The following is a 72089-nucleotide window of genomic DNA, read 5'->3' as shown; positions in this document are numbered from 1 at the left end:
TTCAGGTACTTCAGAATATTCTTGGCAGCAGTCCAATGTGCCTCTCCTGGGTCTGACTGGTATATCTGCTCGTAGCACTGAGTAGTACGCAACATCCGTGCGTGTACATATCATAGCATACATTATTGAACTAATCAATGATGCATATGGAATCCCACTCATTCGTCTACGCTCATCTAGTGTTTTTGGGCACTGAGTCTTGCTTAGAGTCATTCCATGAGACATGGGTAGGTAGCCTCGCTTGGAGTCTGCCATATTGAACCTTTCAAGCACCTTATTGATATAAGTGCTTTGACTAAGTCCAATCATCCTTTTATATCTATCTCTGTAGATCTTGATGCCCAGTATGTACTGTGCTTCTCCTAGATCCTTCATCGAAAAACATTTCCCAAGCCAAATCTTGACAGAGTTCAACATAGGAATGTCATATCTGATAATTAATATGTCGTCGACATATAATACTAGAAAAGAAGTTTTGCTCCCACATACCTTCTTGTATACACAAGATTCGTCTGCGTTCTTGACGAAGCCAAAGTCACTGACTGCTTCATCAAAACGTGTATTCCAGCTCCTTGATGCTTGCTTCAATCCATAAATGTATTTCTTAAGCTTGCATACCTTTTTAGCATTCTTTGGATCCTCAAAACCCTCAGGCTATGTGTAACGCCCCGACCTCTAATTCAAGTATTAAAGCATAATTAGTAGCGGAATTAACCTAATTCGGTCGGGACATTACCTGCCGTAACTTCCTCTTGGAAATTACAAGGCAAACATCATAACATAAGCTATTAAATTCTCCAATAAATATATAATCCTTTATATTCCCAAAATTAAAGTACATAACTTACTAAGAGTCTTTAATTAAACTATTAAAACATTAAGCATAAGCTAGGTTATTAATACTAATGTGAAATTCCTCGCCACTACTCGTTTCCATCGTTCCCCGCAGTACCTAAAACAGAAAACAAAACGGTGAGCCGAAGACTCAGTAACGACTACCCTAGAAACGTAAATTCATTTCAATTAATTTTATTTAATAACACAGGGAGAATAGAATAAGTAAAACATTTAATAAAACATCATATTTAATTCATTCATAAACTTTTAATTAACATGCTAGTTGTCGGCAAGTACGAACCGTGAAGGAATTCTCCACTGGGCCTGGGCCCATAAGAGCCTGGGCTCATCATCGAACTGTAACATGGGCCTGGGCTCATAACCATGGGAGCCTGGGCTCGTAATCCATGGGTGGACAGGTGTCCGTGGTGCATGCATGACCGATAGATAGGAAGATAATAGTTTATATACTGCCAGACAAACCAGGTCTTTCACTTTCATTTATCATGTTGTATGTAATTTTACCAAGCCTTGGCTTGTATTTCAGTTGAAATAACATAACTCATTTAGATCCTGGGATCAATAAAACATCATTTCATTCATGGTTTCTCATAAACATCATTTAGATCCTGGGATCAATAAAAATATCATTTCTTTCATAGCATTGCATAAACATCATTTTATGAGAAAAACTCAATCAAATCATATTATAAAGAATAATTCAAACAAAACATAATTCATTCCCACAATCCATAAAACATGTCAAAACATTTAATTCATAAATCCAATCATAACGTCATAATTTCATAATACATTTATAAGGGGATTGCGGGTACTAGAAATAGCCGTTACCTCACTTCACGATTTTGCTAAGCCTTTTAGTTGGTTCGTTCTTCTTGAGCTCTGAGTCCGATTTCTTTCAAAGTATTAAATTTATTGAATTAGTACCACAACGATAAATAATCTAAAATCAATATTTTATAAATAATAAATTTTATTAGTAATGAATTTATAAATAACGAATTTTAATTAAAAAATATATAATTTCATAATTTAACGAAAATATTATTAAACGAAATTTCAATCGAAATATTTATATATATTCCATAAATCGATTTTCATGAAAATAATATTTAAATTCCACTTTGTTAAATAAAGTAGTAGTTAGTAAAATCGATATTCGATAATTAAACCTGAAAAATAATAACAATTTGATTAGTAAATATTTATATCATAAAAATTTTAAAACATAAAAATTAATAATTAGAAAAATCTGAAATTAACACTTTAGTTTTCAACTTACCCAAAAGCCCAAATTGAAATGGCCCAACTCTATTATAGGTTTAAGGAAAACCAAAGTTTCAAAAGGAAACTTGGTTTGGTTTTCTGGAAAGAAAGGGGTCGAACAGGGGAGGGGGTGCACGAGACAGAAGCGCAAGAAGAGGAGGAGGATGGAGGCTAGGGTCGGATCATGGGCGACGCAGAAGCGTTGCGCCGCAGGGGATACGGTGGTGGTGTTTGCGTGGTGGCGGAACAACAAGGAAAGGAAGGGGTGGTCGAGCAAAGCAGGGGAGGGTGTTTCCGGGCGAGTTTGGGCGGCGCAGCAGCCGTTCGTCGGGTTATTTGGGGCGGATATGGGTTTAAGGTGTTGGTGGGTGGCCGGAGTGTGGTGGTTGCAACGCGCCAGGAAAGGGGAGGGGGTGTTGCGCGAACAGGGGAAAAGCAGGGAAGGGGGAAGGCAGGGGATGCGAAGAGCAAGGGAGGTGAGGGTGGTGCGTTGGCGGGTGGTGGTCTGGGTGGCTGGGGGTGTTGCGACTGGTGGTAGGTGATGATGGCGATGGTGGACTGTGGTGGCTGAGGTGGTTGTTGTTGGTGTGCAGCGGGGCAAAGAGAGGGAGAGGCAGGGGAGTTCGAAGAGAAAAGGGAGCAGGGGAGGGATACGGTGGGTGTGCGGTGGTGGAAAGTGGCAGTCAGGTGATGCTGGGCGGTTGGTGGTGGTCGACAGTATGGTTTATGGTGGTGGAAGATGGTGGTCGTTGTTTTCAGTTTTGATAAATGATTTGGTTGGAAAAATTGAGACAAATTTTGGCTTGTTTATAGTGTTAAGTGGAGTGAAGATGAAGGATGAAGTCCTTGGAGAGCAAGGCATGTATATAGACTGATTTTAGGGAAGAGGGGAGGTAGGAGTTACGTGAGGGACAAAGGAAGAGGGAGCAAGATGCCAATTTTGCTTTCAGAGCATTTTGGTAATTTTCTTTTGTTAGGCAAAATTCAGAAAATCGATTTATATTTCTAGGAAATTAATGGGAATAGAAATTTTTAATTAAAACTAAGTTTCGAAATAATCTTTTATAAAAATATCGTTAACGAAAAAAAGTTTAGTTTTCGTATAGAATAAGAACGTTTCGAAATTATTAAAAATTTGAAATAAATTACGAAATAACTATTATTTAAAAAAAAAGTAGCTTAAGATCGTAAATTTAAAATTAAATCATAGAATCTGAAAAATAATAAATCGTGTAACAATATTAAAAAAATTCACGCGAAATAAAATTTCGTTAATAAAGTTTGAATTTAGTATTTAAAACGATTTAAAGCTAAATAAAAGTAATTAAGCATAATTAATCGTGTTTTAAAAATTCGGGGTATTACACTATGTCATAAACACAGTTTATGTTAAAACGCCGTTTGGCGGTTTTGACATCCAACTGACATATTTCGTAATCGTAATATGCAGCGATTGCTAACATTATCCGAATAGACTTTAGCATTGCAACTGGTGAAAAGGTTTCATCGTAATCCACACCGTGGACTTGTCTATAACCTTTTGCAACCAATCTAGCTTTGAAAACTTCTAGTTTCCCATCCTTGTCCTTTTTCAGTTTGAAAACCCATTGGTAGCCATCTGGCAAATCGACCAAATCCCAAACTTGGTTTTCATACATGGAGTCTAATTCAGATTGCATGGCTTCTTGCCATTGCTTGGAGCTAGGGATCGTCATTGCTTGTTTGTAAGTCGCAGGTTCATAGCTTTCCAGCAATAGGGTTTCATGGCTCTCCCGTCAAAATACCTAAGTATCTTTCCGGTTGAGACCTATATCTCTGCGATCTACGCGGGGTTACATCTCTAGTTGGTTCTTGATTCTCACCAGATACTTCTAAAGATCTCTGAGTTTCAACCTGAATGTCATCTTGAGCATTCTCTAGAGTTTGTAGTTCGACTCGAATTTCTCCGAGGTCTACTTTTGTCCCAGTTGTCATTTTGGAAATGTGATCTCTTTCCAAAAAGATACCATCTCGAGCAAGAAACACTGTGTTCTCATATGTATTGTAGAAGTAATACCGTTTGTTTCCTTTGCGTCATAGCCTGTGGACACGACAGTACCTGGCAACACGACATGATCAAACGTCAAAGCAGTTATGTCCTTAGTACAAAATGTGGAATAACAACAATCATGATATAGCCTTTTCTGTATTTTTTAAGTTGAGCATTAGCCCGTGATGGTTGATGCTAAGCCTAACGTGATGAATGTTTTATGCAGAGGGAAACAGACAACCGAGGAGTTGTACACGCATGTCGCCACCTCTCTCCTCTACCGAAGCTCGGCTCGCGAAACCATCACCGTCAACACTATGGTAGTCACCTTCACTATTACCGTCTTCGACACCCCAATCACAAAACAAATAACCAAACCTGAAGATCGGCAAGAAGAACAACAAAAGCAAGATCCTAGGTACCAAAATCGATTTTACTCGCTAGATGCTCCGGCACCGTCGCATGTTTGATGATGAGGCGATTTTCGGCATTAAGTTAGGAATTAGTGCCATTAAAATTGTTGCATTTTAAACGCTAATTAATTATTTTTCGGGTTGTTGCGTAATTTTGGGAATTTTTTTGATTGTGGAGTGATTGAAAGATCTTTACAGAGAAAAAGAATAAGTAGGACATTGTTCTTGGGGGTGGGTTAGTTGTTGCATCATTTTTTTTTATGAATTAGAAAGTTTGTATATTCAACAGTCATACTTATAAGTGTGAGTGGTTATATATGGATTTATCAAGTGATTTCACTCAAGGTATGTTCCTAAACTCAGTTCTATCTTCAGTCTTATAGTGGTATAAGGAAGGGGAATGAATAATAAGGAAGGAAAACTCTGAAATGGAAGAAGAAGAAAACTTTAAATTTTTTACAGTAACGGTGAAGAAGAAGAACAAAGGAGTGGGACACATAATTAATGAGGTTTACCAGTTAAAATAGGTTTTAAAATTTTAAATATTGTTTAAAGAAGGGGTAGTACATAATTAAGATTAATCTAGAATAATCGTTAATTGAGATTAATGTTGGAAAACCACCCATATTTGAGATTAATAATGTCAAATTTTTGTATGGAGTAGTTTGTTGTTTGTGAAGTAGACTTTTGTTTCCTTCTAATTCATAAAGTTCTAAGTGAGCTTACATAACTTTTTTTAATATAGAAAATGTTAAATTTTACGAGAGATGCAAACGAGTGAAACCTTCAACAAATCACTATAATGGAGGAATTATTTGATATTCGGTTTCTCCTTTAACACCCTCGAAATCTTCTACACTCGTTATAGTCCATGATTCTAGCCTCAAAACCTCTTTTCCCTGATTATATGTGTACTTATCTTCTTTGTTTGGTAATACGGTAAATGCTTCTAGCATATGAACATTGGTTGGACATTAAATGGTGGAAATTTGTTTGCCGTATTGGTTGTTCACTTATTGGGGGTTGATATTTTGTTTCCAAATTATATTTCACCCATAAGATTATTTACATTGTCAATATAGACATACCACTACCAGACACAACATCCATTTTCGTAGATACATAAGTGGATATGGTCTTATTCCATTGCAAAATTGCCAAAATTCACCAACAGTAAGGTATATTATGTAACTGACTCATATCAGACAATGTTTGACATATACAGAGTACTCATTACTGCTATCAAAAATTAATATCCATTTCTCATAGCTACTTAAGCCGGCAATGCCTTATTTCACACATCACGTTATTGAGTTGTAAGTAAGAAATTGCAAGAAAAATTAATACCAATGACAACCGCATATTCATCTTACTGTCAATGCATGATTAGTTGAATACAATATTAGAGACACGTCTTATCGTATACTCCCTCCGTCCCAAAATTATCTTCCTGCTTTTCTAAACGAGCGTCCCAAAATTATCTTCCTATTTCTAATTATAGATGTACTAACTTTTCACTTTACCCTTGTTTGGGACCACTAAAATTAAAAAAAACAAGGAAAACTAATTAATAACACAAAAATCAGAAAAAGATGAGGGGACCATTTGATGGAAAAAATGACCCCATATTACCCATATTTGTGTTGAATCTGTGTGCTTTAAATCTGAGCATTTTGATTGGTTGAGAGTAAATATTATTGTATTCTTATTGGTTAAACTATTTTGATTAGGATCCATGTGCAAAAGAGGAGGGGACCATTTTGCGTATTCCAACACAAGTACAATCCAATCATTAGACTTATCCACTCCATTTTTTTTTTAAAAACCGTGAAATTGGTCAAACAAGATGATAATTTTGGGACGGAGGGAGTAATTTAAATTTGAAATCGCGATACACTATTTTGACATTTTCTCAAATGATGTATACTTCAAATTAAACAGAGTAGATTGGACAAAGTAGTTTTAGTTTATCTTCTATCTCGAACTTGACTTGACCAATCGAGCTAAATATAGTACGATCAAGGCGTAGAAGCCCCGATCGGCGAGCAAGTTTACGGACCGAACTCAACTACTCAAGTGGTCCGGCAGTGAGTTGTGGTCAAGTATGTGGGCCGGGTTGTTCATGGTGCACCACCACCTAGTACACCAACGTACAACAAGACTAATCCACAAGGAGTTACGAGTAACTTTTACCCAAAACACCCTTCTGAAAGCTACTGATGATCCTATAAAATGGAGATGAACTTCTCGAACTCGGTTTCTTCTTTGCGCCTAGCCCTTGGGATATGTAGAGAGAGAAATTTGTTACTCAGTTCATCCTAAAACGCTTGATCTTTCTCACTATTTCAAATCCCCCCAATTCCAGAAAACTTTAATTTTCTTCGTAGGGTTAGGAGGGTGAGGAATTTCTAAAGTTTGTTGTTGAAAAAATCCCAGAAAATTGTTTTGATTTTCCCACCCGTGTCAATTTTTTACCCCTTAAATCTAACAATTTTGTACAAATATTTACATACATTTCCTTAATCTGTAGCCCTTATTTTGATCTTAGTTTACAATCTCAAAAAAAATTGTTTGATTTTTAGCTGTGTAGATTTCTAGGGTTCTTGAATACTTTAAAATACAAATTACTGGAAAAAAGAGTTTTTCTTCAATTTGGTTTGATTTTCTATCTGGGATTTTGTTGAATTTCTGGGTCAAGTTTAGATTTAGATTTTGATTTTGATTTAGGATATACAAGAAAATGGACAAGAAAAGGGTTGCTGTTCCTCTTGTTTGCCATGGCCATTCTCGCCCTGTGGTGGATCTGTTTTATAGTCCAATTACACCAGACGGGTACTTCCTCATCAGCGCTAGCAAGGGTATGATTTTAATTTCTGTCTCATTTTTTAATTTCATTTATTGTTGTAATTTAGATGTTAAATAATTGTCAATTGAAGTGATACCATCTTAATCTTTTTGCCATGCTTGGTTGTTAATGGGAGTGATAATTTTGGATTTTATGGTATGTTTGCTTTATTTGTTATGATTACCCTAGTGCAAAAATGGTCAAAAGGGTTGAGAGCTTATATAGCAGAATTTGAAGGTTTTTCTCTTCTTTATCTATCTGATCATAGATTGTACAAAACGTTGACCATTTTATCTATTTGAGGTTAATTCAATCATCCCTTGCCTAGTTGCCTTTTGGGTTGTTTTATGCATTGCGTTTCGTGGGCTGGTTTATGTACCGCGACATCGGTTATGGATTGTGCTAATAATGTTACTGACCAACAGGATATGGTGTTTGAAATCTGTGAATTTTTTGTTGGACATGGCTAAAATTTATGTTGGTGTGTAGGTTTTGACTGTTGATATAACTCCTAATTAATACAGTACATTTCTTTATATGCTTGATATGGGTACATATCATTTAACACAATTCCTGTTAAAATGGGATTGCTGTGTCGTACTGGACGGATGTCATATTGCCTAATTATTCTGATATTAAAACCATTACTGCTTTTATAGATTCTACTCAAATGCTTAGAAATGGGGAAACCGGAGACTGGATTGTATTGCTAAATATTCTGATATTAAAGTCCTTGCTGCTTTATTGGTTCTACATCTACTCCAATGCTTAGAAAATGGGGAAACCGTCGACTCGATTGTATTGCTATTTGTTCTGATATTAAAGACCTTACTGCTTTTATAGATTCTACTCCAATGCTTAGAAATGGGGAAACCGGAGACTGAATCGTATTGTTAATGGTTCTGATATTAAAGTTCTTACTGCTTTTTATAGATTCTACTCCAATGCTTAGAAATGGGGAAACCGGAGACTGGATTGGAACTTTTGAGGGTCATAAAGGTGCTGTATGGAGTTGTTGCTTAGACACTAATGCTCTATATGCAGCAACTGCTTCTGCGGATTTCACGGCGTATGTTTACTTATCTTTTTGTTCTATACGTTTCGTACACTTTTGAATTGGTCAAAATGTTGTTTCTTCAGTTGCAATGAATTTTAGTTGGAATATCTGCTTACTATATTGCTGAAATGTGTGTGTTTGTCGTTGATTCTTAAATATAATGTATGTATTTCTTTTTTTCTTTTGTGGTGAAATGATTTTTGCGATCTATGCAACTACTTTCTCGTTCATTCCAGACTTCCAGTAACTCCATGAACCGTGAACCGAAAAGGCGGATTATAACATGAAAACAATACAATTTGGCCTAATTTTACAAATTAGGTAGTGAATTGCGAACCCATACCCAATCTCATATTAGTGTATCAGGTAACAGTTCTCTATGCTCAAGGTTACCTTTAAGCAAGACATATGTAATAGTGGTGTTCCACCCTACTCTGCTTATTTGAGTAATCAAGGAATATTTGTTTTATTATAAATTTGTATCATGTGGTTGTGCATAATCATCTGCTAGTGCCATTTTAGCAAAAATATGCAGTTCTGGTTGCAATCTCTGTGGTTATGTGTAATGTGCTTTCAGTCATCCATACTTCACTGACAGTAGCCCTTTTATTTTACATGCTACCCAGTAAGCTTGTTTTTACTAAGAAGGGTTATACAATGGCATGCCAGATTTGTTAAAGTTTTCCGGTCTGATTGGTTTGTCTCTTGGACATCAGTTATCAGTAAGATGATGTAAATCCAGCTGTGATAGTCAGACCATCTGTTGATCTTATATGTAACTAAGCCACCTAATCATATGCACCAGAGATTGTTATCATGTTGGTTCTCCCAACCTTAAAACCGTAATAATGATTATTCAGCATTAGAGAAACAGATTGCTGTTCAAAGGGATAATGCGGGAAGAGATTACCCCTTGCATACAATAGGATTAACATTGATCTAAGGAAAGGCCACCATTTCGACTAGGCATCACACATCATGGAGCCAAAGACATGCAAATAAAGTGTTAAATGAAAGTGTCGAGTGGAATGAAGAGTCCTAGTAGCACAGGGAAGAAGTAAGCCGTTTGTTACTTCAGCTTGAGTGTTCTGGGCGATTTCCTGCAATGTGTGTTTAGTTCTAGATTGGACAAAGTGAAGGCTGGAGAAAAGAAGGCTAAGGAGACTAGGAGGTGTTTTTAGAGTTGAGGCCTAGCTCTTACGAGGAGGGGTTGCTGGGTTCAAAAGACATTAACAAAACTAAACACCCATAAAGACCAGTTAGAATCAGGTAAATAAAGTGCAGGGAAAGAGAAATTTAGTAATGACAGGCTGAGTGTTAGAGGGATGCATACATTTAGTCTTGGTCTGTTTAGGTTGGTTGTGACTTGTGAGTGTGGTTCAGTTCTAAAAATTCGAGCTAGAATTTTGTTAGCTTTGTCCATTTTCTTTTTTCTGAAGTCTAGAGAGGATATTGTGTCTTAGCTAATTCTGTGGACAGTTTTGATATCCATGGCTGTTTAACATGGCTTTTAGTCGTAATCTGGCTTGTCAATCATGGATGGAACACCTAGTTCAGAGGCTACATTTTCTTCTTTGTGGCCTACTAGTGATCAATAAGCTTATGTATCTTCTGATAATTTATGGAATCTGTATGGATGAGAGCTGCTTGGTGTCCTATGGTGGAAACTTGAGCACATTATGCGTGCTTTCATGTTAGTGTTCTTCTATCTTTAGGACTGTGGTTAACTTGAGGGCTTTAGCTGTGAGAAACCCTTTTCTATTAAACGAGTGTCTGAGATTCATAATTCTATTATTGCCCGAAACTATATTATCCTTTATTTTATATCAATTATTTTCTATGCAATTCACACCAGGCTTCATTATAGGAGAATGAAGATAACTTGGTATAGACCCCCCTGCCTATGGTGGGAGCTATGTTATGAGATGGTGGTGGTTGGAACTTGGAAGTTGGAATATGATTGTGTAGAAATTACTGTCTATTACTTCGTATTACTTACTATGGCTAAGAAACAGCCGAAGTTACAGTTCAGGTCTTGTAACTCCACTTTAGAAATGAGTTGAACTTTGACTATTTTCAATGATAAAAGTCCCATCTTTGCTCCCCTGAAATTTGTTTGTAATGTTCCTTCAAAAAAAAAAAATTGTTTGTACTTTGTAATGTAGATGTTTAAACTAAGGCTTCATAATGAATTTTGAAGAATAGTCCGTACTTCCTTAGTTCATGCTGTCTAGAGATTATGATAGGCTGGCCTATCAGCTGATGTTATTTTATAGGCGTGAGACCAGTAATGTGTAGATCCCGTAGTGCTTGTGGCACATACATCTCTTATACTATGAGCTTTCCGTTGTTTGGCACTGAGTTGTGTCTCACTAGATGAGAGTAGTGGCGAGTCTGGTGAGACACATATATATGCTACATTTTTTTCTGAAACAAGGAAAATAAAACATGCTTGTATAACAATGCTAAACAAGCGTCTAATGTTAATTCATCCCATGAAGTCAGTAATACCTTTTATTTGAAATCTTCTCTATCATATTTGTTTGTCATAGGCATAGAATCTTACAGTGGTCTGTAATATCGAATGCAGGAAAGTATGGGATGCCATAACAGGGGATGTGAAGCATTCATTTGAGCACAAGCACATCGTTAGGTCATGTGCTTTCTCAGAGGTAAATGCTTGAAACTTTATTGTGAACAAGTATGATAATATTTGAGCCAAGGCAAGTAAAGTTAGCTATTTTATTATCTAACAAAGAGAAGTGGAATTATCGAAAAGAAGAAATAGACATGCAAATATGTGCAACACTTCCCCTTCCCTTTCACATTCATCTCCATAGTTACTTACTAACGTGTTTGTTTTACTGTATAAGAGGTAGCAAAAGACGTGACCGGAAATATTTTATCTGAAGTCTTGATTATTTGACCCATAATTGTATGTGGAGTTGTGGACATTTTTGTTGTTGGGTTCATTGTCTACTTTGCTGCTTGAAGTATTAATATGTTACTCCGTAGTTTACTGGTTTCAAAATTGAAGATGTGATTTGGAAATGGAATGTTTAATTAGTTTGTGTATATGCACCCCCCCTCCCCCGAAGATATTCATAGGATTTAGCCAGTTATCTGACTCTCCATATGATGTCCATGTTTGGGTACAGAACTCAAACCTTCTTTTGACTGGTGGGATGGAAAAAGTCCTTCGCATCTATGATCTGAGTCGTCCAGATGCTCCTCCTCGAGAAGTGGATAAATCTCCAGGCTCCGTTAGAACTGTTGCTTGGCTTCACAGTGATCAGACTATATTGAGCTCCTGTACCGACATTGGTGGAGTTAGGTATGCTTATTCTTCATTCTTTCAAGAAAATATGTTGATGCCTTTGGTACTTGGATAATCATGTCGGTTGTTCTGTATTTTGTTGGATTAGATATTGTTTATTTGACGTTTTCTTGGAACTGCTAGATGGACTTGAAACAAATTTGCATAGGTTGATTTGATATCCTTTTGGTATGCAGATTATGGGATGTGAGAAGTGGCGAGATAGTCCGAACTCTCGAAACGAAGTCATCTGTCACCAGTGCTGAAGTGAGTCAAGATGGCCGCTATATTACAACCTGTGACGGCACTAGTGTTAAGTTCTGGGATGCCAATTAGTAAGTGCATTTATCAAATTCATTGTATTACCATTGTCCACTTAGTCCCCTTTTATGTGTTGTTATAAATAGTTTTTTCTTTCTTCCAGCTTTGGCTTGGTCAAGAGCTATGAAATGCCATGCACTGTTGAATCTGCCTCATTAGAGCCAAAGTATGGAAACAAATTCGTTGCTGGAGGGGAAGATATGTGGGTCCGGGTGTTTGATTTTCATACTGGCGAAGAGACAGGTATGCACATCAAATTTTGTTTGGAGCTTGCTCTCTTTGTTGAATTATGCATTTCAAAAAATAAAAATAAACTCGGTGCGACACCTAGTATTTCGATAAGAGAGTTTTATATGTATCCCACAGATGTCTCATTGCAGTATTACACTCCCTTTTAGTGTGTGCTGTCACTTTGTGGGAGAGGGTGAGGATTTGGGAGTTTGCTAATAGCTTGAGAAAATGAGGCAAAGGGAACGAATGGTTAAAGGTTTTAAAAAGGGTAACATGGATAAGTTCAAAGATTGACTTCCTATATTTGAAAGTGACCTAGGAACACCCATAAAGAAATGTGGCCTCCGTGTAGGGACTGGGGTAGTATCATTCTAGGTGGAGATAGCTGAGCTTATTCATCCATACATGAGTGATCTTTACTCCTTGATTGATCCCCCTCGTTCCATGAACCACCTAATTGGCTTCTTTCCTAAAGTTCAGTGTTTGTTTAATGATTGTTTGATTCGAGCACTGTCTTAAACCCCCACCCCTTGTTAACTTTTTAATGCCAATTTCAGCAAAACAGTTGTTAATCTCAACTTGTCATTTACCCACACATTTTTCTAATTTTACAACGACGTACCTCCTATGTATATTCTTTTTCCTCAAATGATAAGCATTAAGATTTAAGGTATAGAACGATTCCTTTTGAGTGAAAATCTGGCAATTCTTATAACAAATGTCTCAATGAAATTTTTACTAAACTGATTATTGGGTCCTAGAGCACCAGTAGAAGCATAAACAGAGGATTAGTTTCTTAATTAGATGCAAAATAGGGTAGTGATTGATACTTGAATTTGATGAAGCTTGCAACAAGGGTCATCATGGTCCGGTTCATTGTGTGCGATTCTCACCGGGAGGGGAATCATACGCCTCTGGATCAGAGGATGGAACCATCAGGATATGGCAGACAGGTCCTTTGACACAGGAAGAGAATGAGACGTTGGCGGCTGCTACAGCAGGAAAGGTTAAAGCTGCTGGTACTGGTGCAGAGGAAGTCTCACAGAAGATGGAAGGCTTCCACATTGCTGATGAGGGGAAGGCCAAGGAAGAAGTAACAACCGCGTAATAGAGGGGTAAAAAATAATGTTTTTTTCAACTCTGGGTTTGTCCGGTTTCCTCCCTCCCGCAACTGTAACCCCAGACAATTTATATTAATATTAATAGACACACATGGATGTTTTTGTATAAGTTGTGGTTGACTTGTGTGGAGTTCTGAGATGAAAATTGTGTAAAGAGGAGTTTATTCCTTGTACTACTGGCGGCTCTGTCAACTACTGAAAAAATTCGGTATATGATGCTGATATGATCAGTAGTAGTATTACTTAACTGGTCTAATATCCACAGTTACTGAGAACGCAATGTGATGCTGATAACAAGTAATTTGGCATCTTATCTTGGTTAAATATATTGTACTCTTTATAATGTCAAGCAGCAAATCAGTTTTGTTTTTTACTCAGCATGTAAAGTTTTTATCCAACACATTCAATAAAAACGAGTTTAATTAGTTTTAAGAAAAGGTGCTAATCGTAATTGATTAGTTATATTTTCTAGTCAAGCAGTTATAGTTTCTAACTAAATAGTTATACAGTAAACTAATTTCTAAATTTGCTTGTCATGTCACATAATAGTTCAAGCTATTTTCCTTTCTAGCTAATTAGTACCATAATGGTTAGCTACTAGCTTGATATTTAATGTAGACATATATGTCAATTAATAATTTAATTTAATTTAATTTAATTTAATGTAATTTCATTTGCCAAGTTTTTTCAAGCAAATTAGCTTAAATTTGCTTAGCCAAGCTAATTTATTATTTCAACTCCAATGGCCAAACTAATTTATCGTTTCAACTCCAATGGCCAAGCTAGTGGCTTGGAAATTCTAAAAATTGCAAGCAAGTCCCTAATTACAACCATTGGAGATACTCTGACACAACGGTCTTATGCGTATGGACACCTATTTGATCCTTTGAGGTAATAGAGGGTAAATTAATCTACTTTTGAAATTTCCCTCTCTTAATCGGGTAATTGCATTTGTGGAATCACAAGAGAAAATCATCTACTCCAAAATACTTGGTACATTCCTATTCCGTACGTCCTGAAATACTCGAAACACTTTCCTTCCTCACCAATTCTTAAATGGACCTGGTCCACAGTAAATTTATTGTGGACCATGTCTAAAAATATGTCAAAAACTTGTGCATAATTTTATTTGGCATGTTTATTAAGATTATTATGGAAAAAAAAAAAAAATCAAAATTGGTGTAGTTGCTACATGTTATGTTTGAATAATGAGATTTTAACTCACAATTCGCTTTTAAAAATATAGGGTTACTATGATTGGGAAAATGGTTACTATATCTAATAATTCTGGTGTTTAATTTATTATAGTCACTATATTAACAATAAAGGTCTGTATGTATAAAGGGTGCTAGAGAAAAGTATTAGTTTTGGATCCACACTAATATTATCGTGGACCAGGTCCACCCAAGAATAATTCTTCTTTATAAGGCCGTTCCGGATTACTTGCAACGATTTTTAAACGGTTTTTTCATGAAATACCTACGAGGTTTCACGAAATTCACCAAATACCCCTGCGTGTTTTAAATTATATGATAAGCCCCTGTTTTTCCTTAGTGTTCATATACTGCCCTTGGATTTAACGACCGTTAGTTCACTGTTAGCATCAGTTTACCTTTTTGCTCCTTACCGTCCTCCATCCCACCTTTATTGCGACATCTATGAATGAAGAGAGACTGGAATTTTATGAGAGGAGAGGTATCTTTCAGGTTCATAGGTAATGGGTGGTTTCTTATCAAATTCTCTAACCCTCTGGATAAGGATGAAGTTTGGGAGAATAGACCCTGGTTTGTTCAAGGGCTGAACTTTGTGCTTTTGCCTTGGAGAGCTTCTTTCAAAGCTCAGTTCAACTCTATCACCCATGTTGACCAATGGGTTAAAATTCCCTTCCTTCCCACTGAGTACTTGACTTTGCACTACCTTAACCAGATTGCCAGTTGTGTTGCCCAACCTATAAAGCTTGATAAATTCACCTCTGAAAATGCTGAAAATGGTCAGTTTGATAGGGTGTGTCTCAATCTCAATATTACCAAGCCTGTTCCTAGGTCCATCACTCTTAATTTTGGGTATGATATTCAAGAATTTTTTCTGCCTTATGAAGGAGTTTGGGAAGTTTTCCCTCTTTGTGGTGACCCTAAACACTTTCATAATGCCTGCCCTAAAAGGCCTCTACCCTGTCTTGAGCTTGTTGTTGCTCAGTTTGATGAGGCTAAGATGTCTGTGGGTATGTCTGGTGAAGCTGAGGGTAAAGCTGCTCCTTTTGACTGGCTGGCTATGGTGCTAAGGAGGAGAGCTAAGCCTAGAACCAACCTGAGGAAAAACCAATCAAAACCTTACCACCAACCTAATCTTGCTCATACTAGACCAGTGCCTACCCTCAACCAAGGCTTTGGTTCTGGTTTACCTGTGATTCCTCTGGAAAATAGTTTTCAGGGTCTTTAGGACTCCCAGGTGTCTACTGGTGACACCATTATTCTGAATCCTCCTACTGTTCAACCCCGTGAGGATATCCTGCCTGATTTTGACCCACTTGATCTAGTTCCTCAAGGTGTTGATGATGTTCAGGGTGACCATGATCTGGATATGGACCTTGAAATCTATGATGGTGATGGTTTTGATGAGAATGATCTTGTGTTCTCGGATTGTACTCCCCCCATGGATGCTGAGAAAACTAAGAGGAGGAAGATAGATGATGGTGATCTCTCTCCCTCACTTTCTGTTGGATGATCATGTTAATTAAGTTACACTTAGTTTGGGGATGGTGGTCTTTTTTGGTAATCATTTTGATCAGCTGTTAATTGTTGTTTATGCCTTTAGGGCTTAGTAGTTATATGCTTTACTATATGTCCTGGATCATGTATATTTGCAGGTTTTTTTTACTTTCACCTTTTGTAAACCTGTATTTATCAGTGTAGTAAGGCATGTAGTTACTGTAGTTTTTGTGCTTCTGATGAAGCTGGCAAGTGTAACTATCTCTTATTTCAATGATAATTGGGTATGTTTTACTTCTGATGCTCCTATTTGTAACTTATTATGTTGTTGTGTGCAATTGGTCCTTGGTATCTTTTATTATCAACTGTTGAACATATTTTGTGCCTTGTTCCGAGTTATGGTGTTCCTTTGGACCACTTCCTGGCTCCCAATCAAATGGAGGAACCTAATTGTTAGGATGCTCTTTGATTGGAGTCTCCTAGTTGTGTTCAAAGGGGACCTTTGGTCCTTATCCTGTGATGCAATAAGAAACAATCTTTGTTTCCTACCTGAGGATTTATTAAGTTTGATTACTAGTTCCTGGGTGGGGTCTAAACTTGTGCTTTGGACCCCTCCTCTCTTCTTTGCTCCCTATACAGTGTACTTGTACTTATTCTGCTGGTTAACCCAACCTTTTCTGCCCATTTTGATCAGTTATATGGATGCTAATTATGTTGTGAGGCAGTTCTTGCAAACATGGTTCTGGTTTCTTTGCACTTCGAAGGTCACTACCTGGGGTGCTCTCAACTCAATTATTGTTCCTGTTTCCTTGACTACCAAATTCTTTGAGCCTAAATGGCATCGTGTATCTAATTCTGTTAATTTAGTATCTCTGGGCTTTGTTTTAAATTTTTGGAACCGGACTTTGATCCGCATGGAACTATATGGGCTAAAGGCCTATGTCTTATTTATATTTTGTTTATGAAAATCCTTACATGGAATATCCAAGGAGGCAAAAAACTTCAACCAATAGGTGACATTAAGTACTATGTCACTACCTTTAAGCCTGACATCTTAATTGTTCTTGAAACAATGACTTCTAATGCCACTAGAAAAAATGTACCAAAGGCTTTCGTTTTCAAAAAACTCTAATTATTGATCCTATCAATCATAGTGGTGGTATCTGGGTTTGTTGGAACAATGACTCTATACTTGTTCAAAACTATACTCTAGTTGATAGATGTGCCCACCTTAATGTTTTGTATAAGCCAACCAACGAGCAAATACTAGTCTCAAGTGCTTATTTCCCAGCACAAAACTTAGATAAAGAACCCTTCTGGGAAACAATGTCCACATTCTATGAGAATATACATTTACCATGGATTATAGTAGGTGATTTTAATGAACTATTACACCCTACGGATAAAATAGGGGGTAACCCAGTTTCTCCCAACCAATGTCAGAGACTCCCACGTTTCCTCACGCGTACAGATTCCTTGGATATTGCTTGTCTCCAACAAGCTTTTTCCTGGAAATCGCAATCCCATCCCGGGCTTTACCAACCTTTAGATAGAGCTATTGCGAGCAACAGATTTTCTGACGAATTTCCCAATGCATCAGTAAAATACGGTACATTCACAAGCTCAGATCATGCTCCAATGTTTTTTGACTCCAACTCAGGGGCAATACCGATAAATAGAATGTTTAGATTTCAAAACTCTTGGACCTTAGAGGAAGAACCAATCAAAATCATCAAAGCTAAATGGAACATAAATATTCAAGGATCGAGATTTTTCTGAATAAAATCTAAACTATTAAGCATCAAAGCTGATTTAAAAATATGGGCTAGGCATAAGTATACCTTCAAAACTACGCAACTGAAAACTAATACGGATAAAATTCAAGAACTTGAGGATAAGTTGATATCGCAACCTTTCAACCCTATATGGAAAAATCACCTCCATAGAATGCTCAAGCAACAGGAGAAAATCCTGTTGCATAGGCAACACACGTGGAAGAATTCAGCAAAGAAAACCTGGTTAAACCAAGGAGATAGAAATACTAGATTTTTTCATCAAATTATGAAACATAGAGCTGCTAGGAACCACATATACAGACTAAGAAATTCTGAAAACCAATGGGAGGAGGGCCAAGATGATGTCCAGAAAATTCTGCATGACTCTTTCAAGGATAGGTTCAAATCTGCTGTGAAGAATGGTCGAACTATTAACCTAGATTTTTTACCCCACTTTGTGACCGATTCAGAAGTAGAAAGTCTCATTGTCCCTTTTTCAGATGAAGAAATAAAGGACAGTTTTTTCAGTATGAACCCACTTAAAGCTCCAGGGTCGATGGTTTCGGGCCTAAGTTCTATCAAGCGTATTGGAAAACAATTGAGCCTGAAGTAACAACCACGGTCAAGAGTTTTTTCTCTCACGGAAAACTACCCCCCTTTTTAAACCATACCCTCATTGCTCTAATTCCGAAGAAAGAAAATCCGAAAAACCCTAATCATTTTCGACCTATTAGCCTGTGCAATACCATTTACAAGGCCATTTCCAAACTTCTGGTATCACGTCTAAGCCCTATTCTGCAACAGCACATCAGCCCTTTCTAAAATGCTTTCACCCCAGGGAGGTCAATTCATGATAATCTTTTGTTAGTGCAAGAAACACTAAATGTTTTTAAAAAATCTAAGTCTAAAATAGGTTGGTGCGCTCTCAAGCTGGACATGGAAAAGGCTTATGATAGGATAGAATGAGATTTTCTTTGGGCAGCTTTAGATAAAATGGGATTTCCTGTAAAATGGATCAACTGGGTTAAAGCTTGTGTAACTTATGTCTCTTATTCCATCAAAGTTAACAATGCCACTACTGATGTATTTACCCCATCCAGGGGGTTAAGTCAAGGAGACCCTCTGTCACCGTATCTCTTTATTATATGTATGGAAGTCTTTATCATTATGTTAAACAAAGTTAGTGCTACTCCCAGTATGGGCTTGGGCTTTAATATGGCACCCCAAACTACTAGAATTCCCTGCCTAATGTTTGCGGATGATAGTTTACTTCTCTGTAAAGCTACTAATTCCGCATGTCAAATCCTTTTAAAAGTTATTTCTGACTTCTGTAAGCTATCAGGCCAACTTGTGAACTTCCACAAATCTGCAATTATTTTCTCAAAGAACATCTCTCACTCTAAGAGAGACTCTCTAGCAAGTATTTTAACATGACTAAATCTGAGGCACTTGGTAGATACTTAGGTGCTCACTTCTCGAACTTCACCCCTACTAGAGTAGATTTTTTACGTATAATGCAAAAAAATGAAAGTCGTATCAATTCTTGGCAACCCAATTTCCTCTCCAAAGCAGGAAGAACGACTCTTATTCAAAGCAATCTAGAAGCACTTTCCTCCTATATCTGCTCGTCTTTTCTTTTGCCTCGGAAAACTTGCCTTCAGCTAGATGGCATCCACCGTCAATTTTTCTAGAATCAATCCCAGCTAGGAAAAGCTCTCCCCCTTATCGCCTGGAAAAAGGATTGTCAACCTAAGGACCAAGGTGGCTTAGGACTAAGAATAACTTACCCTTTGAATAGAGCCTTCATTGCTAAATTAGGCTGGAAAATTCTTACGGATGATAATAACCTCTGGGTTAAAATAATGAGGAAAAAATATCTTCAGAACAACAACTCTTTCTTTACTTTTAGAAAGAAAACAAGAGACTCACTTGTTTGGAATCAAATCCTGAACCAACAAGAAATTCTACGAAAAGGAATAAGATGGAAACTAGGAAATGGCAAATCTATTAACTTTTGGTGAGATACTGGATTGGACAATATGCTCGAATAGACCTCCCTGATATTGCCCAATATGTGAGCAATAATGACTCTATAGTAGATCAATTCATAGATGATAGAAAAAATTGGAACATAGAAAAACTCTCCTCTGTGCTCCCACCTGCGATCGTCCTAAAAATAAAAGGAATCCCCATTCCCGTTAATGACTTACCGGATAACCCTATTTGGGGATGTACAAATTCGGGGGAATTCTCTGTAAAATCGACTACTTGGTTAGCTCATGATATCCCCGCATCAAGCAAGAAATGGAAATTTAAATGGATCTGGAAGCTTAATATAGCCCCAAAACTAAAAAAAATCTATGGCAAATCTGCCACAAAAGTATCCAAGTTGATACCTTCTAGCTGTTGTCCAAGATGTAATCTCTCAAGTGAGTCGATTGACCACATTTTTCTCACTTGTGAGCATTCAAGAAATGTTTGGTCTCATAAATTAACCCAAAACTGGTTAGACTGTACGTTTCCTATGACCGACTTTTTCAAAACAATAGACTACCTTAGACGCTACCAGATTGTGCTCCATAAATTCATTTATCTATGTTGGATTGTTGGATAATCTGGAAAGAACGGAATGCTTTGGTCTTCTCCAATACCAACGTCTCACCTTGACGATGCTACTTTAAAGCTTACAACGCGTTCAAAGAATGGGAGCTCAGGCTTCTTATGGAATCTCATCAACTTAAAGGTACCCCCTTCTCCATCCATCTCCTTCCAGGCAGCCATCCAACCACCTCCCCACCCATTTTGGTTAGGTGGTTTCCGCCCCCTACGTGCGCCTTCAAACTCAACTTTGACGGATCATGCAAGTCTTCATCAGCAGCAGCAGGCATCATTACCAGAGATAGTAATGGGAAAACAATCTCAGCCAAATCTTTCAACCTGGGCCAAACACAAGTTTTCATGGTAGAAGCGATAGCTCTTCACAAAGGCATTCAAGAGGCTATCTGTTTAGGTATCAAGGACATTTACATTGAAGGTGATAATTTACTTGTCATTAATTCTCTGAAAGGTACTTGAAAAGCCCCATGGAAACTCCAAAACATCATTCAGGATACCAAGACTCTCCTTCAGCAATTTAATACGGTTCACACTCAACATGTTTTTCGAAAGGCAAATAAAGCGGCATATTGGATTGCGAATGTAGGTCACCTCATTATCGAGCCTATATGTATTACCCCTAGTTCTAGCCCGAAATTAGAAGATATTGTAAACATTGATTACTTAGGATTTACCCTCGTGCGGAGGGGCTCTTGAGTTTCTTTTCCTTTCCTTTCAAAAAAAAAAAAATGATTTGGCGTGTTTATTAAGATTATTATGGGGAAAAAAAAAATCAAATTTGGTGTAGTTGCTACATGTTATGTTTGAATAATGAGATTTTAACTCACAATTCGCTTTTAAAAATATAGGGTTACTATGATTGGGAAAATGGTTACTATATCTAAGAATTCTGGTGTTTAATTTATTATAGTCACTATATTAACAATAAAGGCCTGCATGTATGTATAAAGGGTGCTAGAGAAAAGTATTAGTTTTGGATTCACACTAATATTATCGTGGACCAGATCCACCCAAGAATAATTCTTCTTTATAAGGCCGTTCCGGATTACTTGCAACGTTTTTTTAAACGGTTTTTTCATGAAATACCCCCGAGGTTTCACGAAATTCACCAAATACCCCTGCGTGTTTCAAATTACATAATATGCCCATGTTATTCCTTAGTGTTCATATACTGCCCTTGGATTTAACGACCGTTAGTTCACTGTTAGCATCATTTTACCTTTTTGCCCCTTACCGTCCTCCATCCCACCTTTATTGCGACATCTATGTATTCAACTTTCCTCCTTCGTCATCGTTCTTCTTCCACCCCGAATTTCTTCTCCTTTGTCTGCTTTCATCGTCTCTTCTCCACCTCCTCTTCTTTCTCTCTCCTTGAATTTGAAACTCCTTCCAATTTTTTCTGCAAAACCTAGCTCTGAAGAACGTCATCCATGGCAGAAAACTCTAAATTCAAACCTCCAGAAAAGAGAACACTTGTTTTGTCTCCTACAATCTTGTTCCCATTACACACATTTCCTCCAACTATATACCCAATTCATCCTCACCCGTATTATCCAACATCCTCGTTGAATTTTATTGGAGGATGAGACGGGAGGGAGTAGTGTCAAATTGTCTTACTCTGTCGTCTTGTCTTGGTTGTTGTACTGAGAATTTTGGCTTGATTGAGGGGATGCAGATTCATGGGAGGGTTTTGGTTGATGGATATGTGAGAATTTGTGATTTGATGACTTCTTTGATGGAGTTGTATTCGCTTTGTGGGCTATATGATGATGCATGTAAGGTGTTTGATGATATGCATCATAGAGAAAATGCAGGGGTCACTAGTCAGTAGGGATGGCAATGGGTCAGATCTGGACCGGGTCCGACAGGATCCAGACCCAGACCCGCTTTTTAAGAGGTGGATCCAGATCCGACCCAGATCCGCTGGGTCCAAAAAAATCAGATCCAGACCCAGATCCACTGGGTCTAATGGGTCTAGGGTCGGATCTGGATCCTAAATGGGTCTAAGCGTATTTCTTTTCCAAAAAAATTTGTCCCTCATTTTTCTCATATTACGTAATTTTTTCTCCCATTTTTTGTATGTAAACGTAACGTTGCTTTAATAAAACCACTAAATATGGAATATTCGTTAATTTTGTTTAGGAAAAAAATCATATTAGCCCTGTAATACAATAAGTATTTAAAGTTTCTAATATTATTATGTATATGTCACGTCAAACAATTTTTAAATAGTTTAGTATCATAAGAATTGAATAAAGTTTAGCACGTAAAGATTGAATTATATTTAAATTTTAATATTTTTTTTTAAAAAATTTATATAGGGTATGTGGGTCGGATCTGGACCGGATCTGGATCTTTAATTCTTGGACCCAGACCCAGACCCGCCCCATTGAACAAAGACCCAGATCCGCCCCAAATCCACAGGGTCTAATTTTTTTGGACCCAGACCCTTAAAAATGGACCGGGTCCAACCGGATCTGGATCGGGTCTTGGACCCATTGCCATCCCTACTGGTCAGGTAATTCATTCCTGCTAGGGAGATGTTTGTGATTTTTATGTTGCCAGCACAATTTTGTACAATGTGTAATCACAGCCCCATGGGAATGATAAATGTTGCGTCTATTTGCGTTGTGTGAGGTGGTAGTCAGTTGAGCGAATTGCACAGTGTAGCTAGGGATACTGTTGCGTTATCGATAATTCGAAATGGAGGTTGCCATTTTTTTATGGCTTGCCTATGTTTTCTTTGTGAATATAAGTCATGAGAGTGGGAGGAAGAAGGTGTTAGCTATGATGCTATGAGTTGGTTGACGGTGAGAAATGTGAAATTACTGTCTGAAAAATGGCAATGGATGGCTGCAACTTTTTGAAGTAAATACTGAAGGGATTCCATTATCTACTACTACGGATTTGTGAAAAGGTTGGCCAGAAGCAGAATTGTAATTTATCCCGGAATTTGAAAACTGGGTATCAAAGGGAGTAGAATACTAATCACAATAGAAAAACACTGATATTCTGATGTAAGTTTCAGATGATGGCCATGATCATAGACTTAGTTGATTTAGTGACTTTCTTTTGTTGGTTTACCATGTTTGTTTGTGCGTACTACTGTACTAGAATATTAGATGTAAGCCTTGTTAGATGTAGGCCTTGTTTATAAAGAAGAAAGCATTCCCCTTTGACAACTATTCTACACATATTAGATCTAGGCGTTGTTTTTCTTTGTTCTAGTAGGCCTTGTTCTTTATAGTTTACTCCTTCAAAAAATAACTTCCAGGTCATTAAGTTCAGATTTTGGCTGCTAAGTTCTAGATAAGTTCAATATAACGCTAAAAACCTTTAAGTTCAAATGCAAGTACAAACGAAATTTCACACCACAAACACACAATTACACAAACTCCAAAAATTTTGTTTAAGAACATGAATTAAATTGAAAATAGATGATCTAACTGCAGACCACATTCACCCAACAATTTGGGTATTTGGTACAACAAGTTTAAAATAGGGGTATATTGTGCAATAAGTTTACAAATAGGTGTATTTGGTGAATTATAAACATGGATTAACGGAGGACTAACGGAAAATCAAATTAGGGTATTTGGTGAATCGTACGAAAAAAATAGGGGTATATTATGTAATTTGAAACACGCATGAGTATTTGGTGAATTTCGTGAAACCTCATGGGCATTTCATGAAAAAATCGTTTTTTAAAAATGAAAACTTTTATTAATATTATATCAATTTCTCACTTACGCAAAGACCCACCTATATCCCTCCTCTCTAAAAGAAACATTAAAAAAACTCCAATACCCCCACCCCCAAACCCCTTTAAAAGTTTGACACACATCCCATCACTTTCTATATTAAAAAATACTCTACTACCAACTACCATCCAATTAAATAATACTCCCTCCGTCCCTTAATACTCGCACCGCTTTTCTTTTCGGGCCGTCCCTTAATACTTGCACCGCTTCTATAAATAATTTTTTTCCCAATATTATATTATTTCTCACACTACACCCCCTACTCCATACAAAAAACATTTAAAAATTCACAACCCCCACCCCCACTCACCATTCCCCTCCCTTTACACATTTTCCACTACTATATTAATAAAATACCCTACTATCAACTAACACCCATTAAATTAATAAGTCAATTCAAGTGTCTTAAACTCCGTACCGGTCAAACCGGTGCGAATATTAAGGGACAGAGAGAGTAAGTCAATTACAATGCATTAAATTATGTGCCGGTCAAACCGTTTCGAGTATTCCGTGACGGAGGGAGTATTACAGGGTGTCGAGGAGAAATGTCACATCCCTTTCCAGCAGTAGAAGATGTCAAATAATCCATCCAACCCATATTTATAGTCCCGTTTGACCAAAAAATACGGGTTTTAAGAAAAAGGGAATATACTACATGAAAAAGTGGAATAAAGTATAAATGATAATTGAGTTGTATAAAAAAGTGGAATAAATTACATGGGAAAGAGAATATTGGAAAGTGAATTAAGTACATGAGTGAGGTTTATAGTGCTTTTTTTTTGGAATTAAGTACATGAGTGAGGGAGTATTACAAGAACAACTAAAACATACAAAGAGAAATTGAAAAACTACTACTACGGTTACACTGTTTTCGAAATGACTAAAAACATGTACATACATATTTCGTTTGTCCCAATACCTACCTTGGAAAAGAGGATGCACTTGTTGTAACTTACCATTCACATAAGCCGACCTTCGTGCTGCAGGAATACGGTAATTTGGAGTCGATGTTGAGAAAACAAAAGGGATAGTTGTTGACGAGCTCACTAAGCAATATTGGACATCAAGGGGTGTCAGGATATATGTTACAAGCCTCGGGTACGAAGTTGAGGTCCATATCCATTTGTAGACCATACTCGCTAGTGTCCTTAGTGGTGATCATGTCCTCCATTGCTGCAAGGCCTTCAACTGCTTGATCGTAGAAAATTGCAGAGAAGAGTTCTTCTTATTGTTGGTGGATATAATCTTCCCCTTTCCATTGACAATAGAATTAAAGCTTGATCTTGACTTTCCAGAAAATTTTTCAGAACTTTCCATAGATAATTGTGCAGACATACACACATTAGCACTTGAAATGTTTCCTTCATTGCTCGGAAAGAAATTAAAATTGTCATCCTTCCCCTTCTTGGTATAGGTAGACAAAAATTGGACAGTTGAAAGGGACTTCTTACCTTTCCTGCCCTTAGCTATCTCACAAACATCCACTTCAGATGATCGTTTCCCACTTGATGCGGGATTCTTTGTCAATAAATGAAAGGGATCAAAATTTCCTTTTGGTTGACTCTCATTAGTCAAAGAGCTCGTTGATTTGGCAAGTTCATTCGGAACGCCGTTGTTGGAAACCACTTGCTCAAGATGGTGTCCTTTGTTTTTTTCATGAAGGCTTGAAATTTCCAATTTGATAGCTTATCAAGAGGTGCTAATGCTAATGTTTTTTCAAGGTCTGACATAGCGGATTGGACATCACCAGATCTAGCATACGCTTGGCCTCTTCTGTAGAGGCTTTTGGTGTTGTTTCGGTCCCTAGTCAAGATGACAGAACATAAAGAAACGACAGTCTCATAGTTCTTAAGCTTTAACTCACAAGCTGATAAGTTCGAAAAACAAGAAGTGACAAGTATGGAGATATTCTTGTCCATTGCTTCCTCCATGAAGAGTTCAGAAACAACAGCATCCAAAATTGTTTCATAAACCATAACTAACGATTTAAACTCCCCTTTCTTAAAGTAGCAATTACCTATCTCCTTCAATCCAGATGCCCAAACCACTAAGTTTTCAACAGAGACTTAACCAAGATCCCCTACTCTCAACATATGCAACTTAAAATCCTTCCCCAACACTTCAAATCTCAACCTCCAATATTCTAAATTCTCAAAATCAGAGCCAATATTGGATAGATCAATACTTACTAATGATCCGACACCACAAGGAAGCAAACTCAACCTAAAACAACTAGATACTAACAACAATTATGAAAATACTCTAACACTTGCGCATACTAAGGCCAAATGGAACCAACTTGAGAAAATGGAAACCTTAAACAGGACTATAATTTAAGGACATTCGATTTGGAAAATATGACTATAATTTTGGACTGTGAGAGTATCAAATAAGGAGGTACCAATTAACTGTTGGTTCAGTGGTGATTGAGGCTGAACTTAGTAGGAAGGACCAATATTCGATCCCCCGCAACAACAATTGAGAGGAGAATAGAACCCCACTCAGAACTCGCCCCGAATCCGGATTAGACTAAAGAATGAACCGGGTGGTACACCAAAAAATAAGGAGGTAAGTGTGACATCCACGTACTTTCCGCAATATCACAAAGCCATCAGATTTATGTTTCTTTCAACAACGTAGAAAAACAGAAGTAATATATTGTCTATAACAGTATAACTAGACGGTTTGCTACAAGTTCAGAATGGTCCATTATTGAATGTGTGTCACCTGTCCGCGTCTAGGAAATTTCCACATTCACAAGGACCACAAGTCCTAGCAGTCTTGCCTGTACTTTATCTTTTTTACGAGTATTCAACTCAAACGGAGTATTTGGAAATGAAAAAATATTGAGAAGTTTTTGTTCAAATCCCGAGACGTCAATCTTGAAACTCTGATGGATCGGAGTTTCTGAAATCATGCGTTGAATGCTCTGTACAGGGAACAAAAGAGAACATATTTTGCTCTGTCCAACATCCCAATAATGTAAATATGGTATGACTTCAGAGTTCAGACGGAGATTTGAAAAGAATTCTGAATTAGCATAAAAGTTGAAAGTTCAACATCAAGATATGGTACAAAAATTGAACCATCAAAGGAAAAACTAATAATTTGTAAGTACATTCCAAGAGAAAAAAGTACTAAAATAACCTGATAATCTGCTGGGTACAGTTCATGCGAAAGATGAGAAGAGGACTTCACCACACAATCATCGGCATTGGCTTCTACCTCTACATGCTCATCTTTTTTCCAAAATTTGCCCTGCCGTATTTCTTTACTCGTTAATTGAAGCTTCTCTATGAAAATACAGGGACTGCAACCCACTGACAAGAAGATGGCTAGATTTGAATCACACGAAACATGAAAAACACGATTTTAAAACGGAGAAACCAATGGTACGTTGACTGGGAACTTCTGGATCTCATCCATCCATGGATTTTTCTCATTAGCTGGGTTTACAGTTCTAAGAGCCTTCCACACCGCACTGTTACACTTGAAACCAGACCCAAATGCAATCTGCCATACTCGATCTCCTTTCCTCACCCTCCCCTTAGCTTCTGAGTATGCCAATTCGTACCAAAGAGAGCTACTTGAGGTGTTACCGAATCTATAAAGGGTCATCCTCGATGGCTCCATGTGCCACTCGCTCAGTTGCAAGTTCTTTTCTAGCTCATCAAGCACAGCTCTACCCCCAGCGTGGATACAGAAATGCTCGAAAGCCAACTTGAAATCAGGAATGTAAGGCTTAATCTTCATATTGAAAAGTTTCTTCCCAACCAATGTGGCCAAGAAGAGTAATTGCTCAGACATTGGAAGAACAAGAGGCCCAAGAGTGGTAATGTTGGTTTTCAAGGCATCACCAGCAACCGCCATCAATTCTTTAGAGAGAGAAACACCGACCTTTCCAGTTGAGTCTTCTTGTTGGTAAACACAAGAAAAACACTTTTCATCGGAACCCTTGTGGGTCCTGACACTATGAACCAATTGGTACTTGGACCTTCTCTTGTCTGAACTTTTGTTAGACAGGAGTATAGCAGCAGCACCCATTCTAAACAAGCAATTTGGAAGAAGCATAGAACGTTCATTCCCAAGGTACCAATTCAAAGTGATATTCTCAGTACTAACAACCAAGGCATATGAATTAGGATGCACTTGAAGAAGTTGCTTAGCAAGATCAACAGAAATAACCCCTGCACTGCATCCCATCCCTCCTAAGTTGTAGCTCACAATATTCCCTCGAAGCTTGTAATGGTTCACAATCATCGCAGAGAGGGAAGGGGTAGGGTTAAACAAACTACAGTTAACAACCAAAATCCCAATATCCTTAGGTTTTAAGTTAGTCTTGGCTAAGAGCTCATCAATGGCACCAAACATCACCTCTTCAGCCTCAGCCCGAGCAGACGCCATACAAGGGTTTGGAGGTGAATTATGAAGAGCCTCTGGGAGGTAAGTGTCCTCCCCTAGGCCAGATCTTTCAAGGATTTTTCTCTGAAAACCGAGGATTTGGTCAGCAAAAACACCAGCCGACTCGGATTTATGCATGAAAAAGGGCCTCGAGCATTTCAGGGAATCCCTTGGCTTATAGCATGAGAAATCAACAAGGTAAGCAGGGCGAGGGCGGGTCATAAAGTATAAAGTGGACAGGAAGACAATCAGGGTTGAGCATATAATAACAGAAATAAGGTTATATTGAAGGTGCTCCCAAAGCAAATGAATGTCTGCTAGCGAAAATGTGGATAGTTGAGCAGCAAGTATGACTATTAAAGGAGTAAGGAAAAGGTACATAGCATGGGTAATAAGGTAATGGTATCCAAGCTTCACATACTTTAATCTCACAGATTGCTTAAAATCAGGTAGCTTTCTTGATGATGAAGACGATGAAGTGGTTGCCGATGGTGGGATCAAAGGTGTAGTGGATTTCGCCTCTGCCATTTTTTCTTCCTCTTTCACCCTATGTCAACATTACATGATTGAATTAGACTCTATCCAATTATGCAAGAAAGCTACAGTAGTTGTTAAGTTCTCGGTCACACCAAAAGCATGTCAAAAACATTCAAAGTTAAGCATCAATGAGAGATGAAACACCTAAAAATCAAGTAAAACACAGGAAAATCGAAATTCCATTTGAAGAGAATTTCACAAGTTATTCCTTTTTGCATATCGAATTTTTCAATTCAACCCAAATAATGTGATTCCTCACATGACATTGGGAAATTCATGAACCCTTTGACCAAGTAATTCAGATCCAGAAACTCCAAATCCCAATTTTAACCTAAATACACATTGAAGTTCTGATTTTCAACATGAACAAATCTCATCAACCCAAATCCATCAAAACTAAAACCAAACCACTTAAATTTGACACATAAAAACCCTAAATTGATGAATAATTCAACCAAAATATGCCCAGAAATGCCATCATTGTGAAATCATATCAAACAACCAATTCCTATCATATTTAACAAAAAGTTCTCATCTTTTCATCATTAGAGAACCACAACATCCCAGATGCAAACTAATAAAAAGAAGTACATAAATTCATCTAAAACATGCAATCAATTGACCAACAAAAAGCTTCAAAAAATCACATCTTTTTCATCATTACAAAATCGCATCAACCCTAGATTCATGATAATCAACAAATCTCATCAGCTCATCCAATTTTTGCATAGATTTGGCACTAAAATGTCCCCAAAATAATAACCAAGAAATTAGAAGAACCCAGATCAGAAAACTAACCAGAGAGAGTAAGAAGATCCCACCAGAGCAGCAAAGAGATGACAGAGGAGTTGTCAACCAAGAAAAGGGTCCCTCCAAAATGCAAAGACTAGAGGAGGAGGAATCTCACCCACGTGAAACCCCCCAAAAGCCAAACCCAAAAAAAAAAAAAAAAAAACTTTGGAAAGAGAAAATAGATTGACTTTTAGCAAAATTAACACCAAAAACCTATAATTAGACAAAACCCCACTTCAATCGTAAGTAAATTTTCTTAATTAAATTTTAATAAATGAGCATAAATTAATTGGAGAAGATAATGGGTAGCCACTGACTGAAATGAGGAACTGTCAACAGCAAAATTTACGCGTTCCTCGCTAATACGGATTATTTATTTATAAGGGTTGGGAGAGGAGAGAGAAAGTGTGAATTAAATTAGAAATTAGGAGTTTATTTTTTGTGTCACTTGATTTGTGTCACTTGCGCGGCGGCGCCTACTGGGTTTGAATTGTGTTTTTAAGTGGTGTTTGTTGTTTGAGGAGTTTTTGTGTGATCAACGGCTATATTTATAGTACTCCTATACCCATATCGTAACGTAAGGAAAGGGGATACTTCTCGTTCCCCAGTATACTCGTTCTGTAAAAGACGGTTTAGGGGATTTGCTTCTCGTTTCTATATATGCATATTTTTATAAAAGGTAGTTTATAAATTTTTATATACGACGGTCTTACACAAAAGACCATCTTGGTGTAAGGTAAGTTAATTAATTGAACCAATTAGTTTAGCAATGAAAGGAATTAGTTAAGATTGAAACCAATTACTTGAGCAATGAAACTAATTAGTTAAGCAGCGGAAACATTGACTAACGTTCATGTATAAAGTATAGCTTTAACTATTATGGAGTATATATATTTTACTACTACTCCGTACTTGTAAAGTTGTAAGGAGTATATCTTAATGTACGAAAGGCTATACTAAGACAATTATAATAAAATCTCACATAAAAACATTTATTTTCTCTTAATTATAAATTACCAAATCATATAGTGATACAGAGCACGAAAGCATTGTTTGATTCACCTGAATTTCACTTATATCATTTTATCTTACCTTATTAACCCTGATTAGAACTTGTAAAAATGTGTCATTTTAACTTATTGACTCTTACTAGTCTTATATGCACGCGATGCGTGCGAAAGTATTAAAAAAACTTAAAATTATTATGTTGCAACTGATGTATCTAAACTTGATAATCCACTAAGGTAATCAAAGAAAACTAAAAAGTCAGACAGCTCCAATTTAATTCGAATCCATTTTTTAGAATACAATTTCCGAATTCGTGTATAAAAAGCAACAGCCTTGCAATCAATCTTCCCAGAATCCACAAATGCTCCATTGTTCACCTCAATTCCTTCCTCCTGGTCCAGAATCTAAAGAAACAGGAAAAAAAACTCAGCATCTAACAACCTGAAAAGTCAACACCTGGGGGAAAAAATCAAAAATCTGAAATACCTTAAAACCCTTCTCAGGGGGTGATAAAATGAATCAGAAAGAAAGACAGTATCTCATTATATAATAAAAAAAATTTAAATAAATCAATAATATTTTTATACAGTACCATACATACATAAAAGGAAATTAGTTTATAAGCAGAAAGCCTTCCACTGGCACTGTCTTTCTTAATATTTTTATACAGTACCATATTTTTATATAGTACCCAAATGATATTTTTATATAATTCTTTAATATCCTGCATGTATTTGCAATAACCTCTCAGTTATAGGCTTATAGCAAGGGTCATGCTGCCTACACTTGACAACCCCCCACCAGCACCCACCCTCTAAGGCCAGAGCATCTTTATGCAAGCCCCAAAATAGACTCTTTGATCAAAGGAAAACTACAAAACCCGAGTATCAGTTTGAGGATGGTCGCATGAGATAGACTCTCGGTTCATGCATCCGGCACCATCTCTTTAAGAATAAGACTGGCTTTGTAGTTGTATTATTATTAAGTAGTTAGAAGCTTGAAGAAGAAGAAGATATTTAGTTAGCCAGGCCAGAAGAAGCTCTATACACAGAACTAACTAACTTTAAATGTAATATGATTTTAAAAAATAAACAATCAAAATTGCAATTACATTCCAATTCCAATTCTTTCTTACGGAGTAATATGGAAACCGGAATCTACAATTCCAATTCTAAAGGTAGATATCTTAGGTTTTTACCAAAGAGGGTACCAAAACAGATTCAAATTCAATTCCAAACCTCGGCGTCTCACAAACCCAACAATCATCTATGTAATTCTCATTACCAATTTAAGAAACCTTTAATTCTACAACATCAAATTTAGATATAATCTTGAACAACACCCAAGTATTGTTCAATTATGGCAATCCGAAATCAATAATCCAACAACAACATATAATCCAACAACAGTGACAATTCACCCTAGTTTATGCAAATCATTCTTCTTACAAAAACGCCAAAAGAGATCACCTGTTTGAACGGAAGAAATAAGAGAATCTTTCCGCACAAAGATACATCATAAGAGGATTGTAAAGGTATTTTAAATTGAATTTGATCATATATTTTAAAGGAGTAAATATCTACTCACTTTTAAAAAAGTATTAAGCTGCTACTCTTGCAAGGTATTTTAAATTGAATTTGATCATATATTTTAATCAGGTTTGTTATTTCAATATTTTGAGTTCTTTTTATTGGTTTTGATTAGTAAGTCGAATTGGTGAGGTGGAGAGTATATGGGCTCAATCCATGGAAAGAGGTCCACAAATCACAAATCACAAATCACAAAATTATACCGTCATTAAGATGCATGAGGGTGAATTAGGCCAGGTTACCGATTACCGATTAACAACATTGGTTTCAGGCTCAATGCCATTCATTGGTTGATGCAGAAGCTTACCGATTAACAACATTGGTTTCAGGCTTTGTGAAGGACCATTGTAAGGAAAAAAACAGATTCTTAACTTTGTATTGGCGATGTTCTGCTATTGTTTGAAGAAATCATCTGTTTGAACGGAAGAAAGAAGAGAATATAATGGTTTTGCCACTATCTCCTGATATATCTCAGAGAACCTGCATTATTAGCCATGAACTTTGGTAAAGAGCTTTCACATGAGATAAATAAACAAAATAGCTGAGAGCCAACAAACAATTCAAATTAAAATAATTTACAAACAAATTGATTGAAAAATGAAGGAAACTAAAACCAAAATTGGATCAAACAACTAACCTACCTCAGACAGAAGGCAATTATTCTGAAGAAGTTTAGTAACTTCAGCTGGCAGAACTCGGCAACCGTGCCACTGGTTGTTTGGAACTGGATGGCGACAGATAGGCAGAGAAGAAGAACCCTCCTCCCTGGAAGCTCCCACTCCGATTCATCAGTTTTCATTGCAAAAATTCCACAAATTCCAACAAACATTAAGCGCAGAAATCAGAAAAGTTAATATAAAACAAAATTCAAAATCAACTTCAATTAAATCCGAAATTCTAAAATCAACAACTTCAAAATTAAGGAGGAAGGGAAAGAGGGGGGAGAGAGGCACACAACTAACATATCCCATTGATTACACTATCAACTATACACATTGCACATTGATTAAAAGGGTAATGATTTTGGGGAAAATATAAGATGTAAACGGAGAATAAAAGTAACAGAAAGCTAGTGGAAATCAAATAATGTGTGTCGCAATATTTGTTCACACTTTGCGCCCAACAAAACGAAGCACCTAACCATCAGCTAGTTTAGGCGCTAGATACCTTGGGCAAAACCATTATTGAATTTGAAATATTACGCAATCTCTGCCGAAAGATGGTGATTATTTATCAAATTAATACATAACCAGTAATCTCAGATAAATTTGGATTAAGACGCAAAATATCGAGATCAGATGGTAGTGCGTGTTAAATAGAAATCATCAATTTGAATTCAGACAAATATATTGGGTAAATTAAATCATCATACCTCCTTACAAATCTGGAATAAAAACAAAAATAAATAAATAAAACTCGAAATTTATACAAAAAATGTTTGAATTTAATAAGAAACTGTAAACTATTACAGCAACAAACAAATAAAAAAGTTGACATGTACGAAATGGAACCAGCTAAAGTAGACTACCAACCGTTTTGACTCTATTACGGTAAGCTCCAATTGGCAATTGCTGTCATGACTCATATCCTGTCCATATTCTTTCCTATTTTATTAATATGGGCTTAGAAAATTTATATTATTACTGTTTAATCCAATGATAGATTAGAAAAGTTCTAATGACATCATATGATAGATTAACATCCATAAAGAATATGATTCAGGAAATAATCCAAGAATTAAATCAACAGACGCCATAAGACCACAAATCTTCCAAGCACAGGTAAATGTGAGAGACGAAATTAAATTCGCTTCGCTCCCACCTCTACTTGAACTACTCCCTTCCTTCTTCCCATCACCACCAAACCACCCACCACCACTACCACCTTGTTTCATCTCTATAGAGCAAGAATCGAGAATTTGACACACATATTCTAGAGCACAGAATCGAGAATTTGACACACATATTCAAATTGTATCGGTTTTAATTTAACAACAAACAAAGTCACATCATTTTTATTCAAAATACATATTCAAAGCTCACAAAAAGATATGGAACCTAGAAATACAACATTCAAGATTGAGAGTCAGGAAATACCTAGAATTACTCCCCTTAAACTGATGAGCATGAATTGCCACTTGATTGAAATCTACAACTCGCTGCTCACTGTAAAACATAGAAAATATCCATTTTAAAATTACAGAAATCAAGCAAAAATAAATTTAAAACCCAATAAATATTGAAAAAAAAAAAAATTAACTCACAGAGATTCAAACAAAAACCGGAAAAAACATATTAAATCAACAAAAATCTCCAGAATCAATAGGATAAGAAAAATGAAAATTTAAACAAAATTGTTGAAATCTCACCGGAATTCAATTACGAATTATCAAGTTCAATAGCGGAAAATCTCCAGAATCAATTGGAAAAGAAAAATGAAAATTTAAACAAAATTGTTGAAATCTCACCCGAAACAAAAAAATGTGGAGGTCGTCTTTTTGCAGCACCAGTATCGGTCGTTGACAAAATTGAGTAGGAGAATAGAAATCATGGGAAAAAAAATCACCTATGACAAAATTTGAAAATTCGTAAATGAATTTTCTCAAAAAATAACCTAATTGCTTAATGCAACATCGAAATATAGAATTAAGTTAATTGTTTGCTAAGGAAAAATTAATCAAACTAATGTTGAATTTCGAGAACAAATAAACCCTAAAAAATGTTAGAGGGAGAAGGAGAGAGAAATGTACCACCACTGAATCGGCGGTGGATGTAGGAACTTTTTGTAGACGTGATTGCAGCAAATGCGTCGAACAACCGGAAGATTTGCCGACCACATCTCGCGAATCAGAACCGTCGGAGCATGGGTCATGAAGAAGATGAAGAAACCAAAGTATGGATTTCTAGGGTTTCGATGGTGACCGACCGGGTAAAAACACGGCAAACGGTTTGAGATGAGGAGAGAGAAAGACAGGATTATTTCATTTTCTTAGAGGAGAGAGAACCAAAAGAGTTCGTTTGAGAGGGAGGAGTGAATGGAAGAGAGAGTGATCCGTGAAAGGGTTTGAGAAGAAAGGGCAGAGGGTGTTTTCGTCTTTTTCATGGTGGACACGAAAAGTTAATTTACTTATATACCCTCAGCAGTTGGCTTATATAATAGAGATTTATCTGAAATTATTGATCCTAGGTGAACAAAACAGAGTCTAAGTACTACGTACAAGTACAAATTAAAAAACTTACTCATATAAAGTTAGGGTGCATTCTGTTCAACTTATTTGACCTGAACTTATCTGAACTTATTGGAACTTATTAAAACTTATTGAAACTTATCTGAACTTGTTGAAACTTATTGGAACTTCTTGAAACTTATTACTAATAATAAATAATAAATAATAAATAATAAATAATAAATAATAAATAATAAACAATAAATAATAAATAATAAATAATAAATAATAAATAATAAATAATAAATAATAAATAATAAATAATAAATAATAAATAATAAATAATAAATAATAAATAATAAATAATAAATAATAAATAATAAATAATAAATAATAAATAATAAATAATAAATAATAATAATAATAATAATATTATTATTTTTAGAACTTATTGAAACTTATCTGAACTTATTGGAACTTATCTGAACTTATCTGAACTTATTGGAACTTATTTGAACTTATTGGAACTTATCTGAACTTATTTAAACTTATCTGAATTTATTGGACCTGAAACTTATTTTTTTTAAGGTGAACAGAACGCACCCTTACAAGGTCAAATAAAATAAGTTCGTATAAGATGTTGCCTCAAAAAAATTACAGTAGTATACATTGAGAATTTGTATAAAACTAGTTATTGCAGGTCATTGTAGTATTTATTATTTATTATTTTGGATAAGACTGCCTATTAAAAATACCACTTTGATTGCTTAACTATTGGTTTTATTACTTAACTAACATGCATGTTCTATTTTTTAACTAATTATTTATCGTATATAAGTAATTTATTTCAGTGCTTAACTAATTAGTTTCAGTGATTAACTAATTGATTTCATTGCTTGACTTATACGGAGTATGACATTAATGTGATCTTTTATGTAAGACTGCCTTATATAAAAATTTGTAATTATAAAATAAGTAATTTATTACTCCGCATTAAATAAATTAAACCGAGCACAGAATAAATAATTAGTCAAATTTTACAAGCGTTTTAAAAATTCAACTAGTCAAATCATTTAACAGATGACTGACTCCATATAAAAAAACTTGATGAAGGGAATGATGTTAGACTTCAACTACTTACATATATTGCTTTGATTATATTTTTTTTGGGGGGGGGGGGGGGGGGGGGTGGATGGGTGGGGTGTTACGAATTAATTACTATGTCATGCGTACTAACATCATCTTCTATTTTCAATTGTTGATTGCACAAAAAATTAAGTGTCAATTTTGACGTCTTGTTTTTGGTCAATTGTTCATGTGATTTCCTTTCCTTCTTTCAAAGTAATCTAGATTTTCTTTCTTTATCTGCATATGATAAAACCGTCTTTTATTTATGATTTCGTTACACATTTTAGGTGGGAGAATACTTTGAACTTTTGAAGTATTATTTGATACTTTCTCTATTTCAGTTTTATCATCAACATGACAACATATGATAAAATCGTCTTTTTGTTTATGATTTCGGGTCATATATTAGGTGGGAGAATAGTTTGAAGTATTAACATACTAGATTAGACCTCGTGCACGTACGGATTTTGATCATTTTTTTTTTCACAAAATTTTTAATTGGATATCTCCCAAAATACTGCATAGTTATAACATTTTTAACATACTCGTTTAAATTTATTCATCTAATATGCATATTTAAAATGCTAATATGGTACTTTGACAAAAATATTGAGTGATATATTTTTCATTTTTATTATAGCGATTTGACTAAAATATTACCAATTTAGAATAATTATTATTACGTCATATCTATGATTACCATAATTTATAAACTACATTTTGTTTCCATACTAAATATTTTATAAAAAAAAGGTAGAGAATAAAAATAAAATAAAACAGATATACTTTTTTGGGAAAGTGGTTTTTGTCGGGAAAAAATCGCACCAGGAATTGACACGTGTCATTCCTGGTGTCTCTTTTAGTATATAGTAATAGAAATTTTCTCTATTTCAGTTTCCTTATCTGCACACGATAAAATCGTTTATTTATTTTGACTTATTTCAGATAAAATAAATTCAAAGAAGATAAGATAAGTTTGGATAAGTTTCGGTATTTAAGATAAGTTCAAATAGATTGCGTTAAGTTGAGATAATATACGTGTAGAAAATATAATTTTTTTTCGAGACATTTTTACACACAAATAAGATTATTTTAGACATAAGTTTTTTTTCCAGATAAAATAAGTCCAAATTAGTTCAGATTAGTTCAGATAAGATAAGCTAGATAAATTCAGATAAAATAAGTTCAACAAATCGAAACCTAAGTATTAACTAATATTTTATCTAACTGGTAGCTAGTTGCGCGCAGTGTGACTGGAAATTTCGAATTTGGCACCAATGGTGTTCTAGCTAGCACCCTATGAGTATATGATATAGTAGTATTTATTAATTTATTGTGTTTTCATGCCATAAAAGTTAACTTATTAATTAGCGTACAATTTATATTGTACACATAGAGGTATGTCTTCGCAAAAACATTATAATTTACTATAGATTACATTAACAATTTTTAAGCATAAGTTCTTGTCAAAAGATAATACTTGTTCAAAAGATCAATGGTGGATTTCATCTCCACCTCTTTCCTAAGGCTATTTATCAGCTCATATGTTCTTTTATCATCTTCTTCAAATTTAATGATTTCCGAAGACCTTTTATTTTTATTTATTTTTTGACATTTTAAGGTTTTGGAGTACGAATTTTGCTTCAGTCAATTATCATGTTGATTAATGTTTGGTTTTTTTGACAAATGATTGAATTAATTGTAGTTGCTTATTGAAATTGAATATATGCTAATTGTTATTATTGCTATATGTTGATAGTGAAATTAGTTGCTATTCTAAGTTGGTCCATTGAAATAGAAAAAGTTACTGTTCATAAGGAAGATCTTCCACTTTTTAAAGTGTAGAGATTCATAGTAGTATGAAACTTTTCGGTACATATACATTAAAGATAAGTAGGTTTTAGTCATTGATAATAGTTATCGTGGATAAAAGAAGTACTCCACTATGTATAAACATAATTTTCAAAATAATTGTACATTCTAATCTAAAATTATAAAACCGACCTAGTGGTTTCGTCGTGGGAGTCCTATTTTCGGACTTCATCCGAGAGGAGTTGGTCTAAATTCAAAGTAAATGGGCAACCAATGACCCATTGATTGAGATAATTGATTCATCTAACTTTATTTTTATTTTTATTTTAAAGTTCAAATTTTGACGAAATGACATGAATTAAATCATAACTAGTTTTTGGGCCCGGTCGATGCCCCGCGTTATCAATTTCTTGTAGTATACTACATTAATGACATTCACATTGACTTACGTTTTCTTTTTGCAATGAAAACATGAACACATGTAATAGCTTAGTGGTAAAGACTTTAATGTTTAAACTAAAGGTCAAGGGTTCAAACCTTATGCAAACCATGTTAGATATTTTTTTTAATGTGTATGAAGATTACATTGAGCAAATCACCCATAAGAAGAGCGCCACGTGTCACAAAAACTTTCTTTTAAACGCCTTTTAATATATAGTAAGATAGATAGATAGATAGATAGATAGATAGATAACACATTACAATGTATGAGAATTTAGGTGATTAAAAGATTTAAGACGTTGGATTCAACTACGCTTTCTAAAACAATAACAATCATATGAGTGTGTCATGACTCATGCTACTATTCATGATGAAGTGTGTGTTACGTCTTTAAAAAATGCATTTTTTTTTATTAAGATTGATTTTGTTTAATCTTAGATGATGAATAAGTCAGTTTAGCTTTATGCAATTCAAAATGTTTAGATTCAATTTATCTTCAACTTTCTTTATCCATTATGGCTCATCATAAGAAAATTAAGAATTAATAGTCAAGCCAATTTGATCATCATAAAAAACCAAGCAATAATAAAGTCAATTGGTTTCAAACACGAATTCAACAATCGATTTGACAAGCAAAAAAATCTTGTGTGCCTCTAGCATACAATAAAACTGTACACCAACCTTATTTAAGAGTTTATGTTTGACAATTTGCAATCCCTAAATATAGTAAATGCAATGTCGGAAACTCGCTATTCGTAGCTTTCTAAGAAGGTTTTAAGATCACATGTTTCTAAATATAGTATGTGAAGTCAATTTCTACGAGTTTAATCAATGCATGTTGCCATCTTTCCCAACAAAAAGAGTTGCTTCTTAAAGGCTCAAGTGATCAAATATTCAAATCTAATGTTTCTAGAAACCTTTTGACCAATATGGATATGGCCACACATGTTACTGCAAGGTAGATACTTCTGAAGTACTTATCTTGCTGCCCAAAACCAGCTCCACCTTAACAATAGAAGACGAAGTCAACGCGAAGGTCAGAAATCGGATTATCAGTTGGTTATAGTCTTATAAAACGAGTATAATCAGCTCAGGTATACTCGGATAATGTTTTGTGCGGGATCATTGTGCTCATGCGGATAGAAAGCATGATTTTATGACGGCCCACTTTGACAACGGGCTTGCGACGGATAATCCCGTCGTAATTTTTCTTTTACAACGGGAAATCTTGTCGTTAATAGAAGATTTAAGATCAGGACCAATCATTTGATATTCTTGCTTGTATTGATAAACTAGGGTTCAATCGTGCAAGAAGGCATGTCAAGTTTTCGTACATTCTATGTATGGCATGTTGGCATCACCTTTTGCCTAGAATATCATGAAGTACTGTATGTACACATTTTTCGTGTATCTACCATTGCCAATCCATATAGTTTCCGGGTTTCAGCTTCCAGAAAGCAACCTCGAACAAACATGGAAATGGCAATATACAGAAGTTCCACTCCAAGAACTTGAATTTCAAGTATTTCTACTCTAAACTAAAATCTTCAAGCCATATCAGCACCTCATTCCTCTTCATTACGACCACCAAAAATCAAAAGATAAAAAAAAAACAGAACAATAGTAAGAACCTGTAATCAAGAAAAATGTTTCACAAATGCTGAATTTGCATAAAAGAAAAATGTATGTTACCATAATGAACTCCCAGGTTCGGCCTGGATCATTGTAGCGAGCAAACAGGCACCCTTTTCTTGGTACGAGGCCATCCCTAATTAGACTATCGCGAAGTTCTTTTTCTTTTTGTCTGACAATGTCCTCTGTAGGTTTTCCGCTGAATTTCAGTACTGCAGCAATACCTCCTTCTACCTTCCTCAGGCTGATCGTGTCTTGATTAGGGTCAGGCAAACTGCACACATTTGCCCAAGTTAGCCATACAAACAAGCCTTTGTTTACAATTAGTAGTTGGCAGTCCTCCATTCGAAGAACTTGCTAGTGAATAATAGTCTAAAACGTACACAAAACAACTTATTGTAGAGTGTAAGATATGTTGCTAAGCACCCGTACTGTTGAATGATAATGCAAAAACTTGATGATACTCCGTCTGTCTCAAAATAATAGACCACTTTTCTATATTAGGCCGTCTTTAAATAATACTTCGTAGTCAACTTTATCAAATTGACAAGTTAAAGTTCAAATTTAACGTAAATTTGATGATACATTAACCAAAATAATGAAGGATGTATAAGGAATACAACAACTTTTTACCGTAAAGACCACTTTGTTGCTTAACTAATTGGTTTCAGTGCTTAATTAATTGATTTCATTGCTTAACTTATATGACAACAAAGTGGTCTTTTGTGTAAGACCGCCTTATATAAAATTTGTGACAACAAGGTAGTCCTTTGTGGAATCCCTTTCCTTTTATGAAGCTTGACAGACTATTAGCACTGAGGGAATAAAGTGAATTCTGATAGCTAAGGTTTTCTAGGAGATTAGAATCACACCTTTCGAGGTCTTTGTCTTGTGGAAGGACTATCTGAATGGCCACTTTCGACTGTCCAACATCATTGGTCTCAGTGAAGACAGGGGTAGTCATAGGTATCTTCTCTTCTTTGGAGTTCTTTCCAAATATGTAACTGGAGATCAGAAAAATTCTCACTGCTTATTATTGTGGAACGCTAGTTTAACAGATGGTATCAGTTGGACCAACACTTACCCAGCAACGGAATTGAAGCCAGTTGATCCAGAAAGCTTGTCACCCTGAGTTTCTACAACCAAAAACGGGGAATACCTTCTTACCTGTGTTTTTGCATGAAAATAGCAAGCAGGGCTGTCAGAAATGTGACTTTACTCTCATCAAGATCACAGTTTAGATTCAAGTAACTAAAATAGCAGGAAGAGGGTGTATATATCTCAACAAGAAGGATCCGTTTTCTACCACCACTCATAGAAGATAAAAGGGACAAAGATAATACGTGACATTTGTGAAATTTGGGGTGATTAAGCCCACTGTAAACAAATACAGCCGTTGTATACAAGACTACAAGACTATTCACTAAACCCTATCACGTGGTTCCAATTTGTTAGTAAAGGAATCATACATAAGCCTTCTTACCCGCCTTTAATGAATTACCTTACGCAAGAATGTAAAGAAATGTGTTATATGGAACTTCACTCACAAACCAAGCAGTACAACCGACTCAGAGAACCATTAGTCCACTAATATAAAACCGTTAGTCCACTAATGTACAGACTCAGAGAAGCTAACCTCATAGTCTGCAGCTCTTTTCAGTATCTGATATTCAGGTTTTTCCAAGTCTGGTGTCTTGTACAACCGAAGCTGCATTAAGGAGTGTGTTTAGTTATATTAATTAGCTGAGAACACATGACAAAAGTCATTGTACTAATAAAGAGCCAATACCTGTCTAAACACGTCCCATAAGCCTTCTACCGAAAAATAGTCATTCGCCTTTATAGAATCCCAGTAATCCTACATATTCCACAACGTACATCAGCGATGTTCATACTCCGTATAAGGTTGTTTTAGGACAATATACACCAAAATTTATTGATTGACATGGTGATAAAGCTTACCACATGACTACAGAATTTTCCTGTTTCAGGGTTAATGCCCATTACTGAAGTTCCGGTGAAGACCAATTCTGGTTTCCACGGCAAAAGAACAAATGTCATCACCATAGTCCATCTTGTAGTTATCTCATACGGCCCTGTCTACAACAACTTCATTCACTCAAATGAGAAAAATTACAGGGAAACAATCCCACACGGATGCAAGATTAAGCCCAAAAATCAAAACTACACAGAAGAATTATATTCCGCACAGAACCCCTACACAACATTCACTTTAGAGTAACGAGGTTGAAAATTCAGTCACATAAAAAATGATTCCTTAACAACAATTGTAGCTCTAGCTAGTAAGACCTTCCCCTCACAAGAACCTTCCCTTTAATGCCATAACAGCCGGTTTAGTAGATGATATTACATGCCCGGTTTGTGTATACTTCTACAAGCTAGGAAAGTCACGCCTATGGTAATGCAACAATACCCCTAAGTAGGGATTTTTCATGATAAACTCCGATGCCCCTCGATACCAACTCTAAGATGGTAATGGAAATATATGGAGAAGAGTACTACCTCCACCCGGGTTTAGTTGTCACACGGCTAGGTTATGTGGCAACTAATTTTGGATGGAGGAAGTTGAAGTAGCGTATACAATGGATACTGGCATGGGACTTTCTTTGGCAGAATCACATAAAAACTCATTGCTATGATATCAAGTCTTTTATAGTCTAATCAACTGATCCTCATACATAATAGAGTGTATAACAAACTGAAGTCCTATATGATGATGTTTTCCATGACCAAGTAACACATCTTAATATGAACAATGTACCCATATGCGCCATATGTTAGATTTCACCATAATTGGATGAAATTCTACTTGGAGAAAATGGAGAGAAAAGCTTGAGAAAACAGAATTGTATTGCTTGAATGAATAATTACAAGATATTACAATGAGTGCTGTATTTATACATTAGTTTAGGCTGACACCAATGAGGTGTACACACCAATCAGAAGCTCCTATTTGTACAGCTCAGCTTCAATACACTAGGGTGACTAGGCTAACTAATATTACAAGAATGATCAGTCATTGATCAGCAGCTAACAAACCCAACAACCTTCTAACAACCTTCCTTGTTTGTAGGGGAATCAGTTGAGCTTGCTTCTAGAAGGTGTGTAATGCATGTGCATGGTTAAGGCACGCAGCTGACTTGTGTAGAGGTATAGCTGCTAGGGTGAATACCAACACCCCCCCCCCCCCCCCTCCCTCAAACTAGGCATGGTATCAGAATTGATCATGCCAAGTTTGCTAGACAAATTTCTGTGTTGAACACCAGGCAAAATCTTAGTAAAAATGTCAGCTAGCCGGTTTAGAGTAGGCAAATAGGTGAGCTGTAGAAGTCCTTCTAGAACTTTATCCCTTGTGAAATGACAATCCACTTCAATGTGTTTTGTCCTTTCATGAAAAATAGGGTTGGTTGCAATGTGAATTGCTGGCTGGTTGTCACAGTGAAGCTCAACTGGTTTGAGATTAACAACACCAAGTTCTTCTAACAATCGAATAGTCCAAATGACTTCACCAGCAGCCTGTGACATAGCTCTGCTTCAGAAGAGCTTTTAGAGATTGTACTTTGCTTTTTAGACTTCCGACTGATAGGAGAGCTTCCAAGCAAGAGAATATAACCAGTGACAGATCTCCTAGTAGTGGGACAAGCTGTCCAATCTGAGTCAGAAAAGGCTTGGAGAGTAAGTTTGTCAGTAGCTTGTAACAAGATACCTTGACCTGCAGTCCCTTTGATATATCTAAGTGTATGAATAAGGGCATCAACATGTTGCAATTTGGGAGAGTGCATGAATTGACTTAAGGACTGAACAACAAAGGAAATGTCAGACCTGGTGTGAGTAAGAAAGTTTAATTTCCCTACAAAACACCTATATAATTCTGCATCATGATAATCAACTCCATCAGTGGTGAGTTTCAGTTTTAGAGGAAAAGGAGTAACAATAGGTTTGGAGAGATCCCATTCACAATCATGAAGCAGTTCCTTTGTGTATTTCTTTTGAGTGAGGATGTATCCATGATCAGTATGACTAATTTCAATTCCCAAGAAGAAATTTAGGAGACCAAGATCTTTGATACTGAAAGTGAGATGGAGGTGTTGTTTGAGTGCAGAAATTGTATCTTCATTAGAGCCAGTGATGATTATATCATCAACATAGACAGCAACAATAGTGATGTCAGTAGAGTCTTGTTTGATGAACAAAGAATAGTCATTCTTTGATTGAATGTAACCTTGGGACTTGAGTTCACAGCGGAGTCTTGCAAACCACTGTCTAGAAGCTTGTTTGAGGCCATATAGTGATTTATTCAGCTTGCACACATAACCAGGTGGAGCTGGAACACCTTCAGGAACTTTCATATACACCTCTTTTTCAAGTGTGCCATGAAGAAAGGCATTATTAATGTCCAATTGGAACAATTTCCATCCTTTGCTAGCAGCAAGACTAATGAAACACCTTACTGTAGCCATTTTCACAACAGGAGATAATGTTTCATGATAATCAATTCCATATTTCTGAGTGAATCCCTTGGCAACTAATCTGGCCTTGTACCTTTCAACAGACCCATCTGCATTCTTTTTTATTCTATAAACCCACTTACACCCAATTGCTTTCTTTCCCTTTGGTAGCAGAACATAATCCCATGTTTTGTTATGCTGCAAAGCATCAATTTCTTTGTTCATTGCCTCAATCCACTTAGAATCTGTTGCAGCTTCAGAATAAGTACTAGGTTCAACAAGTTCCATGTGAGCAGCAATAAGAAGCTTGTGGTTTCTGTATCATATGCAACAAGATTACACCAATGTTTGGGAGCTTTGTGACATATGTAATCATTGAAATGAGAGGGAGGTTTGGTGGTCCTGGTAGACTTTCTAGGTGCTGGAGGAGATATATCAGGAGAGATGGGAGGAGAAATGTGAGGAGTGGGAGATGTTGGACTAGAAAAAAGAAACTCAGGACTGGAAGTGTGAGATTCCTGAGTATTAAGGACTTGTGTTTTGATGTGTTTGTGTCTGATGTGTTTGATGTTGGTATATCTGATATCAGAAGAGTAAGGAGTTTCAATAGGCAAGAAAAATTGAGTAGAGTATGCATTAGATGGATTATCAGAAAAATGAAAAGGGAACTGGTGTTCATGAAAGATAACATCCCTTGAAATGACAGATTTCTTAGTAGTAAGATTAAGAACTTTGTAAGCTTTATGTGTTGGTGGATATCCAAGTAAAACACAAGCATCTGCTCTAGGATCAAATTTTGATCTATTGATTTTAGGAGTGCTGATGTAACACAGACATCCAAAAACCTTTAAATGTGACAGATCAGGGGGTTGATTGAACAACCTTTCATAAGGAGTACTAAACTGAATACTTTTCAGTGGCATTCTGTTAATAAAGAAGGTTGCAGTGAGAACACAGTCACTCCAATACTTATCAGGTAGCTTAGATTGAAAAGAAAGTGCCCTTGCAGTCTCAAGTAAATGCTTGTGTTTCCTCTCAACAACTCCATTCTGTTGAGGAGTGTAACTACAGCTCTTTTGATGTAAAATTCCTTTACTAAGGAACAGTTCTCTCATTTCTCCTTCTGTCAAATCCAGTGCATTATCTGATCTAACCTTCTTAACAGTAAGACCAAACTGGTTCTCAACATACAAAAGAAATTCACTCATGATCTTGACAAAATCAGTTTTATTTCTCATTAAATGTGTCCATGTCATTCTAGTGTAATCATCTACAATTGTAAGGAACTGATTACACTTGGATGAGTCATATACAGAGTAGGGTCCCAATACATCTATGTGTAACAAATCAAAGGGCTGTACTGACTTAATACTACTTACAGAGAAAGGAAACCTTGTTTGCTTCGCTAAAGGACAGATTTGACAAAAATATTCAGCTAAGCAACCCTTGACATCAATTCCTTTGATGTTCTTTATTTTTCCAAAAGAAATGTGTCCTAGCCTAAGGTGCCATAGTTTGGCTTCTTCAATTGCAGATGTGCTTGAAAGGGCATAGTTATTGAACTTTGAAATGTTGCCATACTCCAACAAGTCTTCATTTAAGCAATATAGGCCTTTGTCCAACCTACCAAGCAGAGTGTGCTTGTTCTTGGAAAGGTCCTGTGCAAAGCATTCATCATGTGTAAACAAAATTGAGCACTTAATATCATAGCATAGTTGAGAAACACTAATCAGATTGAACCGAAAACCTGGCACAAATAACACATTCCTAAGTGTTATATTTCCACCTAAATCAACTGTTCCTCTGTGTGTTACTTGAAGTTCTGTACCATTCGGGATTGTGATTGTATGACATTTATCATCAACTGGTTCAAGAATACTGAACATAGATTTATCTGAACACATGTGATCACTTGCTCCACTATCTAAAACCCATTTTGCTTTGAATTTAGAAAGTAAATAGAATGTACCTCTTAATTGAGTAGCAGTTGCTAATCCAAGTGAACCAGAGCCTAAATGTTCAGCTTGATTAGCTACTTTCTGAGTGTTAAGGAAACTCAAAAGTTGATTGTATTGCTCTTCTGTGAAAGTTGCATGAACAACTCCTGTGTCTGTCTCAATTGGACTTTCTTTCTCAGTAAATTCTTCCAACTGAGCTGTTGCTGCTACTCTTTTACCTCTGCCTTTGAAATCCTTAGGATAGCCATGTAGCTTCCAACACTTGTCAACAGTATGGTTCTTCATTTTGCAATGCTCACAATATAGATTGTTCCTAAAATAGGTAAAATTTCTTTGTTGACTTCCACTGCTTGTGTTCTGAGCACCAAAATTACCAGAATTAGAGGCATAAGTAGACTTGTATGGTCTATTATCATTAAACTTCCTTGCAGTAAACACAGTTGACTCTAGACTGTGATTCCTGTTGCTGTTGACTTCTTTCTGCTGCTCTTCTTGCAGAAGCAATCCATATGCCTTTGAAATTGTTGGCAATGGAGACATCATAAGAATAGTGCTCTTCGAATGATCATATTTCTGGTTCAATTTCATTAAGAATTGAATTAACCTTTGATCTTGTTGAGACTTCAGAAGTTTCTGTGTAAGTGTGCAGCTACAACCTGTGCAAACACATGATGGAAGTGGATCCAGACCATCAAGTTGGTCCCAAAGAAGCTTGATCTTGGTAAAGAAACTTGAAATTTGCTCATCATCATCTTGATTTAGATCACAAAGTTTCTGTTGCACTGAAAACAACTGTGGACTAGATGATTGGCAAAATCTTTCCTCAAGATCTAACCAAATTTCCTGGCTGTCTTCAAGTATAGTACACTTCTTGCAATTGAAACCTCAAGAGATCCTAGCATCCAGGATATCACTAAGTCATTGCACCTATTCCAGATTCTGAAGTTTGATGAACTAGCTGTTGGCTGATTCAAAGTTCCATCAACAAAGCACAATTTGTTCCTAGCTGACAAAGCAATTACCATAGACCTTTTCCAGTCATTGAAACATTTGCCATCAAACACTATGTTAACCAATTTCGAAACATTAAGATCATTGTTGCTGGGGTAATAGGCAGAGTTTGGATTAAGAGAAGGATCCTGATCAGCAGGCATTTTGAAAATTGCTGGATAGAAATTCTACAGAATTCCAATTGCTGGGCAGAAATCGAAGAGAAACTGATGATTCAGTTTGAGAGAAGAACTACAACAATTGAGATCAAAGAAATGATAAGATGAATTGCGGAATAAAATCTCAGCAGGATCTAAAGATCTGCTCTGATACCATGTTAGATTTCACCATAATTGGATGAAATTCTACTGGGAGAAGATGGAGAGAAAAGCTTGAGAAAACAGAATTGTATTGCTTGAATGAATAATTACAAGAGATTACAATGAGTGTTGTATTTATACATTAGTTTAGGCTGACACCAATGAGGTGTACACACCAATCAGAAGCTCCTATTTGTACAGCTCAGCTTCAATACACTAGGCTGACTAGGCTAACTAATATTACAAGAATGATCAGTCATTGATCAGCAGCTAACAAACCCAACAACCTTCTAACAACCTTCCTTGTTTGTAGGGGAATCAGTTGAGCTTGCTTCTAGAAGGTGTGTAATGCATGTGCATGGTTAAGGCACGCAGCTGACTTGTGTAGAGGTATAGCTGCTAGGGTGAATACCAACACCATATCCTAACTTAATATCGGAAAATACACTAAGTGTGCGTTCTCTTCACCTTATAAAAATAAAATACAATAAGGCTCTGGTCTTATGAGTTCAAATAAGTTGCAATCATGTCGTCAATAAGTTTCAATTAGGTCGTCAACAAGTTTCAAACTTTCAATTAGGTCATCAATAAGTTTCAAGCAGGCTCTATAAGAGTATAAGGTAATAAGTTTCAATCAGACAATAAGTACCAATCAGGTCCTATCAATCCAACCAGGTTTAATCGTTTTCAATAAGTTTAGATAAGATAAGTTCAGATAAGTTAATATTTCATCGGAAGAATGCACCCAAACTAGCACTAGCATTTAAAGTACAATTGTAATTATCTCATTGCTGAAGTATCTCAATCAACTTAACTCTAATCTACCCTTGACCGTGAATTCAAACCGCGAAAACTAATGTAGCACGGAGAGAGTAATACTAATACCCACTAACACATCTAAAAAGGTAAGTATTGCACAAATTTTCAACTTCAAGATAATAATTAAATTATCCAAATTACAAAAGTTCAAGTTTTTATACCTGCTTAGCCCAATGTAGCTGAAAATCAGGCCTAAAGAGCTGCTTCAAAAGAACAATATTCAACAAATACCCAGAAATAGTATCATGCTTAGTAATGGGATCCCTGAACATCACACGCTTATCGTAAGCCGTCCGATCAATCCCTTGATCATCAAACAAATGAGGCAAATCTTCATACAAGAAATCAACCATTCGTTGAACATCCACCGTTGATTTTGGGGAGCTTTCACTCTGTTCTACTTGTAAACTTAGCTTAATTGCCCACTTGGAAATTTCCAGCTTTTTTTGGGTTTTGTGAATTGGGTGTTTGGGAAATGATGACGGGAAGGTAATTCTGGTGAAATGTCGCCGAGAAATTGGGGATACGCCGGAAATTGGCCGGAGAATTGCGTGCGGGAGTTGAGCTCTTGCTGCCATTTTCTGAAAAGATGAGTGTTCATTTTTTTTTGTTGGATGAGAATTAGAATGGGGTTCGAAATATGAAAATTAATTTCAGCCACAAAACCAAATTTGCTTTGTTGTTCATTTTGAGGACGGTACATGTTCAACTCTTAACATCCTTGGGCTACGGGCCCAACGGCCCATAGAAGTATATTTTTTTTTAACCCGTTCAATTTTTTTTTTGATAAGGTAAGAAGAATAGTACATTAGGAGCCCTCCGCACGAGGGATTCTCCTAAGTAATCACTATCTAAAATGGAACGTAAATGGGGACTATTACACGAATCAATACACATAGTGTTGCTAATTAAGTGACCAACATTTGCTATCCAATCTGCTGCTCGATTGGCTTCTCGGTAGATATGCTTTATATCCCAATAATCGAAGAAATTGAGAATGTCTTGTATATCTTGAATGATGAAATGAAGCTTCCACGGGATTCTCCAAATTCCTTTTACTGCGTTGATGACCATCAGGTTGTCTCCTTTAATGTTGAGATTCTTAATGTTAAGCTTTTTAGCTTCTTGAAGCCCTTTGTGAAGCGCACAAGCTTCTGCAATAAAAGCTTGTGTAATGCCTAGATTGTAAGTATGAATGCTGATTGGGGCGCCGTTGTTGTCTCGAATAATGAAACCAGCAGCTGCTGAAGAAGTTTTGCAGGATCCGTCAAAGTTGAGCTTGAAAGTACCGTGAGGAGGAGGGTACCAACGAACTAGGATAGGAGGATTGTGAGTAGCAGTTGTGAGAGTGTGTGAAGTGAGAGGGGTACCCTTAAGTTGATGCAGATCGATATTAGTGCAAAACTGCCATTCTTTGAAGGCTATACTTGCTTTAAAGAAGACTCGGAAGGCATTAAAAATATTGTTATTAAAGATGCAGTCATTTCTTTCTTTCCATAGTGCCCAGATGGTGAAAAGAAATTTACAAAGAGTTGTTGGGTAGCTTTTTAGATAGCGGATTGTATCAAAAAAGTCGTGGTTAGGGTTAGAGAAATCTAACCACCCTTTAGTGTGGTCAAGTGTCCAGACCTGCTTTGCATTTGGACACTGGATAAAAAGGTGATTAATGTTTTCAACGTAGGTGTCACAGAGTGGACAAACATTGAAAGGAAGAATGTTCCTTTTAAAAAGAGTATCTCTAGTAGGAATACTATTATGACAAATCTGCCAGAGGAAAATCTGAATTTTTGGTGGTAGATCAAGTTTCCAGATCCAACGATACTCCCATTGGGGATGATTGTCCGGGATATCATGGGCTAACCAGGTGTTAGGTTATGATACATATGACATTACATAGATCATGCGGAAACAACCATTAACCCAGGACAACATATTATTTACACATAATCATATAGCATAATTTAGATGCATACTCTTTGTTGCGTGCCCTCCCTAGCTGCGCCCGAACCGAACAAGAACAAGTCTTTAGGACTCCAAGTGTCGTCCCTCCGTAGATAGTCCACAGCACGTCCGGATCCGCCTTAAGATTGACCAACTAGAATCGTCCTTAAGGTACTAGAAAATTTCGGCACTTTATGAGCAAGATGTGTGTTTTAATTTTCTCTCAAAAACTCACTTTTGAATACTTTGAAACTTGTGTATAAATTATGACCCCTAGGCCTTTATTTATAGAGTTATGGAAAAGGAATCGTAATCCTAGTAGGATACGAATTAATTGAAATTAGAATCCTACATGAATTCTATTTAATTAATTTATCTAATTAGGAATAGGAATTTAATCACACACTAACTCTTGCAGTTTTAGGAATCACGCATGAGCACAAACTCACACACACACACGGCAGCCACAAGGGCTGCCCATGCGCATGCGAGCAGCAGCCCATGCAGCGCGGCCCACGCATCCGTGGCCTTGGTGCGCGCTGGGCTTGTGGCGTGCGTGCTTGCTGGGCGATGGCCCGGCTTCGTGCTGGGCCTTCGTCCGGCAGGCCTCGTCCGATGCTAATTCGTACGATACGCTTCCGATTAAATTTCCATTTCCGGAATCTATTTCCGATACGAACAATATTTAATATTTCCGATTCCGGAATTAATTTCCGTTTCGAACAAATATTTAATATTTCCGTTTCCAGAATTATTTTCCGATTCCGGTAATATTTCCGATTCTGACAATATTTCCGTTTCCGGCAATATTTCCGATTCTGGTAATATTTCCATTTCCAATAATATTTTCCGATACGTACCATGTTTCCGTTTCCGGCAACATCTACGACTTGGATAATATTCATATTTCCGACACGATCCATATTTCCGTTTCCGGCAATATCATCGTTTCCGGAGTATTCATTTCTTGCCTGTGACGATCTTAGCTCCCACTGAAACCAAGATCCGTCGGTTCCGAATATTCATAGATGGAGTATTTAATGCCATTAAATACTTGATCCGTTTACGTACTATTTGTGTGACCCTACGGGTTCAGTCAAGAGTAAGCTGTGGATTAACATCATTAATTCCACTTGAACTGAAGCGGCCTCTAGCTAGGCATTCAGCTCACTTGATCTCACTGAATTATTAACTTGTTAATTAATACTGAACCGCATTTATTAGACTTAACATAGAATGCATACTTGGACCAAGGGCATTATTTCCTTTAGTCTCCCACTTGTCCTTAGGGACAAGTGTGCATTTCCTAATTCCTTTGTCGCTCGATGCTTGCTCTTGAACATAAGGTAAGAGTTGTCATCCTTATTATGTCCAGAGGTGTTCCTCGGTTTCAGAGTTCAACTGATCAAATAAACAGATAATCATAGCCTATGATTCATCCGAGCACGGCCATGCATTTCACAGTTTCTAGCTCTCCGAGTGGCCTTGTACAACTTTTAAGCATCTCTTCCCGATTTATGGGAGGACAATCCCAATCTTGCGATCTTGAGATTAGACTTCGTTTGATAGGTGATTACCTGAGCGTTGCCTTTATAGCCTCCTTTTACGGTGCGACGGTTGGTCAACGTCAAAGCAACCAGTTCTCAAACAAGTAATCTCAAATCACTCAGGTATTGAGGATTTAGTGTCTAATAATTTAATGAAATTTACTTATGACAGACTTTCATCTCTTATAGTAAAGTTTCATAGGTCTTGTCCGATACTAGTCTTCCCAAAGTAAGTATCTATGCAAATGATTATGACATTGCCATGTCCACATAGTTCAAGAAACAGAACTACTAGTCATCTTGCATTCTAATCGTCTAACGTTTTCTATGCGTCCAATTTTATAGAAAACTCCGATTAGGGACCATTTTCAACCTTTGACATTCAAGTTCACTTGATAGACATTTCTTAGTCACAGGACTGGTCCTGACAGTCTATCTTGAATATATCGTCAAGTTGAAGGGACTCATCATTTAATAAACCACAAATTAAATGGAAAAATGAATTTCTTTCATTTATTGTGAATGATTAACCAATAATGTTTTACAAAGATTTAAACTCTAAAACTTTAAAACATTAAACAGAGACATCAAAGCCATTCTCCAATATGCTTGATTCCCATAGCTGCAGTGTGCGAGTTGTGCTTCGCTTGCGGCAGAGGTTTAGTTAATGGATCTGATATGTTGTCATCAGTTCCAATTTTGCTTATCTCGACTTCTTTTCTTTCAACGAACTCTCGTAGAAGGTGAAATCTACGAAGTACATGCTTGACTCTCTGGTGGTGTCTAGGCTCTTTTGCCTGTGCAATAGCTCCGTTATTATCACAATACAGGGCTATTGGTCCTTTAATGGAGGGGACTACACCAAGTTCTCCTATGAACTTCCTTAGCCATATAGCTTCCTTTGCTGCTTCATGTGCAGCAATGTACTCCGCTTCAGTTGTAGAATCCGCAATGGTGCTTTGCTTAGCACTTTTCCAGCTTACTGCTCCTCCGTTGAGGCAGAAGACAAACCCAGACTGTGATCTGAAATCATCTTTGTCGGTTTGGAAACTTGCGTCCGTATAGCCTTTAACAATTAATTCATCATCTCCACCATAGACCAGGAAGTCATCTTTGTGCCTTTTCAGGTACTTCAGAATGTTCTTGGCAGCAGTCCAATGCGCCTCTCCTGGGTCTGACTGGTATCTTCTCGTAGCACTAAGTGCGTACGCAACACCCGGGCGTGTACATATCATAGCATACATTATTGAACCAATCAATGATGCATATGGAATCCCATTCATTCGTCTACGCTCATCAAGTGTTTTTGGGCACTGAGTCTTGCTTAGAGTCATTCCATGAGACATGGGTAGGTAGCCTCGCTTGGAGTCCGCCATCTTGAACCTATCAAGCACCTTATTGATATAAGTGCTTTGACTAAGTCCAATCATCTTTTTAGATCTATCTCTGTAAATCTTGATGCCCAATATGTACTGTGCTTCTCCTAGATCCTTCATCGAAAAACATTTCCCAAGCCAAATCTTGACAGAGTTCAACATAGGAATGTCATTTCCGATAAGCAATATGTCGTCGACATATAATACTAGGAAAGCAATTTTGCTCCCACTGACCTTCTTGTATACACAAGATTCGTCCGCGTTTTTGATGAAACCAAAGTCACTGACTGCTTCATCAAAACGTATATTCCAGCTCCTGGATGCCTGCTTCAATCCGTAGATTGACTTCTTTAGCTTGCATACCTTTTTAGCATTCTTTGGATCCTCAAAACCTTCAGGCTGTGTCATAAACACAGTTTCTGTTAAAACGCCGTTTAAGAAAGCAGTTTTGACATCCATCTGCCATATTTCGTAATCGTAATATGCAGCGATTGCTAACATTATTCGAATAGACTTTAGCATTGCAACTGGTGAAAAGGTTTCATCGTAATCCACACCGTGGACTTGCCTGTAACCTTTTGCAACCAATCTAGCTTTGAAAACTTCAAGTTTCCCATCCTTGTCCTTTTTCAGTTTGAAAACCCATTTGCTTCCAATGGCTTGGTAGCCATCTGGCAAATCGACCAAATCCCATACTTGGTTTTCAGACATGGAGTCTAATTCAGATTGCATGGCTTCTTGCCATTGCTTGGAGCTAGGGCTCGTCATAGCTTGCTTGTAAGTCGCAGGTTCATCACTTTCAAGTAATAGAACGTCATAGCTCTCGTTCGTCAAAATACCCAAGTACCTTTCCGGTTGAGATCTATATCTTTGCGATCTACGCGGGGTAACATTTCTAGATTGACCATGATTCTCACCAGATTCTTCTAAAGATCTCTGAGTTTCATCCTGAATGTCATCTTGAGCATTCTCTAGAGTTTGTTGTTCGACTCGAATTTCTTCGAGGTCTACTTTTCTCCCACTTGTCATTTTGGAAATATGATCCTTCTCCAAAAAGACACCATCTCGAGCAACAAACACTTTGTTCTCAGATGTATTGTAGAAGTAATACCCCTTTGTTTCCTTTGGATAGCCCACAAGGATACATTTGTCAGATTTTGGATGAAGTTTGTCTGAAATTAATCGTTTGACGTATACTTCACATCCCCAAATCTTAAGAAAAGACACATTTGGAGGCTTTCCAAACCATAATTCGTATGGAGTCTTTTCGACAGCTTTAGACGGAGCTCTATTTATAGTGAGTGCAGCTGTATTTAGTGCATGTCCCCAAAATTCTAATGGAAGTTCGGCCTGACCCATCATTGACCTGACCATGTCTAGCAAGGTTCTGTTCCTCCGTTCTGACACACCGTTCCATTGTGGTGTTCCAGGAGGAGTCAATTCTGATAGAATTCCACATTCTTTCAGATGGTCATCAAATTCATAGCTCAGATATTCACCGCCTCTATCAGACCGCAGTGCCTTAATCTTCTTGCCTAATTGATTCTCTACTTCACTCTGAAATTCCTTGAATTTGTCAAAGGATTCAGACTTATGCTTCATTAGGTAGACATAACCATACCTACTGAAGTCATCAGTGAAAGTGATAAAGTAGCTGAAACCACCTCTAGCATTTGTACTCATTGGTCCACATACATCTGTATGGATTAAACCCAATAGTTCATTTGCTCTTTCTCCAACTTTAGAGAAAGGTTGCTTTGTCATTTTGCCAAGTAAACATGATTCGCATTTACCATAATCCTCTAAGTCAAATGGTTCTAGAATTCCTTCTCTTTGAAGTCTTTCTAAGCGTTTCAAGTTTATATGGCCTAATCGACAATGCCACAGATAGGTGAGATCTGAATCATCCTTTTTGGCCTTTTTGGTATTTATGTTATATACTTGTTTGTCGTGATCTAATAAATAAAGTCCATTGACTAATCTAGCAGATCCATAAAACATCTCTTTAAAATAAAACGAACAACTATTGTCTTTTATTATAAAGGAAAATCCCTTAGCATCTAAGCAAGAAACTGAAATGATGTTTTTAGTAAGACTTGGAACATGGAAACATTCTTCCAGTTCCAAAACTAGCCCGGAGGGCAACGACAAATAGTAAGTTCCTACAGCTAATGCAGCAATCCGTGCTCCATTTCCCACTCGTAGGTCGACTTCACCCTTGCTTAACTTTCTACTTCTTCTTAGTCCCTGTGGATTGGAACATAAGTGTGAGCCACAACCTGTATCTAATACCCAAGAAGTTGAATTAGCAAGTATACAGTCTATAACGAAAATACCTGAAGATGGAACGACTGTTCCGTTCTTCTGATCTTCCTTTAGCTTTGGACATTCTCTTTTGTAATGGCCTATTCCATCACAATAAAGTGAAGGAAATAATGCCCTTGGTCCAAGTATGCATTCTATGTTAAGTCTAATAAATGCGGTTCAGTATTAATTAACAAGTTAATAATTCAGTGAGATCAAGTGAGCTGAATGCCTAGCTAGAGGCCGCTTCAGTTCAAGTGGAATTAATGATATTAATCCACAGCTTACTCTTGACTGAACCCGTAGGGTCACACAAATAGTACGTAAACGGACCAAGTATTTAATGGCATTAAATACTCCATCTATGAATATTCGGAACCGACGGATCTTGGTTTCAGTGGGAGCTAAGATCGTCACAGGCAAGAAATGAATACTCCGGAAACGATGATATTGCCGGAAACGGAAATATGGATCGTATCGGAAATATGAATATTATCCAAGTCGTAGATGTTACCGGAAACGGAAACATGGTACGTATCGGAAAATATTATTGGAAATGGAAATATTACCAGAATCGGAAATATTGCCGGAAACGGAAATATTGTCAGAATCGGAAATATTGCCGGAATCGGAAAATAATTCCGGAAACGGAAATATTAAATATTTGTTCGAAACGGAAATTAATTCCGGAATCGGAAATATTAAATATTGTTCGTATCGGAAATAGATTCCGGAAATGGAAATTTAATCGGAAGCGTATCGTACGAATTAGCGTCGGACGAGGCCTGCCGGACGAAGGCCCAGCACGAAGCCAGGCCGTCGCCCAGCAAGCACGCACGCCACAAGCCCAGCGCGCGCCAAGGCCACGGATGCGTGGGCCTTGCTGCGTGGGCTACAGCTCGCACGCATGGGCAGTCCTTGTGGCTGCCGTGTGTGTGTGAGTTAGTGCTCATGCGTGATTCCTGAATTAGCAAGAGTCAGTGTATGATTAAATGTCTATTCCTAATTGGATAAATTAATTAAATAGAATTCATGTAGGATTCTAATTCCAATTAATTCGCATCCTACTAGGATTACGATTCCTTTTCCATAACTCTATAAATAAAGGCCTAGGGGTCATAATTTATATACAAGTTTCAAAGTATTCAAAAGTGAGTTTTTTTTGAGAGAAAATTAAAACACATCTTGCTCATAAAAGTGCCGAATTTTCTAGTACCTTAAGGGCGATTCTAGTTGGTCAATCTTAAGGCGGATCCGGACGTGCTGTGGACTATCTACGGAGGGACGACACTTGGAGTCCTAAAAGACTTGTTCTTGTTCGGTTCGGGCGCAGCTAGGGAGGGCACGCAACAAAGAGTATGCATCTAATTATGCTATATGATTATGTGTAAATAATATGTTTCCTGGGTTAATGGTTGTTTCCGCATGATCTATGTAAATGTCATATGTATCATAACCTAACAGTGGTATCACGAGCCCCTTATTATTTTCATAATCTAAATTGCATGAACATGGTTAAATATTACAAATTTGCAAGAATTAAAAGGGGTGATTAATTTTCGTAATTGTTAATTAATTGCAAATTGCGTTTATTTAATTATATGTACGCAGTTTTTCGGCAGTTTCTTCATTACTCATCCGAATTGAGTGATTTTTGTGTCAATTCCATATGTAAAAGGCATTCTAAAATTTTGACAAAAATATTATTTTTCTGCCGAACCCAGAATTCTCAAATTCGAAGCCTAACTATGACTTTTCGAAGGTTTTAGTTTTTCGGATGCAAAATTTCGTAAATTTAAGATGTTAAATTAAATATTTGCGATTCCTGTTGATAAATCTTGAATTTTTGATTGACCTACTGCATATGTTTAACAAGTTTGAATGCCTAGTCTTGTTAATTATGCAATCTAATTTGTAATTATGATTAATTTGTTGAAAATTAGAATAATTTAGAATTAATTTGATTTTCATAATTAATTGTAATTTAATTAGAAACCTATGATTAAAAACCACCATAAAAATTGTAAATTTACGATAAATTTTAAATTTTTATGACCTAGACTTGAATCCATATCAATCGGAAATCAATTGGATAATAAATTTTCGATTTTTTCGCCCTAAAATTATGAAATTAATAATATTTATTAATTTGTCATTAATTTTAAATATAAATTTTAAATTTTTATGCGATTCGTTCAAATAACTTGCACGCACGAAGCAATGGACGCTTCGTGTTACCCTTAAGGGGTGTTGTATAATGCGGGCATGCGACGACGAGCAAGGGAGCTCGTCGCCCGTGCGGCACGAATGCAATGAGCAAGGGCGTAGTGCACGAGCGCAAGGCAGCAGCCCTGCCTTGTGTCGTGTGCCACGAGCAATGAACGTATGGGCATGGGCGAGGGGCGAGCCAAGGCAGTCGCGTGTGGGCAGCAAGCGAGCTGCGCCACAACGCGCGCTGCCTCGCACAAGTGCGCGCAGCCTCGCGCGCAGCGAGCGCAAGCTCGCGTGCCACGAGCGCTGCGCACAGCATCACTCGCGCGCCAGCGAGCGATCTCGCGCCCCAGCGAGCGATGGCTCGCGCGCGCGAAGCGAGCGATCTCGCGCCCCAGCGAGCGATGGCTCGCGCGCGCGCAGCGAGCGATCTCGCGCGCCAGCGAGCGATCTCGCGCGCCAGCGAGCGAGCCAGCGCGCCCAGCGAGCGATCTCGCGCGCGCACTGCGAGCGATAGCTCGCGTGCGATGGGGCGCTGTGCGGAGGCTTGCGTTGGGACAGCAGCAGCTATGCTACGAGCGCATGGGCTGCGCGCACATGGCCAGCAATGGCTGTGTGCGTACGGCCCATGGGCGTGCAACGCGTAGGGTGTTTGCGTTTCGATTAGATCGTTTTGAATGTTTAATTTGAAAATTTCAGTTCACGTAATTTTAATTAATTTTAAAATTAATAATTTGAATTAATTTCTTGGATTTTAATTTTGAATATTATAATTATAATAAATGGAATTTATTCTAATTATTTTACTAAAATTAAAATCATGAATTAATTTAAATGCGACTGAAATTAAATTAAATTTTTGGATTCAATTATAAATTTATATGAGCTTTAAATTTTAATTAAATTTGTATGTTTCCGGTTAGACTAGAAATACAATTTTATGTTTAAAATTAGTAAAGCATATGAATTTATTGGTTTGAGTGGGAGCGCTTTTTAGTCATAAACTCTTGATTAGGTCTACAAATCCTTAAGGTTAAAACAACTCGATTAGAATTAATAAGGACTGAATAATTGGTAGATTATTGGTGACCTTGATTAATTGCTGCAAATGTTTACGTGATGCATAATGTGTTTTACTAACCAGCTATGTGGGCCATTCATGATAATGAATGGGTGAATGGTATATATTGTATATGTACTGTTTTGCAGGTTATGAAGTGACTAGTATGGCCCAAATAGGATAGAAAATATGGTCTGCGTACCATTAATTTGAATGTAATTGGTCTAAAGCACCAAAGTTATTTTTCAATTCAAATATGGTCTGCGTACCATCAAATAGTTGTAATTAGTTATAGCTTATCCTATTTGAAGAAAATGGTGCCTCCCACGGAGATTTTCAAGACGGACTTTGAAGTCAAAGCTTCAAGATGAAGTCGGGCCATACTAGATCACAAATATCTTATGCATGTTTTAAGTTATTTATTGCTTTAAATATGTCTTAAAATGCATGAGATCATAAGCTTGATTATGTTGCATGATTAAGGATTTTAGTTCACTTAAAATCTAACCAACATAGTAAGAGCCTTAAGTTCCAAACTTAAAAAATTGAGTTAAAAGGTGCCATGCCAAAATATACACTTGCTTGGATATCCTTTACATCAATCTAGTAATAGTTTTCGCTCAGCGAGGTGTTACTTATTGGTCCTAAAGGGGCAAGGTACACAAATAATTGTGAGTACATGTTAGTTTTGGTGAAACTCAACGATATAAGTAAGGAGTCCTTTTATGTCGTGGCAAATTCGATAGGTTTACCTAATAAGTTCTTAGACGTACCTATCAACCAAGAATAGTTTCTAGACTATTAGCAAAAGGCTTTTGCTTACCTAAGATGTTCTAGGATTAAGTCGACAAACTGTGCTTAGTTCTTCAATGATTTTAGGATCTTGGAATCATTTTATTCACACCTGCCGGAACACATAACTTGAATAAAATGCTTAATAAACATTGAATTATGCATGTATGCTAGAATTTAAGTTTATTAAGAGAAACTGTGAATGGTTATTTATTTGTTTATTCTTTTCAATTGTAGTTTTTAATATGGCAAATAACAATTCATTCAACATTCGATCAATTCTCGAAAAGGAGAAATTGAACGGGAAAAACTTCCTTGACTGGCAAAGGAACTTGCAAATAGTTCTTATGCAGGAAGAAAAGGAGTATGTCCTAGATGAGGCGATGCCCGAAGCTCCAGGCGACGGGATCACTCAGGCAGCCCTCAATCGTTGGATTGATGCCAACAAGGATGTGAAATGTCTAATGCTCGCCACTATGAGTGCAGATCTGCAGAAAACGTTCATCAACTCAGATGCTTTCACAATCATCAGTGAGTTGAAGAACATGTTCCAAGATCTGGCTCGAGTCGAAAGATTCGAGACTCATAGGCAAATTCTTGAGACCAAGCTTAAGAAAGGCGAGCCCGTAAGTCCACATGTTCTCAAAATGATTGGACTCATTGAGAATATGAGTCGGCTGGATCAGCAATTTTCTCAGGAAATGGCTATAGACACCATCCTCCATTCTCTTCATAGCGGGTATGATCAGTTCAAACTGAACTACAGTATGAATAGTCTGGACAAAACGCTCACTGAGCTTCACGGTATGCTGAAGACCGCTGAAAAGACGCTCAAAAGTGATAAGCAGGATGTGCTTATGGTGCGTGGGGGCAAGTTCAAGAAATCTGGAAAGAAGAGGAATGCTAAGAAAGGTGGCAACAAGGCCAGCCCAACTAAGCAAACTGGCGCCAAATCTGCAAAGAGGAAGGTCAGTCAACCCACTTCTGAATCCGAATGCTTCTACTGCAAGAAGAAGGGGCATTGGAAGAGAGATTGCTTGAAGCTAAAGGAAGATCAGAAGAACGGAACAGTCGTTCCATCTTCAGGTATTTTCGTTATAGACTGTATACTTGCTAATTCAACTTCTTGGGTATTAGATACAGGTTGTGGCTCACACTTATGTTCCAATCCACAGGGACTAAGAAGAAGTAGAAAGTTAAGCAAGGGTGAAATCGACCTACGAGTGGGAAATGGAGCACGGATTGCTGCATTAGCCGTAGGAACTTACTATTTGTCGTTGCCCTCCGGGCTAGTTTTGGAACTGGAAGAATGTTTCCATGTTCCAAGTCTTACTAAAAACATCATTTCAGTTTCTTGCTTAGATGCTAAGGGATTTTCCTTTATAATAAAAGACAATAGTTGTTCGTTTTATTTTAAAGAGATGTTTTATGGATCTGCTAGATTAGTCAATGGACTTTATTTATTAGATCACGACAAACAAGTATATAACATAAATACCAAAAGGGCCAAAAAGGATGATTCAGATCTCACCTATCTGTGGCATTGTCGATTAGGCCATATAAACTTGAAACGCTTAGAAAGACTTCAAAGAGAAGGAATTCTAGAACCATTTGACTTAGAGGATTATGGTAAATGCGAATCATGTTTACTTGGCAAAATGACAAAGCAACCTTTCTCTAAAGTTGGAGAAAGAGCAAATGAACTATTGGGTTTAATCCATACAGATGTATGTGGACCAATGAGTACAAATGCTAGAGGTGGTTTCAGCTACTTTATCACTTTCACTGATGACTTCAGTAGGTATGGTTATGTCTACCTAATGAAGCATAAGTCTGAATCCTTTGACAAATTCAAGGAATTTCAGAGTGAAGTAGAGAATCAATTAGGCAAGAAGATCAAGGCACTGCGGTCTGATAGAGGCGGTGAATATCTGAGCTATGAATTTGATGACCATCTGAAAGAATGTGGAATTCTATCAGAATTGACTCCTCCTGGAACACCACAATGGAACGGTGTGTCAGAACGGAGGAACAGAACCTTGCTAGACATGGTCAGGTCAATGATGGGTCAGGCCGAACTTCCATTAGAATTTTGGGGACATGCACTAAATACAGCTGCACTCACTATAAATAGAGCTCCGTCTAAAGCTGTCGAAAAGACCCCATACGAATTATGGTTTGGAAAGCCTCCAAATGTGTCTTTTCTTAAGATTTGGGGATGTGAAGTATACGTCAAACGATTAATTTCAGACAAACTTCATCCAAAATCTGACAAATGTATCCTTGTGGGCTATCCAAAGGAAACAAAGGGGTATTACTTCTACAATACATCTGAGAACAAAGTGTTTGTTGCTCGAGATGGTGTCTTTTTGGAGAAAGATCACATTTCCAAAATGACAAGTGGGAGAAAAGTAGACCTCGAAGAAATTCGAGTCGAACAACAAACTCTAGAGAATGCTCAAGATGACATTCAGGATGAAACTCAGAGATCTTTAGAAGAATCTGGTGAGAATCATGGTCAATCTAGAAATGTTACCCCGCGTAGATCGCAAAGATATAGATCTCAACCGGAAAGGTACTTAGGTATTTTGACGAACGAGAGCTATGACGTTCTATTACTTGAAAGTGATGAACCTGCGACTTACAAGCAAGCTATGACGAGCCCTAGCTCCAAGCAATGGCAAGAAGCCATGCAATCTGAATTAGACTCCATGTCTGAAAACCAAGTATGGGATTTGGTCGATTTGCCAGATGGCTACCAAGCCATTGGAAGCAAATGGGTTTTCAAACTGAAAAAGGACAAGGATGGGAAACTTGAAGTTTTCAAAGCTAGATTGGTTGCAAAAGGTTACAGGCAAGTCCACGGTGTGGATTACGATGAAACCTTTTCACCAGTTGCAATGCTAAAGTCTATTCGAATAATGTTAGCAATCGCTGCATATTACGATTACGAAATATGGCAGATGGATGTCAAAACTGCTTTCTTAAACGGCGTTTTAACAGAAACTGTGTTTATGACACAGCCTGAAGGTTTTGAGGATCCAAAGAATGCTAAAAAGGTATGCAAGCTAAAGAAATCAATCTACGGATTGAAGCAGGCATCCAGGAGCTGGAATATACGTTTTGATGAAGCAGTCAGTGACTTTGGTTTCATCAAGAACGCGGACGAATCTTGTGTATACAAGAAGGTCAGTGGGAGCAAAATTGCTTTCCTAGTATTATATGTCGACGACATATTGCTTATCGGAAATGACATTCCTATGTTGAACTCTGTCAAGATTTGGCTTGGGAAATGTTTTTCGATGAAGGATCTAGGAGAAGCACAGTACATATTGGGCATCAAGATTTACAGAGATAGATCTAAAAAGATGATTGGACTTAGTCAAAGCACTTATATCAATAAGGTGCTTGATAGGTTCAAGATGGCGGACTCCAAGCGAGGCTACCTACCCATGTCTCATGGAATGACTCTAAGCAAGACTCAGTGCCCAAAAACACTTGATGAGCGTAGACGAATGAATGGGATTCCATATGCATCATTGATTGGTTCAATAATGTATGCTATGATATGTACACGCCCGGATGTTGCGTACGCACTCAGTGCTACGAGCAGATACCAGTCAGACCCAGGAGAGGCGCATTGGACTGCTGCCAAGAACATTCTGAAGTACCTGAAAAGGCACAAAGATGACTTCCTGGTCTATGGTGGAGATGATGAATTAATTGTTAAAGGCTATACGGACGCAAGTTTCCAAACCGACAAAGATGATTTCAGATCACAGTCTGGGTTTGTCTTCTGCCTCAACGGAGGAGCAGTAAGCTGGAAAAGTGCTAAGCAAAGCACCATTGCGGATTCTACAACTGAAGCGGAGTACATTGCTGCACATGAAGCAGCAAAGGAAGCTATATGGCTAAGGAAGTTCATAGGAGAACTTGGTGTAGTCCCCTCCATTAAAGGACCAATAGCCCTGTATTGTGATAATAACGGAGCTATTGCACAGGCAAAAGAGCCTAGACACCACCAGAGAGTCAAGCATGTACTTCGTAGATTTCACCTTCTACGAGAGTTCGTTGAAAGAAAAGAAGTCGAGATAAGCAAAATTGGAACTGATGACAACATATCAGATCCATTAACTAAACCTCTGCCGCAAGCGAAGCACAACTCGCACACTGCAGCTATGGGAATCAAGCATATTGGAGAATGGCTTTGATGTCTCTGTTTAATGTTTTAAAGTTTTAGAGTTTAAATCTTTGTAAAACATTATTGGTTAATCATTCACAATAAATGAAAGGAATTCATTTTTCCATTTAATTCGTGGTTTATTAAATGATGAGTCCCTTCAACTTGACGATATATTCAAGATAGACTGTCAGGACCAGTCCTGTGACTAAGAAATGTCTATCAAGTGAACTTGAATGTCAAAGGTTGAAAATGGTCCCTAATCGGAGTTTTCTATAAAATTGGACGCATAGAAAACGTTAGACGATTAGAATGCAAGATGACTAGTAGTTCTGTTTCTTGAACTATGTGGACATGGCAATGTCATAATCATTTGCATAGATACTTACTTTGGGAAGACTAGTATCGGACAAGACCTATGAAACTTTACTGTAAGAGATGAAAGTCTGTCATAAGTAAATTTCATTAAATTATTAGACACTAAATCCTCAATACCTGAGTGATTTGAGATTACTTGTTTGAGAACTGGTTGCTTTGACGTTGACCAACCGTCGCACCGTAAAAGGAGGCTATAAAGGCAACGCTCAGGTAATCACCTATCAAACGAAGTCTAATCTCAAGATCGCAAGATCGGGATTGTCCTCCCATAAATCGGGATGAGATGCTTAAAAGTTGTACAAGGCCACTCGGAGAGCTAGAAACTGTGAAATGCATGGCCGTGCTCGGATGAATCATAGGCTATGATTATCTGTTTATTTGATCAGTTGAACTCTGAAACCGAGGAACACCTCTGGACATAATAAGGATGACAACTCTTACCTTATGTTCAAGAGCAAGCATCGAGCGACAAAGGAATTAGGAAATGCACACTTGTCCCTAAGGACAAGTGGGAGACTGAAGGAAATAATGCCCTTGGTCCAAGTATGCATTCTATGTTAAGTCTAATAAATGCGGTTCAGTATTAATTAACAAGTTAATAATTCAGTGAGATCAAGTGAGCTGAATGCCTAGCTAGAGGCCGCTTCAGTTCAAGTGGAATTAATGATATTAATCCACAGCTTACTCTTGACTGAACCCGTAGGGTCACACAAATAGTACGTAAACGGATCAAGTATTTAATTGCATTAAATACTCCATCTATGAATATTCGGAACCGACGGATCTTGGTTTCAGTGGGAGCTAAGATCGTCACAGGCAAGAAATGAATACTCCGGAAACGATGATATTGCCGGAAACGGAAATATGGATCGTATCGGAAATATGAATATTATCCAAGTCGTAGATGTTACCGGAAACGGAAACATGGTACGTATCGGAAAATATTATTGGAAATGGAAATATTACCAGAATCGGAAATATTGCCGGAAACGGAAATATTGTCAGAATCGGAAATATTGCCGGAATCGGAAAATAATTCCGGAAACGGAAATATTAAATATTTGTTCGAAACGGAAATTAATTCCGGAATCGGAAATATTAAATATTGTTCGTATCGGAAATAGATTCCGGAAATGGAAATTTAATCGGAAGCGTATCGTACGAATTAGCGTCGGACGAGGCCTGCCGGACGAAGGCCCAGCACGAAGCCAGGCCGTCGCCCAGCAAGCACGCACGCCACAAGCCCAGCGCGCGCCAAGGCCACGGATGCGTGGGCCTTGCTGCGTGGGCTACAGCTCGCACGCATGGGCAGTCCTTGTGGCTGCCGTGTGTGTGTGAGTTAGTGCTCATGCGTGATTCCTGAATCAGCAAGAGTCAGTGTATGATTAAATGTCTATTCCTAATTGGATAAATTAATTAAATAGAATTCATGTAGGATTCTAATTCCAATTAATTCGCATCCTACTAGGATTACGATTCCTTTTCCATAACTCTATAAATAAAGGCCTAGGGGTCATAATTTATATACAAGTTTCAAAGTATTCAAAAGTGAGTTTTTTTTGAGAGAAAATTAAAACACATCTTGCTCATAAAAGTGCCGAATTTTCTAGTACCTTAAGGGCGATTCTAGTTGGTCAATCTTAAGGCGGATCCGGACGTGCTGTGGACTATCTACGGAGGGACGACACTTGGAGTCCTAAAAGACTTGTTCTTGTTCGGTTCGGGCGCAGCTAGGGAGGGCACGCAACAAAGAGTATGCATCTAATTATGCTATATGATTATGTGTAAATAATATGTTTCCTGGGTTAATGGTTGTTTCCGCATGATCTATGTAAATGTCATATGTATCATAACCTAACATAAAGACAGCTTGATGTGGACTTGTCCTGCTTTGATTTAGCATTGCCCTTGGACTTTCCACCTTTCTTGAATGGTCTCTTTCTAGCCTTGAGTAAATCTTTGGCTTCACAGTCCAGTACTATTTCAGCCTTTCTGACAAGGTGAATAGATTCTGCAACTGTTTCTTCTCTTGGTTCACTTAGGTATAGTTGCTTGAAGCGACCAAAACCACTGTGTAGTGAATTGAGCAAGACAGAGACTGCCATCCTTTCGCTTATTGGTGTTCCTAGTAGACTTAGGCGATCAAAATATGAACACATAAGATCCACATGGAACCTCAGTGGGACGCCTACCCTCTGTTTAGTGCGAAGGAGCTGAACATGTGTTTCTTGGACCTCCATCCTATAACACCTGTTGGGAGAACTAACCTTTAGACCAGACATTGATTCAATCAACTCATGGACGTTCAGGTCCCTGTCCTCCGTACTTCCACGACAGATATCCCTCAGATTCTTGATGAGCGTAAAAGGTTCATAGGCTACAAACCTTCTAGCCCAATCATCAGGGATATTGTTCAGCATGAGACTCATAACCTTTTTGAGATCCGCATCCCAGGCGTAAAATCTCTCAGGGGTCATGTCTCTGGCATAGTAGCTTGGCATGGGATGTGACAGTACATACTCAAGTCCATTGAGTTTGACTATTTCAACTAGCTTAGCTTCCCATTCAAGAAAATTTGTCAGGTTCAGCTTGACCATAAGCTCAGAACCCATGATGATGTTTTGATTGTTGTTTGCCATATTAAAACTACAATTGAAAAGAATAAACAAATAAATAACCATTCACAGTTTCTCTTAATAAACTTAAATTCTAGCATACATGCACAATTCAGCGTTTATTAAGCATTTTATTCAAGTTATGTGTTCCGGCAGGTGTGAATAAAATGATTCCAAGATCCTAAAATCATTGAAGAACTAAGCACAGTTTGTCGACTTAATCCTAGAACATCTTAGGTAAGCAAAAGCCTTTTGCTAATAGTCTAGAAACTATTCTTGGTTGATAGGTACGTCTAAGAACTTATTAGGTAAACCTATCGAATTTGCCACGACATAAAAGGACTCCTTACTTATATCGTTGAGTTTCACCAAAACTAACATGTACTCACAATTATTTGTGTACCTTGCCCCTTTAGGACCAATAAGTAACACCTCGCTGAGCGAAAACTATTACTAGATTGATGTAAAGGATATCCAAGCAAGTGTATATTTTGGCATGGCACCTTTTAACTCAATTTTTTAAGTTTGGAACTTAAGGCTCTTACTATGTTGGTTAGATTTTAAGTGAACTAAAATCCTTAATCATGCAACATAATCAAGCTTTTGATCTCATGCATTTTAAGACATATTTAAAACAATAAATAACTTAAAACATGCATAAGATATTTGTGATCTAGTATGGCCCGACTTCATCTTGAAGCTTTGACTTCAAAGTCCGTCTTGAAAATCTCCGTGGGAGGCACCATTTTCTTCAAATAGGATAAGCTATAACTAATTACAACTATTTGATGGTACGCAGACCATATTTGAATTGAAAAATAACTTTGGTGCTTTAGACCAATTACATTCAAATTAATGGTACGCAGACCATATTTTCTATCCTATTTGGGCCATACTAGTCACTTCATAACCTGCAAAACAGTACATATACAATATATACCATTCACCCATTCATTATCATGAATGGCCCACATAGCTGGTTAGTAAAACACATTATGCATCACGTAAACATTTGCAGCAATTAATCAAGGGCACCAATAATCTACCAATTATTCAGTCCTTATTAATTCTAATCAAGTTGTTTTAACCTTAAGGATTTGTAGACCTAATCAAGAGTTTATGACTAAAAAGCGCTCCCACTTAAACCAATAAATTCATATGCTTTACTAATTTTAAACATAAAATTGTATTTCTAGTCTAACCGGAAACATACAAATTTAATTAAAATTTAAAGCTCATATAAATTTATAATTGAATCCAAAAATTTAATTTAATTTCAGTCGCATTTAAATTAATTCATGATTTTAATTTTAGTAAAATAATTAGAATAAATTCCATTTATTATAATTATAATATTCAAAATTAAAATCCAAGAAATTAATTCAAATTATTAATTTTAAAATTAATTAAAATTACGTGAACTGAAATTTTCAAATTAAACATTCAAAACGATCTAATCGTAACGCAAACACCCTACGCGTTGCACGCCCATGGGCCGTACGCACACAGCCATTGCTGGCCATGTGCGCGCAGCCCATGCGCTCGTCGCATAGCTGCTGCTGTCCTATCGCAAGCCTCCGCACAGCGCCCCATCGCACGCGAGCTATCGCTCGCAGTGCGCGCGCGCGAGATCGCTCGCTGGGCGCGCGACATCGCTCGCTGGGCGCGCGACATCGCTCGCTGGGCGCGCTGGCTCGCTCGCTGTGCGCGCGAGCCATCGCTCGCTGGGGCGCGACATTGCTAGCTGGGCGGGCGACATAGCGCGCTGTGCGCGCGAGCCATCGCTCGCTGGGGCGCGACATCGCTCGCTGGGCGAGCGACATCGCGCGCTGTGCGCGCGAGCCATCGCTCGCTGGGGCGCGACATCGCTCGCTGGGCGAGCGACATCGCGCGCTGTGCGCAGCGCTCGTGGCACGCGAGCTTGCGCTCGCTGCGCGCGAGGCTGCGCGCACTTGTGCGAGGCAGCGCGCGTTGTGGCGCAGCTCGCTTGCTGCCCACACGCGACTGCCTTGGCTCGCCCCTCGCCCATGCCCATTCGTTCATTGCTCGTGGCACACGACACAAGGCAGGGCTGCTGCCTTGTGCTCGTGCACTACGCCCTTGCTCATTGCATTCGTGCCGCACGGGCGACGAGCTCCCTTGCTCGTCGTCGCATGCCCGCATTATACAACACCCCTTAAGGGTAACACGAAGCGTCCATTGCTTCGTGCGTGCAAGTTATTTGAACGAATCGCATAAAAATTTAAAATTTATATTTAAAATTAATGACAAATTAATAAATAATATTAATTTCATAATTTTAGGGCGAAAAAATCGAAAATTTATTATCCAATTGATTTCCGATTGATATGGATTCAAGTCTAGGTCATAAAAATTTAAAATTTATCGTAAATTTACAATTTTTATGGTGGTTTTTAATCATAGGTTTCTAATTAAATTACAATTAATTATGAAAATCAAATTAATTCTAAATTATTCTAATTTTCAACAAATTAATCATAATTACAAATTAGATTGCATAATTAACAAGACTAGGCATTCAAACTTGTTAAACATATGCAGTAGGTCAATCAAAAATTCAAGATTTATCAACAAGAATCGCAAATATTTAATTTAACATCTTAAATTTACGAAATTTTGCATTCGAAAAACTAAAACCTTCGAAAAGTCATAGTTAGGCTTCGAATTTGAGAATTCTGGGTTCGGCAGAAAAATACTATTTTTGTCAAAATTTTAGAATGCCTTTTACATGCGGAATTGACACAAAAATTACTCAATTCGGATGAGTAATGAAGAAACTGCCGAAAAACTGCGTACGTATAATTAAATAAACGCAATTTGCAATTAATTAACAATTACGAAAATTAATCACCCCTTTTAATTCTTGCAAATTTGTAATATTTAACCATGTTCATGCAATTTAGATTATGAAAATAATAAGGGGCTCGTGATACCACTGTTAGGTTATGATACATATGACATTACATAGATCATGCGGAAACAACCATTAACCCAGGACAACATATTATTTACACATAATCATATAGCATAATTTAGATGCATACTCTTTGTTGCGTGCCCTCCCTAGCTGCGCCCGAACCGAACAAGAACAAGTCTTTAGGACTCCAAGTGTCGTCCCTCCGTAGATAGTCCACAGCACGTCCGGATCCGCCTTAAGATTGACCAACTAGAATCGTCCTTAAGGTACTAGAAAATTTCGGCACTTTATGAGCAAGATGTGTGTTTTAATTTTCTCTCAAAAACTCACTTTTGAATACTTTGAAACTTGTGTATAAATTATGACCCCTAGGCCTTTATTTATAGAGTTATGGAAAAGGAATCGTAATCCTAGTAGGATACGAATTAATTGAAATTAGAATCCTACATGAATTCTATTTAATTAATTTATCTAATTAGGAATAGGAATTTAATCACACACTAACTCTTGCAGTTTTAGGAATCACGCATGAGCACAAACTCACACACACACACGGCAGCCACAAGGGCTGCCCATGCGCATGCGAGCAGCAGCCCATGCAGCGCGGCCCACGCATCCGTGGCCTTGGTGCGCGCTGGGCTTGTGGCGTGCGTGCTTGCTGGGCGATGGCCCGGCTTCGTGCTGGGCCTTCGTCCGGCAGGCCTCGTCCGATGCTAATTCGTACGATACGCTTCCGATTAAATTTCCATTTCCGGAATCTATTTCCGATACGAACAATATTTAATATTTCCGATTCCGGAATTAATTTCCGTTTCGAACAAATATTTAATATTTCCGTTTCCGGAATTATTTTCCGATTCCGGTAATATTTCCGATTCTGACAATATTTCCGTTTCCGGCAATATTTCCGATTCTGGTAATATTTCCATTTCCAATAATATTTTCCGATACGTACCATGTTTCCGTTTCCGGCAACATCTACGACTTGGATAATATTCATATTTCCGACACGATCCATATTTCCGTTTCCGGCAATATCATCGTTTCCGGAGTATTCATTTCTTGCCTGTGACGATCTTAGCTCCCACTGAAACCAAGATCCGTCGGTTCCGAATATTCATAGATGGAGTATTTAATGCCATTAAATACTTGATCCGTTTACGTACTATTTGTGTGACCCTACGGGTTCAGTCAAGAGTAAGCTGTGGATTAACATCATTAATTCCACTTGAACTGAAGCGGCCTCTAGCTAGGCATTCAGCTCACTTGATCTCACTGAATTATTAACTTGTTAATTAATACTGAACCGCATTTATTAGACTTAACATAGAATGCATACTTGGACCAAGGGCATTATTTCCTTCACCA

The 72089-nt window shown here is 37.3% G+C and overlaps 3 protein-coding genes, 1 long non-coding RNA gene and 1 other non-coding gene across 7 annotated transcripts; 1 reads left to right on the top strand and 4 right to left on the bottom strand.

Moving 5' to 3' along the window:
• Positions 1–6771: 6771 nt before the first annotated feature.
• LOC110775329 (uncharacterized) lies at positions 6772–13790 on the top strand. The gene is made up of 7 exons (XM_021979940.2): positions 6772–7424; positions 8345–8480; positions 11059–11140; positions 11627–11802; positions 11982–12119; positions 12209–12348; positions 13182–13790. Exons 1-7 carry the CDS (start codon positions 7307–7309, stop codon positions 13442–13444), a joined length of 1053 nt encoding a protein of 350 aa, XP_021835632.1. The 5' UTR covers positions 6772–7306; the 3' UTR covers positions 13445–13790.
• Positions 13791–27334: 13544 nt separating this feature from the next.
• LOC110775328 (3-ketoacyl-CoA synthase 11) lies at positions 27335–30708 on the bottom strand. The gene is made up of 2 exons (XM_021979939.2): positions 30054–30708; positions 27335–29265 (listed from the first exon to the last, which is right to left on the bottom strand). The coding sequence occupies exon 2, from the start codon at positions 29244–29246 to the stop codon at positions 27690–27692; it is 1557 nt and encodes a 518-aa protein (XP_021835631.1). The 5' UTR covers positions 29247–29265; positions 30054–30708; the 3' UTR covers positions 27335–27689.
• Positions 30709–31202: 494 nt separating this feature from the next.
• Positions 31203–35623, bottom strand: LOC130467014 (uncharacterized). 3 transcript variants are annotated; one of them, XR_008927171.1, is made up of 6 exons: positions 35394–35623; positions 35112–35209; positions 34741–34809; positions 33286–33409; positions 33017–33124; positions 31203–31459 (listed from the first exon to the last, which is right to left on the bottom strand). It is a non-coding gene; the product is annotated as an uncharacterized lncRNA (long non-coding RNA). The 3 variants fall into 3 exon arrangements; XR_008927172.1 differs by lacking the exons at positions 34741–34809; positions 35112–35209; positions 35394–35623 and having other exon boundaries at positions 32952–33124; positions 33286–33604; XR_008927170.1 differs by lacking the exons at positions 34741–34809; positions 35112–35209; positions 35394–35623 and having other exon boundaries at positions 33286–33598.
• LOC130468342 (small nucleolar RNA Z195/SNORD33/SNORD32 family) lies at positions 33933–34021 on the bottom strand. Its single transcript, XR_008928731.1, has one exon. It is a non-coding gene; the product is annotated as a small nucleolar RNA Z195/SNORD33/SNORD32 family (small nucleolar RNA).
• A 4813-nt stretch (positions 35624–40436) lies between the features above and the next one.
• On the bottom strand, positions 40437–50002 carry LOC110775331 (uncharacterized). The gene is made up of 8 exons (XM_021979943.2): positions 49541–50002; positions 42786–42923; positions 42613–42681; positions 42460–42531; positions 41908–41990; positions 41696–41827; positions 40884–41097; positions 40437–40764 (listed from the first exon to the last, which is right to left on the bottom strand). The coding sequence occupies exons 1-8, from the start codon at positions 49955–49957 to the stop codon at positions 40720–40722; spliced, it is 1170 nt and encodes a 389-aa protein (XP_021835635.1). The 5' UTR covers positions 49958–50002; the 3' UTR covers positions 40437–40719.
• Between the last annotated feature and the right edge of the window lie 22087 nt (positions 50003–72089).

This window comes from Spinacia oleracea, chromosome 2 (assembly GCF_020520425.1).
Source record: "Spinacia oleracea cultivar Varoflay chromosome 2, BTI_SOV_V1, whole genome shotgun sequence".
Classification (NCBI taxonomy): domain Eukaryota; kingdom Viridiplantae; phylum Streptophyta; class Magnoliopsida; order Caryophyllales; family Amaranthaceae; genus Spinacia; species Spinacia oleracea.
Note: the sequence above shows the minus strand (reverse complement) of the source record. Positions and strands in the feature narration are given on the sequence as shown.

What these genes read in the sequence shown, in the direction of transcription:
- LOC110775331 (XM_021979943.2), bottom strand. Translation starts at nt 49,957, where the DNA reads ATGGCAGCAAGAGCTCAACTCCCGCACGCAATTCTCCGGCCAATTTCC. An exon ending in GGCTTCAATTCCGTTGCTGG is followed by an intron (nt 41,828 to 41,907) that starts GTAAGTGTTGGT and finishes TCTGATCTCCAG; the next exon opens with TTACATATTTGGAAAGAACT. An exon ending in CAAGACAAAGACCTCGAAAG is followed by an intron (nt 41,098 to 41,695) that starts GTGTGATTCTAA and finishes AAATGTGTGCAG; the next exon opens with TTTGCCTGACCCTAATCAAG.
- LOC110775328 (XM_021979939.2), bottom strand. Translation starts at nt 29,246, where the DNA reads ATGGCAGAGGCGAAATCCACTACACCTTTGATCCCACCATCGGCAACC.
- LOC110775329 (XM_021979940.2), top strand. Translation starts at nt 7,307, where the DNA reads ATGGACAAGAAAAGGGTTGCTGTTCCTCTTGTTTGCCATGGCCATTCT. An exon ending in CCTCATCAGCGCTAGCAAGG is followed by an intron (nt 7,425 to 8,344) that starts GTATGATTTTAA and finishes TGCTTTTTATAG; the next exon opens with ATTCTACTCCAATGCTTAGA. An exon ending in GGTCATGTGCTTTCTCAGAG is followed by an intron (nt 11,141 to 11,626) that starts GTAAATGCTTGA and finishes GTTTGGGTACAG; the next exon opens with AACTCAAACCTTCTTTTGAC.